This window comes from Aegilops tauschii, chromosome 7, assembly GCF_002575655.3.
Source record: "Aegilops tauschii subsp. strangulata cultivar AL8/78 chromosome 7, Aet v6.0, whole genome shotgun sequence".
Lineage (NCBI taxonomy): Eukaryota > Viridiplantae > Streptophyta > Magnoliopsida > Poales > Poaceae > Aegilops > Aegilops tauschii.
Window position 1 is genome coordinate 45,230,237 of NC_053041.3, and position 72,089 is coordinate 45,302,325.

General features: G+C 45.8%; 1 pseudogene; it reads left to right on the forward strand.

Moving 5' to 3' along the window:
* Window positions 1-35,177: 35,177 nt before the first annotated feature.
* LOC109742563 (disease resistance protein RPM1-like) lies at window positions 35,178-55,809 on the forward strand (annotated as a pseudogene).
* Window positions 55,810-72,089: the final 16,280 nt, after the last annotated feature.

Consider the following 72,089-nt stretch of genomic DNA (forward strand, 5'->3'; position numbering starts at 1 on the left):
TAAGATATCCAACACATAACTTCATCATACATGCATAGTTCCATCCAACTACCAAGTTCCATGCATAGTTCCATCATACATAGCAAGTTCAACATATAGGCATCCAACCATATATATTACAATAGTTTCATCCTACGATACATGCATAGTTCAACGATACAAAAGAAACAGAGAAAGGGATAAGGAGCACTCCATCTATGCAAGCTTTCGTCAAGTGAATGAAATCTGCAAAATGAAAAATAAGAAAGTTAGAAATAGGTGACTAGAATAAGAAGACTAGAACAAGAAGAGTAGAACAAGAAGAAGACTAGAACAAGAAGAGTAGAACAAGAAGAAGACTAGAACAAGAAGAGTATGTCATTTATGAGCTAACTTACGTGAAATGGATCATATATGAGCTAACTAAGTTGAAATGGGTCGTTTATGAGCTAGCTAAGGTGAAATGGATCATTTATGAGCTAACTTAGTTGAAATGGGTCGTTTATGAGCTAACTAAGGTCAAATGGATCGTTTTTGAGGTAACTAAGGTGAAATGGATCCTTTTTTAGCTCACTTAGGTGAAATGGATCATTTATGAGCTAAATTAGTTGAAATGGATCGTTTTTTAGCTAACTTAGGTGAAATGGATCATTTATGAGCTAATTTAGTTGAAATGGATCTTTTTGAGCTAACTTAGGTGAAATGGATCATTTAAGAGCTAATTTAGGTGAAATGGATCATTTTTTAGCTAACTTGGTGAAATGGATCGTTTATGAGCTAAATTAGTTGAAATGGATCGCTTATGAGATAACCTAGGTAAGATGGGTCATTTTGGAGTTAACCTAGGTGAAATGGGTCATTTTAAAGCTAACGTAGGTAAAATGGATCATTTAGGAGCTAATCTAGGTAAAATGGGTCATTTTTGAGCTAACTTGGATGAACTGGATCATTTATAAGCTAACCGAGGTAAAATGGGTCATTTTAGAGCTAACTTAGGTAAAATGGATCGTTTATGAGCTAACTAAGCTAATTATGCAATTTTTGACATAAGTAAGCTAAGTACAGATCGTTTTAGAGCTAACTTAGGTAAAATGGATGGTTTTGGAGGTCAGTAAGCTTATTAAGTCATTTTGGAGGAGAAGAGGATAAGTCTAGGTCATTATGGTAAGCATTGGAGGAAATAAAGCTAAGTCTAGGTCTTTATGCATGTGTTAAGCAAAACACTAGATAAACTTACCAAGATCCAGGAGGTGTAGGAGCGGGCTGGCTCGTGTCGGTAGCTGGAGAAGGATCGTGCGATGCTTGTCTGGAGTTACGCTGCACCAAAGATCATTTCCAATGTCTTGTTAGCATGATGACACTCAAATGTTAAGACTAGCAAGTAATGTCCATTCAAATTAAACTCACCGTGGTCCCAGGAGCAATCACTGGCATCGGCGGAGCGGTCTGACCGGTCTTCTCGCACACAGACTGCACATTTGGTTTTGACGACTCAGTCATACTAGTTAGTAATGAGACAAACACTACATGAATGTTTTGGCTAATCTGCAGAAGAAACTTACCACAAGGAGCTCGTACATGGCCCTTGCCTGCATGTCATTCCGTGCCCTCTCCTCCTCCATCATCTTTGTCGTCCTCTCCTCCAACTCCCGCTGCCTCTCCGCCGCCTCCGCCAGAAGTTTCTCCGTTCTATCTCTCTCACTCTGTATAGCAGCCTGCAACACCACTCACATGACCATTTGTAATCATTGATGGAAGCGCACACAATGTAATGGAGAAAGATAACTGAGTACGTATCACTAACCTTGATGGCGAGTTGCACTGGCCGTTCACGAGGCCTTATCTCAGGAGCGGAGCTCGACTGGCGCGCCTTGATCTCCGGGAGAGTGCTAGGACAACGGATAAGTCCATCTCCAATGGCTATGGAGCCATGGGACCTCCCGCCACCAGATATCATCACCAGCTCTGGATCAATGGGACCCTGGCTCGGGTTAAAGTCCTCCCCTTTCCTCGCCTTCCCCTCATGTCTATATCTCACAAGCTTGTTGTGGGAGGAGATGTTGGTGAAGTTGTTTGCATCATCGAGGTCAGACTGAGAGAAAGCCTTGACTTTCTTGAAAGAGGCAGTGTGGGCCATGGCATACAGGTCGTACACCTCTGGCACCTTATCAACCTTATTGTGGCGTGCCTGAAAGAGAGAAACAATGTAAATTAGTAATTAAAGGGCTCAAGCTAGCATGATGAATGAATTGCATGAATCATGAAGCAAACCACATACCCAGTTGCGCCCGAACTGATATAAGTTGGAGCTGCCTTGATGGTGTGGCACACCTTCCATTTGGGCACGTTTGTCCTTGGCCTCGTTGTGGAGGGCTAGCCATTCTTTTGAGCACCACTCATCGACCAACACCTCCCAACAATCCATCTGATCTGCACACCATCTCGGAGGCGCCTAAGTTAGCAAATAGAAACTTGAGCGCTACGGCTAAGAATTACTAAATGAAGGAACTTAAGTAGAAGGCCTTAAGAATTACCTTCATGTACTGCTCCTTACTCAGGAACTTATCGCGGCACGCCGGCTTGGTCTTCTTGATACCACGCAAGGCGTAGTAGTCTCGAACAGCCTGCACCCGAGCCTCGTGCCGTAAGTTCTGGAGTAGGCGCTTGCAGATGTTCTCGATAACATGTGCCGCGTCCTCCTCGTATCCCTCCTCACACCTGTAGAATGTCTGCAATCAAATGAGACAATATTGATTAGTACAATTAATAACTAGCTAGTTGAATATTTTTAAATGTGTAAAGGAGAAATTACCCAGAACTTTCTGATCACCATGTCTGCCCTCGTGTCGCACACGACACCGTCGATAATCTCATCCGGCGGGGCCGGGGCAGCCACGTAGTGCTCCCAGCTCAATCCAAGCTCTGGAAGCCGACCCTCACCAGGCAACGTGACAAACCCCGGGAAGTTTTGCTGGCAAAGAACTCCAAGGACGGAGTTGGGCCGGCGGACACTGTGATGGTGGTCCCAACCCCTGCAGCATGACAAGGCCAACACATTAGTTATTTGAAGAAACGTGAATGCAGAAGGTACAAAAATATTAAATGCACTTACGTACCTCTCCCCATCAGGGAAAATCAACCACCTCTGCTCGCGGGTCGCCGGCACGGACGGGAGCCGTGTAGCACCACGCTGGTAGATGGTGCCCCCCTCCTCCTCTAGATCAGTCGGCTCCCCGCCATCATCAGCATGGCCACTCGGCTCCTCGGGCTGATCCGGCCAGGTACCCCATCCGGACGTGTGCTCCTCCGGGGTCTCGTGGGCCGAACTCTCGTGGGCCGAAGGCCAGTCGACCCGAGGCTCGTGGGCCCAAGACCCGTGGACCGGAGGCTCGTGGACCGGAGTCCGTGTAGCCTCCTCCTCGGACGAGTCCACCCTAGCAGTCACGTGCTCGGGTGAAACAGCTGGGGGTGGCGGCGAGGAAGGCGCCGTAGCAGTCACCCTACCTCCTCTCCCGCGACCACGTGCCCCACCTCCTCCCCTGCTGGGCACCGCGGTCGACGAAGAAGGGCCCGGCGGTGTGGCCATACTGTCCAGCAACGCTCGGCGGAGAGGTGCGTCTGGAATGGAAGACCTCAGACCACGCGCCAACGAAGAAGGGGCCTTGGCGCGCTCCCGACCAGCGCCCACCATCTTTCAACACCTGCCATGACAAACAGTAAACGAAATTAGTACAACATAAAAAAAAGACCGACATGAATAATAATATGTGTATCACTTAAGTGTATCATCATCAAGTACAACATAAAAAAAATTTAATACCTGACACTACTAATAATCTCGATCAGTATCATGAATAAATGCATAATCATCATCATCACTATAATCAATGACGGGCTCATAGGGTTCAGTGGCATCAACATGTGGAAGGCCACCTTGACGTAATCGGTCAAGCAATGACAGGTCATCCGCAGCAGTAACCTCTTCTTGTTCTGGCTCTTCTTGTTCCTCCTCTGGGGTGATGTCGAATTCACTGTCGCTGTCTACTTCAATGTTTTGGGGTGAACTATAGCGGTTCTTGAAACGCTTTTTGGAAAGACGTGTCTCTTGGAAGAATTCTCCTTCATATGTGTCTGGGTTAATGTGAGGTTCATAATCCTCTTCCTTTGGGGGAGATAGTCTAGCACGTGGCGGCACTTCATAAACGACATCCCAAACTTTCAGATTTGGATTAGTTTGGCAGGCCCACGGTAGATAGAATACTTGGGTCGCCTGTTGAGCCGTAATGTAGACATCAGGAACATCTAAATGGGTGCTTTGGTTGATTTCAACTAGCCCTATATGTTCATGAGTCCTTCTAGTCTCCTTCGGCTGAAACCAAAAACATTTGAAGACTACGACATTCGGTGGGTTTTCACCATAGAATAGAAGTTCATAAATTGCTTCAACTCTCCCATAATACTCGGTACCTCCTTCGCCGATAGTAGATACACAACAATTTGTAGACTTTCGGTCGGCCATAGATAGCTCTTTGCCATAGGTACGAAAGCGATACCCGTTGATGTCGTATTTGTCAAATGAACGGACCTTATAGTCAAAACCATTAGCGACTTGTCTCAATTCGGCGTCCATAGACTCTGAATTAGCCTACAAGTTTAATATGAAAGGATTGTTGCATTACGCACAAATTAGCGAATGAAACCGGGATAGCCGCCTACAAATTAGCCTACAAGTCTAATAGAAATTACTGTTTGTTTGAACCAAGAGATGAAACCGGGATAGCCGCCTCCTTGTTTTGCGAGAAGCTCATACTCTTTGACATAATCCATTTGGATCACCGCTCTATACGAGAATAAGGCGACGTATCGACTGTATGAAATATCCAGGAATAAGAGCAGTTCAAAGGAAATAGAAGTTGCGAAACTATGTACCGAGAACTTACTCGATGTACGGCCGCACTTCTATCCGGTTGTTGAAGATATACAACGAAATGGTCCGCCATTGTTCGTTATCCAAAGATACTGGATTTGAAACACTGGCTGGTGCGAGATTCTCTTTGAATAGGCTGAGGTTGGATCCACCCTTTTTAGGGTCGTCAGCATTGTACCGAGGCTTCGGATTATGCAAATGACGATTTTTGGCTTCGTAGTGTGCTGTCACGAAGTTTGCCGCCTCCTCAGTGATGAATGCCTCAGCCATCGATGCTTCAATTCTACGTTTATTTTTACATTTTTGTCGAAGCGTCTTCTGCATCCTCTCAGTTGGGTAGCACCAACGATTTTGCACGCCCCCCCCCCCCAATCTTGCCTCGGTCGGGAGATGCAAAATCAAATGTTGCATTGGATTAAAGAAGCCCAGTGGAAAGATCTTCTCTAACTTGCAGATCAACTCCGGCGCCAACTCTTCCATTTCTTCTAGCACGCCAGGCGATAGTTCTTTCGCACAAAGAACACGGAAGAAATAGCTGAGTTCTGCCTGTACTAGCCATTCATCCTCAGGGATGAAGCCACGCAACATCACCGGCATTACCCGCTCAATCCATATGTGCCAATCATGACTCTTGAGACCAAATATCTTCAATTTATCAAGACTGGCTCCCCTCTGTAGATTCGCTGCATACCCATCGGGGAACATCAACTGCATTTTCACCCACAAGATAATTTCCCTCAAGATTGAACCATGCCTTTGGCTTCGTCCAGTTCTGCTTTCCTTTCGGTTCTTTCATGTTTTGTAACGGCCTATCACATAGCGCCTCCAGATCGACTCTAGCCGTAGTATTATCCTTTGACTTCCCATCTATGCCGAACAATGTACCAAAAAGTGCCTCGGCGATATTCTTCTCAGTGTGCATCACGTCGATGTTGTGTGGGCAAAGGAGGTCTTTGTAGTAAGGCAGATCCCATAAGCATGTTTTGTGAGTCCAGGCGTGCTAAGAATTATACCCCTTGAAGTACCCTGGACGCTCTGGATCTGGCTCGAGAGCGTTTAACTGATCCAGGGTCTGTTGGCCTGTCAATGCAGGTGGTGCAGAGTTTTTGACAACTCTACCTCTGATGAAGTTCTTCTTGTCTTTCCTGAACTTATGGCGAGGATTCAGGAATTGTCTATGCATGTCGAAGCAAGAAAACTTGCGACCGGCCTGAAGCCAACGAAACTCAAGAGCTCCCTTGCATGTGGGGCACGGGAACCTTCCATGCACACACCAGCCAACGAATAGCGCATACGCCGGCAAGTCATGCGTCGAGTACATGTACCAGACACGCATTATGAAGTTCCGTTTGCTATAGGCGTCGTATGTCTTGAACCCATTATCCCAGGCTTCTTGCAATTCGTCCTTAAGCGGCTGCATGTACACATTCATATTTTTCCCCGGATAGTTGGGCCCTGGAATTATCAACGTCGGGAAAATGTTCTTTCTTTGCATAATCTGTCCGGGGGGGAGATTGAGTGGAAAGACAAATACGGGCCAACAACTGTATTGGGCTGCCGTCATACCAAACACACTGAACCCATCCGTGCTGATGCCAACTCGAGGTTGCCTCGGATCTGCCGCTTTGTCACCATGTAATTCATCAAACTTTTTCCACGCAACACCATCCGATGTGTGTACAATCATCAGATTCCCATCTGCATCTAGTTCGGTTCTTTTGCCCGTTTTGTGCCATGTCATCTGTCTGGCCGTCTCTTCGACCATGAAAAGACGTTGAAGTCTTGGTATGATTGGCATATACCGAAGAACACTAACGGGGATTTTGGTCTGTGTCTTCTCACCCATACCGTTGTCTACGACAACATACCTGGAAGACTTGCAAATGGGACAATAGTTCAAGTCCGCATAGTCAAGCCTAAACAAGACACATCCTTTCTCAAAGGCATGTATCTTATCATAGGGCATCTTCAGTGCACGGAAGATTTTGTCTGACTGGTACAGGTTTGCAGGCATTACATGGCCTTTGGGTAGAAAGCGTCCAAATACTGTCATCATTGCATCGTAGCATTCTCTGCCCAAGTTGAACTGAGCCTTCAGAGCCATTACTTGTGAGATGGCATCCAACTGACAAAGCTCAGTGTGCTCATGGAGCGGACGTTTTGAAGACTCCAACATTTCATTGGAGGCCTTTGCAGATTCCTCCATCTCCTCGTCCGAATCCCGAGCATCATCGAAGTCTTGCACCATGATTTCCATCCCGGTACCATGCTCGTCGGTGCGACGACGATCCACCTCAGCTCGGTCACGTTGGGCAGACTCACCATGAAATGTCCACACCGTATAATCGGGCGTAAAACCACTCTTCTGTAGGTGTTTGCCCATTTCAGCCTCTGTCCTCTTTTCCGAATTGCCGCACCGTAAAGAGGGGCCCCAGGTTTTCCTCTGGCCATTTGCAAATGCGGCTCGCACAAACCCCTTGGTTTTTGTGAACCATTCAGTGCTCCATTTGTTCTGACCAGTGTGACCGGTGTACATCCACGCACGATCACTCATCTTGACTTTCAGAGCTACTAGACACACCACAAATATATATATATATAATTCACCATGTATATATTCATCAGTTGATCTACTTTGTCAATTTTATTACGTCTATGCAACCTACACTCTAATAGGTAATGATAGGTCCTAATCCCACCCGAGTATGTTTAGATTGGGTTCATTTTCCCATGCTATGCTCCGGATCCTACGCAAAATTTCGGCAGCACCTCCCCGCTGTTCTCCTGATACACGTCTCTGCAATAAACAGAGAGAATGTGTACCCGGAGAACAACAGGGGAGGCACTGACGAAATTTATGCGTCGGATCCGGAGCAAAGCATATGGGAAAACGAACCCAATCTAAACATACTCGGGCTGTCCATGGATAGCGTTGGACAATTCGAAAGAATCAAGGTTATAAATATGCAAATGCATGCATATTTATAACTATGACGCTTTCAAACGGGAGACACATATTGGTTACACATACTGATGATTCAAGACACATATATAGCGAGCTATCAAGTTTCATCGGAATAGATCAAATAATTAATGGGGGAGGAGGACATGTCATTTGTGCTCACCCACGAACGAAGGGGAAGAGCTCGTCAAACGCACGGCGAGGTCGTCGAACACCAAACCTCGCAGCGATGAAACAACTGCACATTTAAAACTACCCGATCAACACAATTATATATGATGTTTTTCATAACAAAATCAAAAAATATATGACCTAACTAATAATTCACAAATATATGACCCCGTCGGCTTCTCGAAGGCCAAAGAACACCTTTTCGGGAGGTGTCGGGGGTCGGGGTGTCGTGTCGGTGTCGGGGTGCCGTGTCGTGGTCGGGGTCGGGGTCTCGGGGTCGGGGTGCCGGGTCGGGGTCGGGGTGCCGTGTCGGTGTCGGGGTCGGGGTGTCGGGTTAGGCTCGGGGTCGGGGTGTCGGGGTCGGGGTCGGGGTCTCGGGGTCGGGGTGTCGGGTCGGGGTGCCGGGTCGGGGTCGGGGTGCCGTGTCGGTGTCGGTGTCGGGGTCGGGGTGTCGGGTCAGGCTCGGGGTCGGGGTCGGGGTGTCGGGTCGGGGTGCCGGGTCGGGGTCGGGGTGCCGTGTCGGTGTCGGGGTCGGGGTGTCGGGTCAGGCTCGGGGTCGGGGTCTCGGGGTCGGGGTCGGGGTCGGGGTCTCGGGGTCGGGGTGCCGGGTCGGGGTCGGGGTGCCGTGTCGGTGTTGGGGTCGTGGTGTCGGGTCAAGCTCGGGGTCGGGGTCTCGGGATCGGGGTGTCGGGTCGGGGTGCCGGGTCGGGGTCGGGGTGCCGTGTCGGTGTCGGGGTAAGGGTGGGTGTGGTGTCAGGGTGTCGGTGTCGGGGTGTCGTGTCGGGGTCGGGGTGTCGTGTCGTGTCGGGGTGTCGTGTCGTGTCGGTGTGTCGTGCCGGGGTGTCGTGCCGGGGTGTCGTGTCGGGGTCGGGGTGTCGTGTCGGGGTGTCGCGTCGGTGTCGGGGTGTCGCGTCGGGGTGGGGGTGTCTCCTCCTCCTCCTCCTCCTCCTCCTCTCCTCTTTCTTCTTCTTCTTCTTCTTCTTCTTCGTCTTCTTCTTCTTCTTCTTTCTTCTCCTCCTCCTCCTCCTCCTCCTCCTCTTCTTCTTCTTCTTCTTCTCCTTTTTCCTCTTCTTAAACCTAGCACTAAGTAACCTAAAACAAAACTAAAACTAAACTAAAAGTAATCTAAACTAAAAAACAGAAAAAACAGAAAAAATCTAAAACTAAAAAACTAAACTAAACTAAATCTAAAACTAAACTAAAAGTAATCTAAACTAAAAAACAGAAAAAACAGAAAAAAAGGAGAAGAGGGGTGGGGCTCACCTGCGGCAGGGGTGGGGCGCTCGCCGACGGAGGGGCGGCGGGGTGGCGGGGTGGCGCTGGCCGGGCGGAGGGGTGGGGGGCGACGGGGCGGAGGGGGTGACGGGACGGAGGGGTGGGGGGCGACGGGGCGGAGGGGGCAACGGGGCGGAGGGGTGGGGGCGACGGGGTGGAGGGGGCGACGGGGCGGCGCCGGGTGGGGGGCGACGGGGCGGAGGGGTGGGGGGGCGGCGGGTGGCGGGGCGACGGGGCGGCGGCGGGCGGCGGCGGGCGGCGGGGGGCGGGGGCGGCGGCGGGCGGCGGCGGGGTGGGATGTGGTGGCGGGGCGCGTCGGGGAGGAGAGAGAGGGAGAGAACAGAGAGTAACGGGCGGGGGGGTACGGGCCGTTAGGTACTCTCCTCTTTGCCGTCCGCCAATCTTTGCCGTCCGCCTTTTTGCCTCTTTGCCGTCTGCTAGCAGACGACAAAGAGGTGGGGCGTTAAGTTTTTTCCAAACGGGCGGGGGGTGGGGGCCACCTCTCTCTTTGCCGTCTGCCAGCGGACGGCAAAGATTCTTTGCCGTCTGAGCTCGCAGATGGCAAAGAGCTTCTTTGCCGTCTGCCATTTCTTTGCCGTCTGCTTTTGGGTAGCTGATGGCAAAGAGCTTCTTTGCCGTCAGCTAGCAGACGGCAAAGAGCTGGCAGATGGCAAATTAGCTGATCCAGTAGTGTCTAGTAGATAATACTTCATTTTTTAAACTTATATACAAAAATATTAGAAATTCTTCTTTTAGTTGATTATAAATTACCCCCTCCGTTCCTTTATGTAAGGTGTATTATTTTCGGCACAGTAACCAAGGCACAAAATTATAAACAATTTAGGACAAAATTAATTACCCTTAGCTAATCATCGGTTAGTGGCAAGTAAATCAGTTAGTCCAGAAAAAAGGGATACATGCAATCAAGGGAGAGATATTTTCCTTCTTTCGCTACAAAGAGAGATACATGCAATCAGGGGAGAGATTCTTTCCTTTTTTCAGAGGGCTAAGAGTGGAATTTGGAGGAATTAGAAAAAATGCACCTTACATTGTGAAATTTTATAAAAAAATACACCTTATATAACGGAGCGGAGGGAGTATATTTAAATTGTGTGAATTGAAAAAAAAACTGTTCTGTTAATGGGATGCGCGGTGGCGGGCCCAGTAGGGTGTCCCTTCAAGCAGGAAATAGCGTAGCCTCTGTTAATCCGTTGTTCCCGTGCCCTGCAAAAGAAAGGAAAATAAAACGACGGTAGATCTGGGCGGCGGAGACACCGGAGAGGCGACAACAAGCCGGTAGTAAAGGAGATGAGGCTGAGGCGCCGGTTGTCGTGGGAGTAAGTCTGACAATAGAATAGGGGGTATGTATGGAGAGGCAAGATCCTAGCTACGATGAGGTTGTGCACGCAAGGTTTACGAGTTCAGGCCCTTCGCGGAGGAAGTAACAGCCCTACGTTTAGGTGCCCGGAGGCTTGGTCGATTGGATTATGTGTGAAGTTACAGGGGGTACGAACCCTTGTCCCAGTGAAGGGGGGTGGCTTATATAGAGTGCGCTAGGACCCCAACCAGCCCACGTTACAAGGGGTTCAATGTACATAAAGGTGGGGCGTTACTGGTAACGCCAGCAGTAAAGGCATATAAATGACCATTAAGACTATAGAGTGAATGCCTGACCGTTGCCATCCTGAGAGACTCTAGGTCTTCTGTACTCTAAGTGATTTCTGGTATGGTCGACTGATTATATTCTGGTCGAATGGAATTGGGTTATCCGAGTGGAAATGTTGGTCGAGTGAGTCACACTCTGAGATGATTTCAGTCGGTAGACGCTCTTGTACTTTGAATGCTTTTGACTATAGGGCAGTCTCCTTGGGAAGGGTGTCTAGGTCAGGCCCATTACCCTACCCTAGGTACATGTCATCGTCATTAGCCCCCGAATGGGTCGGGGTCCGAGTGGAGAAGGAGTTGAAGGTGGTTCTGACCCGATTCTTATGCTTCGGAGGCAATTTACCTGGGTCAGTGAACAATGTTGGAACCTCAACTGTATTTTCAGTCGCCCTGATCCATTCAAAGTTTCGTCGAGTGAACTTATACTGATACGCTTCGAGTGTTGGAGTGGCACGAAATCTTTGGCGCGATTGGTTGCACTGCCGTTCCCGGATCTCACGGGATTTGAAATTTGGGGAAGCACGCGGGGCGGAGGGCACCGCGGTAAACGGGATGGATTAGGCAGAGGCACCTTGATCTCTGTGCCGCCTTTTTTGCCACGTGCCTAGCGCGCGACTGTTGTGGGATTTGACAGGATCACTTGGGCCCACGGGTCAGTCACTCGGAAACGAGCCTATATAAGGCGTCGAGGCCGATGTATTCTGCACAGTGCTCCCAATTCCCCTTCTTCCTCCTCTGCTTCTCCACCTCGTCCGCCTCCACCCTCGATGCCGCCGCCCTGTCCGTGCGCAGTCTCCTGTGATGGGAAAGGACAAGACGGCAGCCTTGGAGCGTGCGAAGAAGGCAACGGCGGCGGCGAAAGGCAAGAAGACGAGTCGGGGAGGGTCGTCGTCGAGGTCAGCCTGCCGAACGGCTGGATCCAGGGCGACTGGATCCGGTCCACGATCTCGAAGGAGGATCTGGCCGAAGGGGGCTTGATCGCCCATGGATCTTGGAGGCAGCCGGGCAATGAGATCGAGCCGCAACCGTAGGAGGGTGAGTGCGTCCTCCTCGCGACCCATGTTGACCGCGGTTTCTCTTTGCCCCCTCATCCGTTTTTCCGGGATTTCCTGAACTTCTTCAGGGCTCAACTTCATCACTTTACTCCCAACACCGTCATATATCTTGCTGCATTTGTGTCCATGTGTGAGAATTTCCTGGGCTGTCGACCGCATTGGGGTCTCTTTGAACACATCTTTACTTGTCATTCCCAAACCGTGAAAAAGGCCAATCCGAGTGACGAGAGGACGCACGTGATCCAGATGTGCGGTGGTTTAGGGATTCAGATGAGGGGTAGGAGTACTTTTCCAGCTATGACTCTTCCCGATTCAGTTTGTGGGTGGCAGTCGACTTGGTTTTATTGCAAGGACCAACCGACTCATCATTAGTTGACTGGCCTTCCTCCTTTCTCCATGGAGCGGGTCCAGCAGCCCTCTTCCTTGAAAGTGACTCCAGCAGAGAAAACAGAGGTGAACATGTTGGTTGAACGAGTCGTCCAATTAGTTCATGACGGTGTGACCGACCTGGATTTGCTGGAGGTGTTTCTCAATCGACGCATCCAGCCACTCCAGGCTCGCGATCAACCTATGTAGATGTACTCGGGCATTGAGGACACCACTCGGATTCACCCGGAGGAAGTCACCGAGGAGACGGTGGAGAAGTGGTTGTAGAGCATCACAGGTAATAAATACAACCCAGGGGGTCCAGGAGAATCAACCACTCGACTCCTCCAATGAGCCAGACAAGGTTTGACCTTTATTGCCGAGTGTCCTTTGCTCTGATTTGTAATTGTCTTTGAACCTGACTGATACTTGTTCGATTCTTTGCCTTGCAGATCTATACTGAGGTGTACTCAATGCCCAACGGAGAGCAAGACCATGAAGGGGAGGCGAGACCGCCGTCGAATGTTTGATTTGGCGGGGGTCTTTATCAAAAATATCTCTTTTCAGTTCTTCCACTCGGTTTAGACTGGTCATGCCGAGTGGGATCCGGACCAGTGGGGGCACGCCAAATGCACCCACTAGGTGTAGTCCCCGAGACCGCGGTTGACTGCGGGCAGTCGGCGGTGGTCTGAGAACAAGTATTGCTCCACTTTTTTTTGAGCCACGTCGAGTGGAAATCAGAACCAGCGGGGGCACACCAAGTACACCAACTGGGTGTAGTCCCTGAGACTACTGTTGAATGTTTGATTCGACAGTAGTCTTAGAACTCTTTTGTTGTAATGACTTGAACTTGTATCTTTTTCGCTCGGAAGCAATTGATCTGTGTCTCAATCGATTGACATGTCTTATTCACTGACTGCAGAAAATCTTGTGAATTTGGGGTCCAGTTCGCTGATTTGCAGAAACAGCAGATTCAAGTCAATCTCGACCTGGCATTAGCCAAGGAGAACTTGAAGAAGGCACAGGATGAAGCCACTGCCATGGGAGGTGATGACTTGTCGACTGTCTGCTTTGTCATCTTTCCTTTTCGTTCGTTGAACCGAGTGACACTACTCGAGCAGATGTGCATAGTGAAAACAGACAACTCCAAGCTCATCTGAAGAATATTATTTCTTTAGAGAAAATGAAGCAGGCGCTGGAACAGAAGGACCTTGACCTTGCTGCAGCTCATAAGACGGCGCGGGAAAAAACCGAACTTGCCGACAAGAAGCTGGCTTCAGTCGGCAAGTTAGAAGAAGAAAACGCCAAACTAAAGACTGCCATCGGCGAGGCCAACAAGGAAGTCGTGCAGCTGAAGAAGGACAAAGTGGTTCTGACCGACAAAGTTGGAGATCTCACTCGGAAGAGGGACGAGCTGGAGGTTTATCTGGGAGAATACACCAAGAAGTTGTTCCTTATGCTTCAAGGTGCTTTTCCTTGTCCGACTGATTTGCTACTGTCGACTCGTCATATAGCTGTTGACTCATCGGTTTATTGTGTGTGCAGAATTTTGTCAAAACTTCGAGGAAGAGACTGGGCAAATTGAGACGAGCTTGGAGCCCATCAACTCCCCTGTTAAGGATGAAGCTGCCATGAACGTGCTCCGACTGGAATCTCGCCTTGCCGGCGCCATGGACTACCTTGCACAACTGAAGGTGGCGGTGTCGCGGATTGACACGGCGCTCTGGCCAAGGGTGAAATTTTAGAATGATCTCGAGTCTCTCATGAGTCGACTTAATGAGATCCCTGGTAGAGTGCAAGAATGGAAGAAGTCATCCGCCCGATGTGGTTCTGATGTGGCCCTACCTCTGGTTCGCATCCATTGCAAGGAGGCCAAGGAAGAGAAACTAGCAGCGCTCAAGGTGGCCAATACCAAGAAGCTTGACTTCCAGTCCTTCATGGAGACCTTCATTGAAGCAGCCACCCGTATTTTGGACGGGATCGACTTGGACGAGTTCATTGAGCCTGCCAGCCCTCCCCCAGCGGACTGAACAAACATTAAGTCTTGATTAAATTTGCCTCGAAATGCCGAGTGATTTTGTAACCATTAAACTCCTTCGGGCTTGATGCCCGTGCACTTTTATTTGCGGTTCTGAACCTTGCGAGATTTATCTGAACTTGGTTCTTCTTTGAACAGAGTTGCTTCCGAATCTTTTGACTCCGAGTGGAATTCGTCTCTTCACTCGGAATAGATATTTGTACTTGTGATGCAGCTTTGAGGAGAGGTTTGCTGATGACCTGCACCTCGTCATCCTTGCGGACCGGGACGAAGCGTGCGTTGTACTTGTGACGCAGCTCTGAGGAGAAGGTCGCAGACGACCTGCACCTCGTCGTCATTGCGGATCGGGATGGAGCGTACGTTGTATTTGTGACGCGGCTCGGAGGAGAAGGTCGCAGACGACCTGCACCTCGTCGTCTTTGCGGATCGGGATGGAGCGTGTGGCCAAGTCCCCGAGCGAGAGGATTGCTCTTTACTCGGAGTATGTTTTTAACTTAGGCGAGTGCGGGACTGCAGCTAAGCCCCCGAGTGAGAGGATTGCTCTTCACTCGGTAGGATTTTTAAATTTAGGCGAGTACGAGACTGCAGCTAAGCCCCCGAGTGAGAGGATTGCTCTTCACTCGGTAGGATTTTTAAACTTAGGCGAGTACGAGACTGCAGCTAAGCCCCCCAGTGAGAGTATTGCTCTTCACTCGATAGGATTTTTAAACTTGGGCGAGTACGAGACTGTAGCTAAGCCCCCGAGTGAGAGGATTGCTCTTCACTCGGTAGGATTTTGAAACTTAGGCGAGTACGAGACTGCAGCTAAACCCCCGAGTGAGAGGATTGCTCTTCACTCGGTAGGATTTTTTAAACTTAGGCGAACCAGGTTCGCGGCTAAGCCCCCGAGTGAGAGGATTGCTCTTCACACTATAGGATTTTTTAAACTTAGGCGAATCAGGTTCGTGGCTAAGCTTCCGAGTGAGAGGATTTCTCTTCACTCGGAATTTATTTTTTGAAAGTTAAGCGAATCGGGTTCGCGGCTAAGCCACCCACTTGGGGTTTTTGAACTCATGCATATGTAACAACAATCATTTAGGAGACTGTAAAACTGTGTCTTTGATAATCAAACTGAAAGGTACTTCTTATTACATCTCCTCAGTCCGAATCTTTAAAGTAAAAAAATGGCGGAGCAGCTCCGCATTCCAAGTGTGTGGCTCATCTTTCTTGTGTTCCACATTGTAAAGATGATACGCTCAGTTGTGGATGTTAACGCACAAGTAGAGGGGATCGCAACAGTTTTTCGAGGGTAGAGTATTCAACCCAAATTTATTGATTCGACACAAGGGGAGGCAAAGAATATTCTCAAGTATTAGCAGTTGAGTTGTCAATTCAACCACACCTGGATAACTTAATATCTGCAGCAAAGTATTTAATAGCAAAGTAATATGGAAGTAACGGTAACGGTAGCGAAAGTAATATTTTTGGGTTTTGTAGTGATTGTAACAGTAGCAGCGGAAAAGTAAATTAGCGGAGAACTATATGTGAAAAGCTCGTAGGCATTGGATCGGTGATGGAGAATTATGCCGGATGCGGTTCATCATGTAACAATCAAAACATAGGGTGACACAGAACTAGCTCCAATTCATCAATATAATGTAGGCATCTATTCCGAATATAGTCATACGTGCTTATGGAAAAGAACTTGCATGACATCTTTTGTCCTACCCTCCCGTGGCAGCGGCGTCCTAGCGGAAACTAAGGGATATTAAGGCCTCCTTTTAATAGAGTACCGGACCAAAGCATTAACCCATAGTGAATACATGAACTCCTCAAACTACGGTCATCACCGGGAGTGGTCCCGATTATTGTCACTTCGGGGTTGCCGGATCATAACACATAGTAGGTGACTATAGACTTGCAAGATAGGATCAAGAACTCACATATATTCACGAAAACATAATAGGTTCAGATCTGAAATCATGGCACTCGGGCCCTAGTGACAAGCATTAAGCATAGCAAAGTCATAGCAACATCAATCTTAGAACATAGTGGATACTAGGGATCAAACCCTAACAAACCTAACTCGATTACATGATAAATCTCATCCAACCCATCACCGTCTAGCAAGCCTACGATGGAATTACTGACGCACGGCGGTGAGCATCATGAAATTGGTGATGGAGGATGGTTGATGATGACGACGGTGACAGATTCCCCTCTCTGGAGCCCCGAACGGACTCCAGATCAGCCATCCCGGGAGGTTTTAGGGCTTGGCGGCGGCTCCGTATCGTAAAATGCGATGAATCATTCTCCTTGATTTTTTTCTCCCCGAACACGAATATATGGAGTTGGAGTTGAGGTCGGTGGAGCGTCAGGGGGCCCACGAGGCACGGGGGCGCGCCCCCCACCCTCGTGGACAGGGTGTGGGCCCCCTGACGTGGATTCTTCTTCCAGTATTTTTAATATTTTCCAAAAATAAGTTCCGTGGAGTTTCAGGTCATTCCGAGAACTTTTGTTTCTGCACATAAATAACACCATGGAAAGTCTGCTGAAAACAGCGTCAGTCCGGGTTAGTTCCATTCAAATCATGCAAGTTAGAGTCCAAAACAAGGGCAAAAGTGTTTGGAAAAGTAGATACGACGGAGATGTATCAACTCCGCCAAGCTTAAACCTTTGCTTGTCCTCAAGCAATTCAGCTGATAAACTGAAAGTGATAAAGAAAAACTTTTACAAACTCTCTTTGCTCTTGTTGTTGTAAATATGTAAAGCTAGCATTCAAGTTTTCAGCAAAGATTATGATTAACCACATTCAGAATAACTCTTAAGTCTCATGTTTACTCATATCAATGGCATAATCAACTAGCGAGCAATAATAATAAATCTCGGATGACAACACTTTCTCAAAAAATCATGATATGATATAACAAGATGGTATCTCGCTAGCCCTTTCTAAGACCGCAGAACATAAATGCAGAGCACCTTTAGAGATCAAGGACTGACTAGACATTGTAATTCATGGTAAAAGAGATCCAGTCATAGTCATACCCAATATAAATTAACAGTAATGGATGCAAATGACAGCGGTGCTCTCCAGCTGATGCTTTTTAATAAGAGGGTGATGACTCAACATAAAAGTAAATAGATAGGCCCTTCGCAGAGGGAAGCAGGGATTTGTAGAGGTGTTGTTACGACCGGTTTTTCAATAATATAATTATTGAGAGACCAATCCCTTTTACGGACCAGTAAGGAAGAATTCCTTCTCACTGGTAGACAATATCATGGTCACAGAAGAAAAATACCAGGAGTACTGAATATAATACAAAGTTGAGCGGAAACTGCCCAACAATTTATTACATGCATGCCGATAAAACAAGACGGCGGATAGGGTGGCATAACTACTAAGTCACGATAATAACGGTGGTGGGAATATCACTTCGAAGTGAGTGATATGACTCCTGAAGACTACAGCTCTTCGAGCGTCGGAGTGAGGCTCGAGGAGACTTATAACGGGTGGCGGAAGCGTATATAATACAAGTGACCAATATCCGGGATCGCGCAGGACTGACTGGGACTCCTCTAGGCGTCGGACGCGCTATCAAACTCTTCATCCAAGAGATCGCCTTCGTCAACATCTGGCCAAATCAACAAGCCAGGTGAGTACTATGAAAGTACTCGCAAGACAGTTCGGACATAAGATATAACAAATGTAAACATGAAGCATATAAACAAGTTAACCAGCGCGTTCAGACATAGAGATAATAAATGCTGGGTGCCAAACGAGGGTCTGAATGACTCCTCGAGCGGAAACTGCAAGAATAGTAGTACTGGTGCCAAACGAGTGTCTGAATGACTCCTCGAGAGGAAACTGCAGAAATAATAATACTAGTGCCAAACGAGTGTCTGAATGACTCCTCGAGAGGAAACTGCAGAAATAATAATACTGGTGCCAAACGAGTGTCTGAATGACTCCTCGAGAGGAAACTGCAGAATAGTAATGCCACAGTCGGGCGTCGGGGCGACACCACATAAAGGGCTTATAACAAAAAATAAAGGCAGTGCGTGCCACAGTCGGACGTCTGAGCGACATCACATAAAGGGCTTATATTTAAAGTAAGAAACAAAAACACGCCACAGTCGGACGTCTGCGCGACGTCGCATAAAGGGGCTTATATTGTAGCTCAATAATGCAGTAGCTCGAGATCATAAATTATTACGAGTACGAGACAAATATAAGGTTAGTCCATCCATAGTAATAATAATTTAACCGGGTTTACCACTTGAGCTTGTACACCGGAGACAAGTTTTCCACGTGGATAGATATGGATATACTGATTTCCCTACTTGATCATGGACACGATGACTTGGAAGAATTTGACTCTGCAGAGTTTGTACTTAACCACAGCCAACGGATTCCAGTAGTCACGAGGACTAGTTCCGTTTACGGTGTTTTGGAAGAAACACGTCTAACCAGTACACACCCATTTCAATATTCCGAAGCCAGGGATCACCCTCGGCAACGTTCAAGAAAAACCTTGAGACGGGGAGGCTACAACCTCGCGTAGCATGGGATCAAATTTCTATACGCGCGCTCTAAGGGGGTGCCCCCCCTCTCGGTCCCAACCGGAAACACCCATGCCCCCTGACCGGATGACTGGCTTTAATCCTGGGCCAAGGTACCATCATCCCGGCCCCTCTGTTTGGTGTGTACACGGAAAGAGGTTACCAACTTACTAAACCGCATCCTGGCAAAGAAACATGTGGTAGCACGGAAGGGGAAAAGACGATAACGTGACTCCGTCCACGTTAACGTCGGAATTCGTCGGATGACGCAAGGCTGGTATGCTACAACAGTACCACCTTGCTGCCCTTCATGTCACCACATGATTAGGCCATCTCTCATCAGAGATCATCACAACTTCGGACAAATGCGGGTAGTTGCCTCACAAGCAACGGGGTACTCACTGACACTCATATGCCAAGCACCAACTGTCATGCAAACATGCAAAACACCTATCATATCAAAGGTTCAAACATGCTTGCCTGGTTCGGAGAAGTCGGAGTCTAGCTCGGCGAAGTTCGCGGCTCCGTCACCTCTTCCGGAGCCTACGGCAATAACGAAAACGGGCACTAACGTGAAAACCAACGCGTGCACAGAAACTTCTCAAAAAAAAAATTCCAAATAAATCTCATAAAAAACTAGACAAATTTTCAAGACTATCAGAAAAAGAATCACTCAAAAATCACTTTTCATTTAAAAGTTATAAAGGTTTCTGTCCAGGGACTTATCTGTAATGAAACAGAAAAGTTCCAGGGTTTAAACTGAGAAACCAGAAAACGCTTCGGAAAGAAATGCGCTAGCTAAAGAGGAAAGCGTATTTTGCCCGAAGGCGCCAACAGAAAACGGTTCGAGGGAGAATAGAACAGAGGCTGACATGCGGGGTCCACATGTCAGGTTTAAAAAGCTCGCCGGCGCCCGAAGACTGCGGTGGACGCCGGCGTCGAACCACGGCGAGTTAGGAGGATCGGAGGATACCAAGAGCTTCAGCGTGTCCTTCCGCGTCGGGAGGTGGTGGACTTGACCAACGGGGAGCACCACGTCGACGGCGACACTTTCTCCGGCGGACGGCGGCTCGGGTGAGGGTGGAGAAATCCGGTGGAGGGCTGCAAACTTCGAATTGAAGCGCCGGTCAGAAGGAGGGATGCATAGTGAAGCTATTGGCAAGAAATGGGAGGCAGAGGCGCACGCACGGGAGCGAATCGAGCTGGATCCCGTAGCGGGTTGCGGCGGCCGGAGTCGAGGAAGGAGACCTCCTCGGGGCTCTTCCAGTGGCTAGGCGTGCTCTAGGTGAAGTGCAGGGATGGTGTGGGTTCGAGTTGAAGCTCGGGGCCTCTATTTATAGGCGGATCGACGGGGTGGCCGTGAACGGAGAATCTCCGGCGAGCGATTACAGCGATGCAGTGGATTGGCAGGAGGTTTGAGTGGCCAGGCAGCATCAGTGGAAGTTACTGGTGTCATTCCCCCGCTAATCTCGGCTGGTCTTGGCGTAACGGCGCCGGTCCACGGTGGGGTGGCCGCATGGGCACGTCGGCGACAGAGAGCGCGCTCCACGCCCTGTGGTTCACGACGAGAGTGGCAGCGCGTTCGGGGGAGTGGAAGACCACGCGGCGCGCTCCGGTGGCTTGGGCGGCGCTGGGTGGCGCCGTCGGCGCTGCGCCTCTCTCTGGCGGCCGCAAAGCCGCCGCTGGCGTCGGTCACGGGGCGGCGCACCTTCTGCTGCTCGTCGCCGACGTCCGCAAGGTGCCAGGCATTCGTGCGGAGCAGGAACAAGGGGGAGGGGACAAGGAGCAAGGCGCCAACGCTGCACTGTCGAGATCGACAACATGTTCTGAAGAAAACGACAGTAGGGCACTGAACTGAATTTCTGAATGTCTAAACTTGACATTGACAAAGCGCTGCAAGTGTTCGACAGAATGATTTGGAAATGAGAACAATTTTTCTGGAGCTGGTACTTGGTGAGGTGACCACTCAATGTACCCAGAGGCTGCCTGATTTTTCTTGGAATTTTTGGAAAAGGATTTGAATGAATTTCACCAAATTTGACAAATCTGGTCCAAACTTGCAGCAAGTGTAGTTTGAAAAATTTGAACTGAAGACCAGTGGATCTTCATGGATCTTGATTGAGGGTTCAAAGGACTAGGAAGGGAAAAAGGTTTGGGGGCAAAAATCAAAACAGAAAGTGGAGTTCCTTTGTAAATCACCAATGGCTAGAGTAGAAGACAGAAACTTATTTGATAAGTTTTAAAAGGAAAAATAATTATAGGGGGGGTTCAATTTGCTGGATTTGATGCAAATCATGATCCAAAGATGAAGGGAGGGTTAGGAGAGTGGATTTGCACTAAGGCCATGGCAAGAGGGAATTGTTGAAAGTGGCAAGGGATTATTCCAAAAGCCATAGTGCATTTTCAAAAAGATTTTCAAAAGTCATTTTCCCCAAATGAAAAGCATTTTGTCTTGAGTCCAAATAAAAAGCAAGAACCTCCAAGACCAAAGACAGATCTTGGGTGAATCCAAATAAAACCTTTGCCATAAAGAAGATAAAAAAATATTTGAAAGGGAGAGTTCTTTTGAAGAAATTTTTTTAAATCACCTCCCTCAAATCAAATAAAATCTTTTGAAAAATCCAAATAAAAATTTGGGTGTCACAGGTGCCAGAGCTCGATTTTAAAGCAGAGATAAATAATATTTTGAGCAGCATTCTTTCATTGTCAACATAACAACCAAGAGATGGCGATATCTTCCATGCTACACACATTATAGGCGGTTCCCAAACAGAATGGTCAAGTTTATACTCCCCCTCCACCAACAAGCATCAATCCATGGCTTGCTCGAAACAACGAGTGCCTCCAACTAGCAACAGTCCCAGGGGGAGTTTTGTTTGCAATTATTTTGATTTAGTTTGCATAAAGCATGGGACTGGGCATCCCGGTGACCAGCCATTTTCTCGTGAGTGAGGAGCGGAGTCCACTCCTCTTGAGAATAACCCGCCTAGCATGGAAGATACGGACAACCCTAGTTGATACATGAGCTATTCGAGCATACAAAACAAAATTTCATTTGAAGGTTTAGAGTTTGGCACATACAAATTTACTTGGAACGGCAGGTAGATACCGCATATAGGAAGGTATAGTGGACTCATATGGAATAACTTTGGGGTTTAAGGGATTCGATGCACAAGCAATATTCCCGCTTAGTACAAGTGAAGGTTAGCAAAAGACTGGGAAGCGACCAACCAGAGAGCGACAACAGTCACGAACATGCATTAAAATTAATAGACATTGAGTACGAGCATGAGTGGGATATAATCCACCATGATCATAAATATCGTGAACGCTATGTTGATTTGTTTCAACTACATGTGTGAACATGTGCCAAGTCAAGTCACTTAAATCATTCAAAGGAGGATACCACCCCACTATACCACATCACAACCATTTTAATAGCATGTTGGCACGCAAGGTAAACCATTATAACTCATAGCTAATCAAGCATGGCATAAGCAACTATGATCTCTAATTGTCATTGCAAACATGCTTATTCATAATAGGCTGAATCAGGAACGATGAACTAATCATATTTACAAAAACAAGAGAGGTCGTGTTCATACCAGCTTCTCTCATCTCAATCAGTCCATCATATATCGTCATAATTGCATTTCACTTGCACGACCGAACGATGTGAAAATAATAAGAGTGCACGTGCATTGGACTAAGCTGGAATCTGCGAGCATTCAATAAACAGGAGAAGACAAGGCAATATGGTCTCTTGGTTAAATTGACAATAATGCATATAAGAGCCACTTCAACATTTTAATTATGGTCTTCTCCTATCGACCCCCGAAGAAAAGAAAAGAAATAAAACTATTTACACGGGAAAGCTCCCAACGAGCAAAAGAAGAACAGGAAATCTTTTTGGGTTTTCTTTTTAATTAATACTACTACAGCAAGAAAAGTAAACTAACTAAAAGCTACACTAATTTTTTTTCGTTTTCTTAAGGTTTATTAAACACACAAGAAGAAAGCAAGAAAAAGGAAAATAAACTAGCATGGATATTACAGCGAAAGAATATGAGCATCGACAACTAGCAATGAGTGTGTGACCATGAATGTAATGTCGGTGAGAAATACGTACTCCCCCAAGCTTATGCTTTTGGCCTAAGTTGGTTTATTGCCACGGATGGCCTGGCGGATATCCATAGTTGTAGTTGGGGTCGTACTGAGATGCAGCGGTCATTGCATCGTGTGCTGCAGCTTGGAGGCGAGCTATCTCAGCCCTCCTCTCGTACTCATCTGCCTCCTCTCTGGTAATGAAATGTCTTCCTTTTGCCTGATAATCAAAGAAGGCAGGAGCAGGGAGAGTAATACGGACAACACGACGTCTGTCAAAGATTAAGCGATACCGGAGAGGTGATTCATTCCTCTCGACAAACTGGTGGTGAACCATAGCATTAAAGTCTAAATAAGTAGGAGGCAACTCAATATCATCCTCACGTATGTCCACACCAAGAAAATTAGCTAAGCGGGTTGCATAAATTCCACCAAAGAAATCTCCATTAAATCTATTATGATGCAACCTACGTGCAACAATGGCTCCCAAATTATAAGATTTGTCTCCTAACACAGCACTCCTAAGAATACTGTGGTTGGGGAAACACATGTGACATGCTTCATCCTTACCATTTATGCACCTACCTATGAAGAGAGCAAAATAATGTATAGCAGGAAAATGGATGCTCCCTATGCTAGCTTGTGTTATATCTCTAGATTCCCCCACAGTTATACTAGCAAGAAATTCTCTAAATTCAGATTTGCGAGGTTCACTAGTACTACCCCATTGTGGAAGTTTGCAAGCAGTGGTAAAATCCTCTAAGTCCATAGTGTAAGATTTTTCATAGAGATCAAACAGGACAGTTGGAGAATTGCGTGAAGATGAAAATTCAAACCTCCTCACAAATGAACTAGTGAGATAGTGGTACTGGATGCACTTTTCTCCCTCGAAGTTCACAAGATCAGCGTTACGCAAATACGCGTTAAATTCTTCCTTGATTCCCGCTCGATCCATAAAGCCTTCTGAAGGCCATTCACAAGACCGCACTGGAGCGTTCCTTGGTGGCTCATCGTCGGCATCGCGTATTGCAAGCCTGGGTCCTTGCTTCCTTGAAGGACCACCATGGAAAATTTTCCTAAGCATATTTCTTCCTTTGAAAAATTTCTGAAATTTTTAGTAACTTCAAATAAAAGTGAACCAAGCTCAACAAAATTGATAGCAACTACTCCTACAAGTGCCTAGAGCCTATATCATGCATTATAACTACTTGGAACCATATAAATTTGACATGCAAGCTCAGGAACATGGTCACCTAGGTAGCACAAATTTGCAATGAATAAAGCACTAGAACAAAAACTAATTGGACCAATGGAGGAGTCACATACCAAGGAACAATCTCCCCAAGCAGTTTTGTGAGAGGTGCTTTGAGAAAGGAGATCGAAAATCGCAGCAAAATGAGCTAGAACTCGTGCTTGAGCTGGATGGTGATTTTTTTGGGAGGAAGAAGAAGTGTGTGGGTGCAGGAATAAGTGGAGGAGAGCCACCATGGGCCCACGAGGCAGGGGGCGCGCCCTGTAGGTGTGGGCGTGCCCTGGACCCTCGTGGCCAGGTGCTTCCTCCCCCTGCTGTGTTCTCAGTGCCAGATATTCTCAAATATTCCAGAAAAAATCATATTCCAATTTCCGGGCATTTGGAGAACTTTTATTTTCGGGGTATTTTTATATTGCACGGATAATTCAGAAAACAGACAGGAAAATACTATTTTTGCTTTATTTCAACTAAATAACAGAAAGTAAAAGGAGGGTACAGAAGGTTGTGCTTTCTAGTTTCATCCATCTCATGCTCATCAAAAGGAATCCACTAACAAGGTTGATCAAGTCTTGTTAACAAACTCATTCCGACTAACATGGAACCGGAGAAATTTCGAATAACACTATGTTACCTCCACAGGGATATGCACATCCCCAATAACAAGAATATCATATTTCTTTTTGACAGTAGGTAGAGGAAATTCAAAACCTCCAAAAATAATCGATGGAATTTTTCCAATAGAATTGATACTGTGGACTTGAGGTTGTTTCCTCGGAAAGTGTACCGTATGCTCATTACCATTAACATGAAAAGTGACATTGCCTTTGTTGCAATCAATAACAGCCCCTGCAGTATTCAAAAAGGGTCTTCCAAGAATAATAGCCATACTATCGTCCTCGGGAATATCAAGAATAACAAAGTCCGTCAAAATAGTAACGTTTGCAACCACAACAGGCACATCCTCACAAATACCGACATGTATAGCAGTTGATTATCAGCCATTTGCAAAGATATTTCAGTAGGTGTCAACTTATTCAAGTCAAGTCTACGACATAAAGAGAGAGGCATAACACTAACACCGGCTCCAAGGTCACATAAAGCAGTTTTAACATAGTTTCTTTTAATGGAGCATGGTATAGTTGGTACTCCTGGATCTCCTAGTTTCTTAGGTATTCCACCCTTAAAAGTGTAATTAGCAAGCATGATGGAAATCTCAGCTTCCGGTATTTTTCTTTCATTAGTAACAATTTCTTTCATATACTTAGCATAAGGATTCATTTTGAGCATATCAATCAAACGCATACGCAAAAAGATAGGTCTAATCATTTCAGCAAAGCGCTCAAAATCCTCATCATCCTTTTTCTTGGATGGTTTGGGAGGAAAAGGCATGGGTTTCTGAACCCATGGTTCTCTTTCTTTGCCGTGCTTCCAAGCAACAAAGTCTCTCTTATCATAACGTTGATTCTTTGATTGTGGGTTATCAAGATCAACAGCAGGTTCAATTTCTACATCATTATCATTGCTAGGTTGAGCATCATCGTGAACATTATCATTAACATTATCACTAGGTTCATGTTCATTACCAAATTGTGTTTCAGCATCAGAAATAGAAATATCATTTGGATTCTCAGGTGGTTCAGCAATAGGTTCACTAGAAGCATGTAAAGTCCTCTCATTTTTCTTTTTCTTGTTTTTAGAAGGACTAGGTGCATCTATATTATTTCTCTGAGAATCTTGCTCAATTCTCTTAGGGTGGCCTTCAGGATACAAAGGTTCTGGAGTCATTTTACCAGTTCTAGTAGCCACTCTAACAGCATAATCATTTTTCTTACTATTCATTTCATTGAGCAAATCATTTTGAGATTTAAGTACTTGTTCCACTTGAGTGGTAACCATAGAAGCATGTTTAATAATGAGTTTAAGTTCACCTTTAACTCTAGACATATAATCACCCAAGTGTTCAAGCGTATCGGAATTGTATTTCAATTGTCTACCAAAATAAGCATTGAAGTTTTCTTGTTTGACAATAAAATTATCAAACTCTTCTAAGCATTGTCTAGCAGACTTATAGCGAGGAATGTCACCTTCATCAAATCTAGAGAGAATTTACCTTTACTACCTGTGTCGGGTTATCAAGACCATGTGTTTCTTCAATAGGTGAAGGATTAAGATCATAAGTTTCTTCAACAGGCGGTAAATTAAGACCATGTATTTCTTCAATAGGAGGTAAATTCTTAACATCTTCAGCTTTAATACCTTTTTCTTTCATAGATTTCTTTGCCTCTTGCATATCTTCAGGACTGAGAAATAGAACACCCCTCTTCTTTGGAGTTGGTTTAGGAATCGGCTCAGGAACTGGCTCAGGAAGTGTCCAATTATTTTCATTTGTCAACATATTATTCAATAGAATATTAGCTTCATCCGGTGTTTTTCTTTCCCTGAAAACAGAACCAACACAACTATCCAGGTAATCTCTGGAAGCATCGGTTAGTCCATTATAAAAGATATCAAGTATTTCATTTTTCTTAAGAGGATGATCAAGCAAAGCATTAAGTAATTGGAGAAGCCTCCCCCAAGCTTGTGGGAGACTCTCTTCTTCAATTTGCACACAATTATATATATCCCTTAAAGCAGCTTGTTTCTTACGAGTAGGGAAATATTTAGCAGAGAAGTAATAAATCATATCCTGGGGACTACGCACACAACCAGGATCAAGAGAATTAAACCATATCTTAGCATCACCCTTTAATGAGAACGGAAATATTTTAAGGATATTAAAGTAGCGAGTTCTCTCATCATTAGTGAACAGGGTGGCTATATCATTTAATTTAGTAAGATGTGCCACAACACTTTCAAATTCATAGCCATAAAAAGGATCAGGTTCAACCAAAGTAATTATATCAGGATCAACAGAGAATTCATAATCCTTATCAGTAACACAGATAGGTGAAGTAGCAAAAGCAGGGTCAGGTTTCATTCTAGCATTAAGAGATCGCTGCTTCCATTTAGCTAATAATTTCTTAAGATCACTTCTATCATTGCAAGCAAGAATGGCTCTAGCAGATTCTTCATCCAAAACATAACACTCAGGCACAACAGGCAATTCATATTTATTAGGGGGAGAGTCTTCATTATCACTATCTTCAATATTATCAGTTTCAATAATTTCATTCTCTCTAGCCCTAGCAAGTTGTTCATCCAGAAATTCACCAAGTGGCATAGTAGTATCAAGCATAGAAGTAGTTTCATCATAAGTATCATGCATAGCAGAAGTGGCATCATCAATAACATGCGACATATCAGAATTAATAGCAGAAGCAGGTTTAGGTGTCGCAAGCTTACTTAAAACAGAAGGTCAATCAAGTGCAGAGCTAGATGGCAGTTCCTTACCTCCCCTCGTAGTTGAGGGATAAATTTTTGTTTTCGCGTCTTTCAAGTTCTTCATAGTGACCAGCAGATATAAATCCCAAGTGAGTCAAAGAATAGAGCTGTGCTCCCCGACAACGGCGCCAGAAAATAGTCTTGATAACCCACAAGTATAGGGGATCGCAACAGTTTTCGAGGGTAGAGTATTCAACCCAAATTTATTGATTCGACACAAGGGGAGCCAAAGAATATTCTCAAGTATTAGCAGTTGAGTTGTCAATTCAACCACACCTGGATAACTTAATATCTGCAGCAAAGTATTTAGTAGCAAAGTAATATGGAAGTAACGGTAACGGTAGCGAAAGTAATATTTTTGGGTTTTGTAGTGATTGTAACAGTAGCAACGGAAAAGTAAATAAGCAGAGAACTATATGTGAAAAGCTCATAGGCATTGGATCGGTGATGGAGAATTATGCCGGATGCGGTTCATCATGTAACAATCATAACATAGGGTGACACAGAACTAGCTCCAATTCATCAATATAATGTAGGCATGTATTCCGAATATAGTCATAAGTTCTTATGGAAAAGAACTTGCATGACATCTTTTGTCCTACCCTCCCATGGCAGCGAGGTCCTAGCGGAAACTAAGGGATATTAAGGCCTCCTTTTAATAGAGTACCGGACCAAAGCATTAACACATAGTGAATACATGAACTCCTCAAACTATGGTCATCACTGGGAGTGGTCCCGATTATTGTCACTTCGGGGTTGCCGGATCATAACACATAGTAGGTGACAATAGACTTGCAAGATAGGATAAGGAACTCACACATATTCATGAAAACATAATAGGTTCAGATCTGAAATCATGGCACTCGGGCCCTAGTGACAAGCATTAAGCATAGAAAAGTCATAGCAACCAATCTTAGAACATAGTGGATACTAGGGATCAAACCCTAACAAAACTAACTCGATTACATGATAAATCTCATCCAACCCATCACCGTCCAGCAAGCCTACGATGGAATTACTCACGCACAGCGGTGAGCATCATGAAATTGGTGATGGAGAATGGTTGATGATGACGACGGCGACGGATTCCCCTCTCCGGAGCCCCGAACGGACTCCAGATCAGCCCTCCTGAGAGGTTTTAGGGCTTGGCGGCGGCTCCATATCGTAAAACGCAATGAATCCTTCTCCTTGATTTTTTTTCTCCCCGAACACGAATATATGGAGTTGGAGTTGAGGTCGGTGGAGCGTCAGGGGGCCCACGAGGCAAGGGGGCGCGCCCCCACCCTCGTGGACAGGGTGTGGGCCCCCTGACGTGGATTCTTCTTCCAGTATTTTTAATATTTTCCAAAAATAAGTTCCGTGGAGTTTCAGGTCATTCCGAGAACTTTTGTTTCTGCACATAAATAACACCATGGAAAGTCTGCTGAAAACAGTGTAAGCCGGGTTAGTTCCATTCAAATCATGCAAGTTAGAGTCCAAAACAAGGGCAAAAGTGTTTGGAAAAGTAGATACGACGGAGACGTATCAGTGGAGCACCTTGGTGACGATGACGGGACCTTCCAAGCAGGAGCTAGCTTGTGAGGCCGTTGCTGATCCACTCGGAGCACAAGGTCTCCCTCCTGAAAAGCTCGACCTCGCACATTTCTGTCATGGAATCGACGGAGGTCTTGCTGATAAATGGTCGACCCGATCAAGGCCATCTATCTTTCTTCTTCCAGGAGATCAACATCATCTTGTCGAGCTTGTTCTACTTCAGCTTCTGAGAAGAGCTCTACTCGGGGTGCATTTTGAAGCAAATCACTTGGCAGCACGGCTTCAACCCAATAGACCATGAAGAAGGGAGTCCGTCTAGTCGACCGATTCGGTGTTGTTCTCAATCCCCAAAGGACTGATGGTAATTCGTCCACCCAAGCGCCTGCTGCATGCTTGAGGTCACGCATCAATCGGGGTTTCAACCCTTGGAGGATCAAATCGTTCGCTCTTTCGGCTTGCCCATTCGACTGCGGATGGGCGACCGAAGCGTAGTCGACCCGAGGTGCCCTCGGATCCACTTTGAACTCATCTGAATCAAAGTTTGAACCATTGTCTATGATGATGCTATGCGGAACTCCATATCTGAATGTTAACTCCCTGATGAAGCTGATTGCGGTACTTGAGTCGAGGTTTTTGATGGGTTTAGCTTCAATCCATTTAGTGAACTTGTCGACTGCTACGAGCAGATGGGTGAAGCCACTCCTGCTAGTCCTCAGAGGTCCAACCATATCCAACCCCGAAACAATGAATGTCCAGACGAGTGGAATGGTCTTCAAGGATGATGCTGGCTTGTGGGACATGTTGGAGTAGAACTGACAGCCTTCACATTTGTCAACTATGTCTTTCGCCATTTCATTTGCTCGCGGCCAATAGAATCCTGCTTGGTGTGCTTTGGCCACAATGGTCCGAGAGGACGCATGGTGACCACAGGTCCCCGAGTGGATATCATTGAGGATCATTCGACCTTCTTCAGGCGTGATGCACTGCTGAGCAACTCTGGTAACACTCTTTCTGTAAAGCTGTCCACCTATCACGGTGAAGGATTTGGATGGACGAACAATCTGTCGAACCTCATCCTCATCCTCTGGAAGCTCCTTCTGAGAAAATATGCAATGTATGGTACTGTCCAGTCGGGGATGATGACCAAAACCTCCATGATCAGGTCGACCACGGCTGGGATTTCAACTTCAGTCGGATCGGTAGAACTTTTTGGCTGCGGGGGCTCTTCTGTGAAAGGATCTTCTTGAACTGACGGGGTGTGTAGATGCTCCAATAACACATTACTGGGAATAGGCTCACGCTTGGAACCTATCTTTTCCAGGTCATCAGCTGCTTGATTCTTGAGTCGGGGTATGTGCTGGAGCTCCAACCCTTCAAACTTCTTTTCCAACTTTCTCACTGCATTGCAATAGCCAGTCATAGCTGGGATCCTGACGTCCCACTCCTTCATCACTTGATTGACCACCAAATCTGAGTCACCGTAAACCATTAGGCGACGGACGCCGAGTGAAATGGCCATACGCAACCCATACAGAAGTGCTTCATATTCAGCTTTGTTGTTGGTGGAATCAAAGTGGATCTGGAGAACATAACTAAGCTTATCGCCTCGTGGAGATACCAGGACTACCCCAGCACCAGAACCATTCAGCATCTTGGATCCATCAAATAACATAGTCCAATATTCCGAGTGAATCCGAGTTGGTTGCTGCTGTTCGACCCACTCGGCGAGGAAATATGCTATTGCTTGGGACTTGATTGCTTTCTTTGCCTCAAACTTGATATCCAATGGAATGAGTTCAATCGCCCATTTTGCCACTCGACCAGTTGCATCCCTGTTGTTCAGAATTTCTGACAATGGAGCGTCACTGACGACTGAAACTGAGTGATCTGAGAAATAGTGTGCAACCTTCTTCGTGGTCAAGTAAATTCCATAAACAAGCTTCCGATAATGCGGATACCTCTACTTGGACGGAGTCAAGACTTCAGAAATATAGTACACTGGGCGTTGAACCTCGTAGGCTTTACCTTCTTCTTCCCACTCGACCGTGAGCACTGTACTGACAACTTGTCCAGTGGCTGCAATGTAGAGTAGTAGAGGATCTTTGCTGATTGGAGCAGCAAGCATCAGCTGGGTGGAAAGCATGGCTTTGAGCTCTACAAACGCTGCTTCGGCTTCAGGAGTCCACTCGAACTTGTCGGACTTTTTCATCAGTCGGTAAAGAGGCAATGCCTTTTCCCTGAGATGAGAAATGAATCGGCTCAATGCAGCCAAACAACCGGTAAGCTTCTAAACGTCGTGCACACACATAGGGCTTTTCATTTGGAGAATTGCTCCAACTTTCTCTGGGTTTGCGTCGATCCCTCGTTCGGAAACGAGGAAACCGAGCAACTTTCCACCTGGGACTCTGAATGTGCACTTTGACGGGTTAAGCTTGATATCATATCTTCTGAGATTGGCAAAGGTTTCAGCGAGGTCAGTCAGCAGGTCGGAACCTTTACTCGACTTAACCACGATGTCATCCATGTATGCTTCCACATTCCGATTGATTTGAGTGAGCAGGCACTTCTGAATCATGCGCATGAATGTGGCACCAGCATTCTTGAGACCAAAGGGCATGGTAACATAGAAAAGGCACCCAAATGGGGTGATAAAAGTTGTTTTTATTTCATCGGGTCCATACAATCGGATCTGATGATACCCGGAATATGCATCTAGAAAAGACAAACGCTCACACCCCGCAGTTGAGTCGAAAATTGGGTCGATGCGGGGGAGAGGGAAATGATCTTTCGGGCAGGCCCGATTGATATGCTTGAAATCAATGCACATACGAAGTGAATAGTCCTTCTTGGGGACCATGACAACATTGGCGAGCCACTCGGAGTGGTATATTTCACGGATGAACTCAGCTGCTAAAAGTCGAGCCACCTCCTCGCCGATTGCCTTTCTCTTCTCCACGGCGGACCGACGGAGATGCTCTTTAACGGGGTTTGCTTTTGGATCGACTTGCAAACGATGCTCAGCCAGTCCCCTAGGTACACCCGGCATGTGAGATTGTTTCCATGCGAAGATGTCCCAGTTCTCACGGAGGAACTGGATGAGCGCTTCTTCCTATTTGCTGTCGAGTGTTGTTGAGATATGAGTCGGAGCAGCATTGGGGTCGGTCGGGTGAATGTGAATTGGCTTTGTTTCACCGGACGACTGAAATGCAGACTCTGAGGATGGCTTCTTGGCTCGCAACAAATCACTCGGATATGCATTCTTCTGGTATTCTTGCATTTCTACTGCTGCCATTTGTTCATCAGCAATCTTTGAGCCCTTCTAGAGGCACTCTTCTGCTCTCTCCCGATTACCAGTAACTGTGATCACGCCTCTGGGACCAGGCATCTTCAGCTTAAGATACACGTAACATGGTCGAGCCATGAAACGAGCATATGCAGGTCTGCCCAGAATAGCATGATAGGCACTTTGAAAATCCACAACTTCAAATGTCAACTTTTCCTTACGGTAATTCTTTGAATCACGGAAAACCACGTCAAGAGTGATCTGGCCGAGTGAATCAACTTTCTTTCCAGGGATGACACCGTGGAACCTCATGTTGCTCTCACTAAGCTTGGACATCGGAATGCCCATCCCTCGGAGGGTCTCAGCGTAGAGAATATTCAGACCACTGCCACCATCCATCAGTACTTTGCTAAGTCAAGTGCCTCCAACAACTGGGTCGACTACCAACGCTTGCCGTCCTGGAGTGGCAATGCGTGCTGGGTGATCGGACTGGTCGAATGTGATTGCAGTTTGTGACCACTTCAGATATGTCGTTGTTGCCGGAGCAACCATGTTCACTTCTCTGTTGATGACTTTCAGTCGACTTTTGCTCTCGGCATCAGCAAGAATCACTAAGGTGGAATTGACATTGGGGAAACCATCATCTTCCTCTTTGTCCTCATCCTTATCAGATTCCTTCTCTTTTTCACTGGGCTGGCCCTCTTGGAACTGCTGGATAAAGAGTCGACATTGTCGAGTGGTATGTTTGGGATAAATCAGGTTTCCCTCTTCATCCTTATTGGTGTGTATATGGCACGGCAAATCTAGCACATCATTTCCAGCTTAATCCTTTACCTTCTTGGGGATCCAGGGCCCCTCAGGCTTCCCCTTGAATTTTACCTGGGTCACAGCTGCAGTTTCCCCAGGAGCTGTGGGTTCGGCTTTACGTTTCTGCTTCTGACTGGAATCCCTCCTCCGCTGTCCTGGGTGACTGGTTTACTTTTGCCACTGCAGAGTCGGTCTTCTTCTTCTCCGTTAGCGTACCGAGTGGCTATATTTCCATCATTCGCGTCAGAGTCATATCTCCTGTCCGACCGAATTTCAGGTTAAGCTCTCGGTACCGGACACCTTCCTTGAAGGCACAAACAGCTTGCTGATGAGATACATTTTCCACTGTGTGATGCAAAGTAGTCCACCTCTGGATGTAATCCCTCAAAGTTTCATTCGGTTTCTGCACACAATGTTGCAACTCAGCCAGCCCTGCGAGTCGTTTGCAAGTTCCCTCAAATGTTCTGACAAACACTCAAGCCAACTCTTCCCAACTGAATATACTACCAGTGGCCAACTGATTCAACCAAGCTCTAGCCGAACCCTCCAACATCAGGGGAAGATGTTTCATGGCAACCTCGTCATTGCAGCCACCGATCTGCATGGCCACTCGGTAATCCTCCAGCCAAGTGTTAGGCTTTGATTCACCGGTAAACTTGCTCACTCCTGTTACCATCTGAAGTTGGGAGGAATCTCAGCAGCCCTGATGGCTCTGCTGAAACACTCAGGTCCGGAGACATGAACTCTACCCCCAGTCGGACGATCTCTGTCGAGTCCTTCTCTGCGTGCTCTGTTCCTGTCGATCAGACCTTGAACGAGGATTGACCTCGCATCAAAACCTGGCTCTCTTGGATCGACTGGGACCCTCCGATCACCGCTGTGTGGGTGCATGTGATCATATTGCCGGGGCACATATGATCCGCTCCTCGGAGGAGGCGTAGGCACTCGACGGTGGTCATCACGGCCAAATCAATGATCATACTGCTCATGGTTCCGACCCAAGTACTGCTCTTGGCGATGCCCACGTCCCTCACGCCGCGGAGGCAATCTTGGGCTGTGAGCCGATTGTACTGTGTCAGCCACCACATATCTGCTATGGATCCTATTGCCAGACTGAGAAACGGCTGTGTTTTGCTCTCCTGCTACCCGGTGCAGTTCCCAGATCTGCATCAAACCCCTTCCAGCCTCTGATTGGGTCGGCTGGATTGACTCTGCTATACAGGCTGCAGCTGTAAGATTCTGAATCGGAGTGCGGTATACCTCAGGTTCAGGCGGCAACAATTGTCGCCGTCGACTAGATTCAGGGATCTGTTGCCGAGTGCGCTCGTCGAGTGAATGCTGAAGGTTCTCCAGTCGCACGCGCTCAGCCAGAGTGGCCAGGCGCGCAGCCTCCAAGGCCCGGGCTTCGGCAGTCTCCCCGACGATGGGAGTGTGGAGGGCCTCCACGTTGCGATGATGCAGCTCCTCCCTCTGCTGCGCAGTGCGGGCTTTGGGATGATATTCCTTATGAACACGCGATGGATCGCCGCCAGCATCGCCGCCGCCGCTGTGGCGGAAACCAGGTGGACTGCGCGGCGTCACTACTGTCACAATCGGACATGGTCTCAACAGAGCCACTCGACAGGTCGAACAGCCCGTAAAGAGATTCGTCGGGCTCGATTGCCGCGACCTGTGGGGTGGCCGACTGACAGGCCACCGCACGCTTCACCCACCGCTGAAGCCGCGATCGACCGGATCGCTTGCGGCGACGAGCAGCGAGGAGCGAAGACGCGACGGGAGCCGACCGATACTGGGTTGACGGCTGCTGCAGAAGGCCGCCGCGGACACATGCGCGAAAATGCGTTGCCCCGCGGACGGGGAGCGTCTCGACGTCGAGGGGGGCCTCCTGGAGCCAGGCGGAGTTGTCGGCGATGAAAACGAGCGCGCCGAGATGGATCTCGCGGCCCTCAGCCAAACTGCCGCCAGAAACTATGATGATGGAAATCGAAAAAATTGCAACCTCACCGGAAGTCGCTAAGACACCTGCCCCACGGTGGGCGCCAACTGTCGTGGGAGTAAGTCTGACAATAGAATAGGGGGTATGTATGGAGAGGCAAGATCCTAGCTAGGATGAGGTTGTGCACGCAAGGTTTACGAGTTCAGGCCCTTCGCGAAGGAAGTAACAGCCCTACGTCTCGGTGCCCGGAGGCTTGGTCAATTGGATTATGTGTGAAGTTACAGGGGGTGCGAACCCTTGTCCCAGTGGAGGGGGTGGCTTATATAGAGTGCGCCAGGACCCCAGCCAGCCCACGTTACAAGGGGTTCAATGTACATAAAGGTGGGGCATTACTGGTAACGCGAGCAGTAAAGGCATATAAATGACCATTAGGACTATGGAGTGAACGCCTGACCGTTGCCATCCTGAGAGACTTTAGGTCTTCTATACTCCGAGTGATTTCTGGTATGGTCGACTGATTATATTCTGGTCGAATGGAATTGGGTTATCCGAGTGGAAATGTTGGTCGAGTGAGTCGCACTCTGAGATGATTTCAATTGGTAGACGCTGTTGTACTTTGAATGCTTTGACTGTAGGGCAGTGTCCTTGGGAATGATGTCTAGGTCAGGCCCATTACCCTACCCAAGGTACATGTCATCGTCACCGGTCGCATTCACGGTACAAAAAGAGTCAAGGCAATCTACCGGGCGGAGGCTGAGCTACCGATGCGGAGCAGTGGAGTCAGAGGTCGATGGCGTTGAGAACCCCGGCGGGGATTCAGGTCCGGCGGCGGAGTTTACCGAGCAGAGCAACACCGGTGGCCGGAGTTAGGGTCGGTGAGCAGACGGCACGACCGTCATCGGTGGTTGCTTCCATGAAAATTACGAGTGTGAGTAAAGAATCGCATTCAGTTGTGTCTTGTCTCGTGGAATCCACCTTGGAATTGTACTAAAATCCAATACTAGTGGCACCTTCATGGTGAAGCAGAATATCCAAAACAAGAATCGCATTCGGAGCTTCATCCTCGCAACTTCATGCCACCAAACAGGGTGATTCTTGTTTTCTTCATTTGCCTTTTCTACTGCCTAGCATTAGCAATGCTGCTGCCCGAAAGGATCCAAACAAGTAGTAGTACAATGTTGAGTCACTTATTTTGGGATGGAGTGAATAGTAGTTTGTGTTGCTGCATATCAGGCAAGCATATGCATAGATAGATAGAAGAATCTGAAGGAAGGATATGCGTCCCTTCCTTTGGTCCTGTCTCCCCGTGTGCCTTCTATTCAGTCATTTTTGAAACTACTCAAATTTGTATTCTAGTATCCAGCTTTTCAACTCTGAATATCGTCAAGGGCGGCGGAATATCTGCATACGTATCCTTGCGACCTTTTGATACGTCTCCGTCGTATCTATAATTTTTTATTGTTCCATGCCAATATTATTCAACTTTCACATACTTTTGGCAACTTTTTATATTATTTTTGGGACTAACATATTGATCCAGTGCCCAGTGCCAGTTCCTGTTTGTTGCAGGTTTTATGTTTCGCAGAAACCCCATATCAAATGGAATCCAAACGGGGTAAAAACGGACGGAGAATTATTTTGGAATATTTATGATTTTTGGGAAGTAAAATCAACGCGAGATGGTGCCCGAGGGGGCCACGAGGCAGGGGCGCGCCCTGGACCCTCGTGGGCACCCCGTAAGGCGGTTGACGCTCTTCTTTTGCTGCAAGAAAGCTAATTTTATGAGAAAAATCTGGGCGAAAGATTCAACCCAATCGGAGTTACGGATCTCCGGATATAAAAGAAATGGTGAAAGGGCAGCACAGGGGAGCGCAGAAACAGAGAGAGACAGAGAGACAAATCCAATCTCGGAGGGACTCTCGCCCCTCCCACGCCATGGAGACCATGGACCAGAGGGGAAACCCTTCTCCCATCTAGGGAGAAGGTCAAGGAAGAAGAAGAAGGAGGGGGGCTCTCTCCCCCTCGCTTCCGGTGGCGCCGGAACACCGACGGGGGCCATCGTCATCACCGCGATCTACACCAACACCTCCGACATCTTCACCAACATCTCCATCACCTTCCCCCCTCTATCTACAGCGGTCCACTCTCCCGCAACCCACTGTACCCTCTACTTGAACATGGTGCTTTATGCTTCATATTGTTATCCAATGATGTGTTGCCATCCTATGATGTCTGAGTAGATTTTCGTTGACCTATCGGTGGTTGATGAATTGCTATGATTGATTTAATTTGCTTGTGGTTATGTTGCTGTCCTTTGGTGCCCATCTTATGAGCGCGCGCGTGGATCACACCATAGGGTCAGTTGTATGTTGATAGGACTATGTATTGGAGGGTAAGGGTGACAGAAGCTTCAGCCTAGCATAGAAATTGATGCATACGGGATTGAAGGGGGACCAATATATCTTAATGCTATGGTTAGGTTTTACCTTAATGAACGTTAGTAGTTGCGGACGCTTGCTAATAGTTCCAATCATAAGTGCGTAGAATTCCAAGTCAGGGATGACATGCTAGCAGTGGCCTCTCCCACATAAAACTTGCTATCGGTCTAGTAAAGTAGTCAATTGCTTAGGGACAATTTCACAACTCCTACCACCACTTTTCCACACTCGCTATATTTACTTTAGTGGTGTCTTTACTTAAACAGCCCCTAGATTTTATTTACGCGCTCTTTATATTCTTGCAAGCCTATCCAAAAACACCTACAAAGTACTTCTAGTTTCATACTTGTTCTAGGTAAAGCGAACGTCAAGCATGCGTAGAGTTGTATCGGTGGTCGATAGAACTTTAGGGAATATTTGTTCTACCTTTAGCTCCTCGTTGGGTTCGACACTCTTACTTATCGAAAGAGGCTACAATTGATCCCCTATACTTGTGGGTTATCAAGACCTTTTTCTGGCACCGTTGCCGGGGAGCAATAGCGTGGGGTGAATATTCTCGTCTGTGCTTGTTTGCTTTATCACTAAGTAATTTTTATTTGCTGTTCTTAGTTGTTCTCTATCTTTAGTTATGGATATGGAACACGAAATACCAAAAAAATTAGGTGTACTTGCTGCTCATGGAGATGAGGAACCTCCTAAAACCCTCGATGCTCGTTACGTGACAGATATAATGTACTACTTCGATAATCCTGAGAAAACCCCATTCAATTTGGTAATGGGAGTAACGTTGGATCAACGTGAATACTTTAGGGATTATCGCTTGACACAAAAAGGGAAACTATTATGGGATCAAATTTATATATTGAAGTGGTATGCTCGGCAAGTATGCTTGAGTTATGATTATACTTGTTTCTCTAGGATGAAGGCTCCACACCTTCCCTTTTCATGCAAATTTAATGATAATAAAACCTTAGCTTCTTATGCTAATGATATATATGATTACTATGATGTGGAACAAATAGAATAATTTGTTGCTTTTAAGGGTGCTTATGAAATTGAATCTTTGTTTGAAAAGTATGAAGCTTTTGAAGATGATGTTTATAGACCTGAAAATTTTGCTATATTGAAATATTGCTATGATAATTATGAATATAATTCCTATATTGATGCGCTTATTGAGAAAGTCTCCACTGTCCAAGAAGAAACTAATATTTTGCAGGAATCTATGGAAGAAGAAATTGATGAAACTGTGAGCTCATTGGATGAAAAATATGATGAGGAGAGCGAAGAACAAAAGGAGGAAGAGCAGATTAGCTACCCATGCCCACCTTCTAATGAGAGTAACTCTTCAACTCATACATTGTTTAATTTCCCTTCTTGCTTACCGAAGGATGATTGTTATGATGATTGTCATGATCCCGTTGATTCTTTTGAAATACCCCCTTTTGGTGATGCTTGCTATGCTTGTGGCCAAGATGCCAATATGAATTATGCTTATGGAGATGAACTTTATATAGTTCCTTATGTTAAACATGAAATTGTTGCTATTGCACCCACGCATGATAGTCCTATTATCTTTTTGAATTCTCCCAACTACACTATATCGGAGAAGTTTGTGCTTATTAAGGATTATATTGATGGGTTGCCTTTTACCGTTGCACATTATGATTTTGATAGATATAATATGCATGTGCTTGCTGCTCCTACTTGCAATTATTATGAGAGAGGAACTATATCTCCACCTCTCTATGTTTCTAGCATGGTAAAATTGCAAGAAACTGTTTATACTATGCATTGGCCTCTACTATGTGTGCATGAATTGTTCTTTTATGACATGCCGATGCATAGGAAGAGAGTTAGACTTCGTCATTACATGATATATGTTACTTTGTGCTCACTACTAAATCACAAATCATTGCTAATTAAAATTGGCTTTGATATACCTTGGGATCCGGGTGGATCCATTAATTGAGCACTATATGCCTAGCTTAATGACTTTAAAGAAAGCGCTGCTAGGGAGACAACCCGGAAGTTTTAGAGATTCATTTATTTCTGTTGAGTGCTTTTATATAAGTTTAAAAAAAATAAAAAAAGGGGAACCTAAAATTTTCAAAAAGGAAAGTGAAAGTCAGAAAGACAAGCATTGTTGAAGTGGAGAGCTCCTTGAACTTTGTTCATGCTCACGGAAACTTTGCGAATCTTGATTACAGAAACTTTTCAACAAAAATAATTATCCCCTTGTACAATTCGATTGTATTATAAAAATAATGTGTCAAGGTTTGCCTTTAGGATGTTTACAATGCTTGTTGGTTTGTACGGTGCAGGACAGAAACTTTGGCTGTAGTGCGCGATTTTTAATTTTTTACGAGAACATCAAACGGTTCTGATTCTTTTTGCACTGTCTTTCTATAAAAAAAAATTATTTTTCCTAATTTCGGAATAATTTTTCTAGTACCATAAGTACGGTGAATGTTCAGATTATTACAGACTGTTCTGTTTTAGACAGATTCTGTTTTTGATGCATAGTTTGCTAGTTTTGATGAAACTATCAATTTCTATCAGTGGATTAAGCCACAAAAAAGCTATATTACAGTAGACACAATGAAAAAACAAAATATGACTTGGTTTGCAACAGTACTTAGAGTAGTGATTTGCTTTATTATACTAACAGATCTTACCGAGTTTTTTGTCGAAGTTTTGTGTGGATGAAGTGTTCGATGATCGAGAAGGTCTCGATGTGAGAAGAAGGAAGAGAGGCAAGAGCTCAAGCTTGGGGATGCCCGAGGCACCCCAAGTAAATATTCAAGGAGACTCAAGCATCTAAGCTTGGGGATGCCCCGGAAGGCATCCCCTCTTTCTTCAACAAGTATCGGTATGTTTTCGGATTCGTTTCGTTCACGCGAGATGTGCAAATCTTGGAGCGTCTTTTGCATTTAGTTTTCACTTTTATTTTATGCACCATGCTGGTATGAAATAGTCCTTGGTTTATTTATAGAATGCTTTATGCACTTCACTTATACCTTTTGAGTATGGCTTTATAGAATGCTTCATGTGCTTCACTTATATCATTTGAAGTTTGGATTGCCTGTTTCTCTTCACATAGAAAACCGCCATTTGTAGAATGCTCTTTTGCTTCACTTATATTTGTTAGAGCGTGGGCATATCTTTTGTAGAGAGAATTAAACTCTCTTGCTTCACTTATATCTATTTAGAGAGATGACAGGAATTGGTCATTCACATGGTTAGTCATAAAATCCTACATAAAACTTGTAAATCACTGAATATGATATGTTTGATTCCTTGCAATAGTTTTGCGATATAAATATGGTGATATTAGAGTCATGCTAGTGGGTAGTTGTGGATTAGTAGAAATATTTGTGTTGAGGTTTGTGATTCCCGTAGCATGCACGTATGGTGAACCGTTATGTAACGAAGTCGGAGCATGAGGTATTTATTGATTGTCTTCCTTATGAGTGGCGGTCGGGGACGAGCGATGGTCTTTTCCTACCAATCTATCCCCCTAGGAGCATGCGCGTAGTACTTTGTTTTGATGACTAATAGATTTTTGCAATAAGTATATGAGTTCTTTATGACTAATGTTGAGTCCATGGATTAGACGCACTCTCACCCTTCCATCATTGCTAGCCTCTTTGGTACCATGCATTGCCCTTTCTCACCTTGAGAGTTGGTGCAAACTTCGCCGGTGCATCCTAACCCCGTGATACGATACGCTCTATCACACATAAGCCTCATTATATCTTCCTCAAAACAGCCACCATACCTACCTACCATGGCATTTCCATAGCCATTCCGAGATATATTGCCATGCAACTTCCATCATAATCATATACATGACTTGAGCATTTATTGTCATATTGCTTTGCATGATCGTAAGATAGCTAGCATGATGTTTTCATGGCTTGTCCGTTTTTTTGATGTCATTGCTATGCTAGATCATTGCACATCCCGGTACACCGCCGGAGGCATTCATATAGAGTCATATCTTTGTTCTAGATATCGAGTTGTAATATTGAGTTGTAAGTAAATAAAAGTGTGATGATCATCATTATTAGAGCATTGCCCCAGTGAGGAAAGGATGATGGAGGCTATTATTCCCCCACAAGTCGGGATGAGACTCCGAACGAAAAATAATAAAAATAAATAAAAAAAGAAAGGCCAAAAAAATAGAGAAGGCCCAAAAAAAGGAAAAAAAGAGAGGAAAAGAGAGAAGGGGCAATGTTACTATCCTTTTACCACACTCGTGCTTCAAAGTAGCACCATGTTCTTCATATAGAGAGTCTCTTGAGTTATCACTTTCATATACTAGTGGGAATTTTCATTATAGAACTTGGCTTGTATATTCCGATGATGGGCTTCCTCAAATGCCCGAGGTCTTCATGAGCAAGCAAGATGGATGCACACCCACTTAGTTTTCAGTTTGAGCTTTCATACACTTATAGCTCTAGTGCATCCGTTGCATGGCAATCCCTACTCCTCACATTGATATCTATTGATGGGCATCTCCATAGCCCGTTGATACGCCTAGTTGATGTGAGACTATCTTCTCCTTTTTGTCTTCTCCGCCATCATATTCTATTCCGCCTATAGTTCTATGTCCATGGCTCACGCTCATGTATTGCGTGAAAGTTGAAAAGGTTTGAGAACTTCAAAAGTATGAAGCAATTGCTTGGCTTGTCATCGGGGTTGTGCATGATGTGAATATTTTGTGTGGTGAAGATGGAGCATAGCCAGACTATATGATTTTGTAGGGATAACTTTCTTTGGCCATGTTATTTTGAAAAGACATGATTGCTTTATTAGTAGGCTTGAAGTATTATTGTTTTTATGTCAAATGATAGACTATTGCTTTGAATCACTCGTGTCTTAATATTCATGCCATGATTAGACATATGATCAAGACTATGCTAGGTAGCATTCCACATCAAAAATTATCTTTTTATCATTTACCTACTCGAGGACGAGCATGAATTAAGCTTGGGGATGCAGATACGTCTCCGTCGTATCTATAATTTTTGATTGTTCCATGCCAATATTATTCAACTTTCATATACTTTTGGCAACTTTTTATATTATTTTTGGGACTAACATATTGATCCAGTGCCTAGTGCCAGTTCCTGTTTGTTGTATGTTTTATTTTTCGCAGAAACCACATATCAAACGGAATCCAAACGGGATAAAAATGGATGGAGAATTATTTTGGAATATTTATGATTTTTGGGAAGTAAAATCAACGCGAGACGGTGCTCGAGGGGGCCACGAGGCGGTTGACGCTGTTCTTTTGCTGCAAGAAAGCTAATTTTATGAGAAAAATCTGGGCGAAAGATTCAACCCAATCGGAGTTATGGATCTCCGGATATAAAAGAAACGGTGAAAGGGCAGCAGAGGGGAGCGCTTAAACAGAGAGAGACAGAGAGACAGATCCAATCTCGGAGGGGCTCTCGCCCCTCCCACGCCATGTAGACCATGGACCAGAGGGGAAACCCTTCTCCCATCTAGGGAGAAGGTCAAGGAAGAAGAAGAAGGAGGGGGGCTCTCTCCCCCTCGCTTCCGATGGCGCCAGAACGCCGCCGGGGGCCATCATCATCACCGCGATCTACACCAAAACCTCTGCCATCTTCACCAACATCTCCATCACCTTCCCCCCTCTATCTACAGCGGTCCACTCTCCCGCAACCCGCTGTACCCTCTACTTGAACATGGTGCTTTATGCTTCATATTATTATCCAATGATGTGTTGCCATCCTATGATGTCTGAGTAGATTTTCGTTGTCCTATCGGTGGTTGATGAATTGCTATGATTGATTTAATTTGCTTGTGGTTATGTTGCTGTCCTTTGGTGCCCATCATATGAGCGCGCGCGTGGATCACACCATAGGGTTAGTTGTATGTTGATAGGACTATGTATTGGAGGGCAAGGGTGACAGAAGCTTCAGCCTAGCATAGAAATTGATGCATACGGGATTGAAGGGGGACCAATATATCTTAATGCTATGGTTGGGTTTTACCTTAATGAACGTTAGTAGTTGCGGACGCTTGCTAATAGTTCCAATCATAAGTGCATAGAATTCCAAGTCAGGGATGACATGCTAGCAGTGGCCTCTCCCACATAAAACTTGCTATCGGTCTAGTAAAGTAGTCAATTGCTTAGGGACAATTTCGCAACTCCTACCACCACTTTTCCACACTCGCTATATTTACTTTAGTTGTGTCTTTACTTAAACAGCCCCTAGATTTTATTTACGCGCTCTTTATATTCTTGCAAGCCTATCGAAAAACACCTACAAAGTACTTCTAGTTTCATACTTGTTCTAGGTAAAGCAAACGTCAAGCGTGCGTAGAGTTGTATCGGTGGTCGATAGAACTTTAGGGAATATTTTCTACCTTTAGCTCCTCGTTGGGTTCGACACTTTTACTTATCGAAAGAGGCTACAATTGATCCCCTATACTTGTGGGTTATCACCTTTCCGGAATATTCATCTCTCATGTGCTGATTCTTGGGGAATCTGCAGGGGTTAAACCTTGGTCTTGGCAACCGATGGCTGATAAAACTATGCATCGAGTGTGAATGTGCATTCAAGCTCATACATGCTTGCATGGCATGGCGAGTGGTGAGTGGGCTGATTCTGAAACTTGGTTATGCGCTCTTGAGTGAGGTTGTTAAGCTTGCAGGGTCCTTGTTTGGTGTGGAAGGATATGCTCTGAAGGGCCTATTCTGCAAGATACGGCATGTCAAGGGCGAGCTAGAGAGTATTCAGGCTTTCTTGCACGCCGCCGAGAGCTTCTGGGACACTGATGAGACCACTGCTGCTTTTGTCGGTCAAATAAGGACCCTTTCCTTCAACGTTGATGATGTTGTCGACGAGTTCACCTATGAGTTGGTGGAAGATGGTAGAGGTATTCTTATCTTGAAGGCAATCAGGAGGGTGAGGCAAATCAAGATATGGTACCGGTTGGCAGGCCGTCTCCGAGATACCAAGGCGGATCTCAGGAGTGCTGCTGAAAGAAGGGGAAGATATGATCTGAAGGGCATTCAAAGAGATACAAGGCTGTTGGGAAGAAATGGCTCAGATTGGAGTTGTTTAATATACACTTCCTTTGAAGCACAGGATGATCCTGTGGGGATTGAGGAGCAAAGCAATTTCTTAATGTAATGGGTCCATGATAAGGATTGACGAAACTTGATTGCAGCTGTGTGGGGGATGGGTGGCATAGGCAAGACAACACTTGCTCATCATGTTTATAGTTCTGTCAAGGATAATTTTGACATTTGTGCTTGGGTTACAGTATCACATGTGCGATAGCTGGAAACGTCTTGCCTGTTGAGGCCGACGGGTTCGTGTTTATATAGTGGGGCACACCTCCCACATAGCGCATACAATGCGGTTGAGAGATTACACAAGGAGAGAGGAAGATATTCTAGGAGAAGATAGAACTTAGAAATTAAGAAATAACATATCCTAACTACCTCCAGGTGCGGTGCACATACGTGACAGTATAACACGTTTAACACCCTCCCTTAATCACAACTTCATGAAGTTGAGATTATGCTTGAAGTCTTCAAAACTCCTTGTGGGCAAAGGCTTTGTGAATCCATCTGCAATGTGATCTTTTGAATGCACACACCGAATGTCAAGTTGCTTCTGAGCAACTCTCTCTCTCTCTCTGACAAAATGAAAGTCTATTTCTATATGCTTTGTCCTAGCATGGAACATAGGATTTGCAGACATAGACTGAACCCATATGATTTCAGCTGTAGCATTTGCTAATGCTTTGTTCTATGCCTCAGTGCTTGACCTGGATACGGTAGCATGTTTGTGTGCACGCCAAGATATTAAGTTAGGTCCAAAAAATACTGCAAAGCCACCTGTTGAGCGCCTGTCATCCAGGCAGCCTGCCCAATCAGACTCAGAAAAGGCACTGACAAGAGTAGAAGATGACTTGCTGACATTCAGACCTATTCTTAAAGTATGTTTAACATATCTGACTATGCGCTTGGCAGCTGTCAAGTCAACATTGGCAGGTGCATGCAAAAACTGGCAGACTTTGTTAACAACGAAGGAAAGATCAGGCCTGGTAAGATTTAGATACTGAAGAGCTCCTACTAGACTTATGTATTTTGTGCTATCTTCCTAACTCAAGGGTTTACCTTCTGCAAGAGACAATTTTTCTGAGCTGGATAATGGAGTGAGTGAGGGTTTACAACCTTGCAGTCCTGCCTTTTTAACCAGATCAGCTGCATATTTTGCTTGAGAGAGATGAAGTCCATCCTGATGCTTCTTTACCTCAATCCCAAGAAAATAATGCAAGTCTCCAAGATCCTTTAACGCAAAATCTGCACTCAAGTCCTTTAAGAGTCCTCTGATTGCTTCATCAGATGAGCTAGTCACAATGATATCATCAACATATATGAGAACAAATATGCATGTATTGGACCGGTTATAAATAAATAATGATGTGTCTGACTTAGAGGGAACAAATCCAAGTGCTTGCATCTTGTGACAGAGACGAGAGTACCATGCCCTTGGAGCTTGTTTTAATCCATATAGGGCTTTATCAAGTTTGCACACATAGGAGGGAGTATTCTTACTCTCAAACCCAGGAGGTTGTTTCATGTACACTTCCTCTTCCAGAACACCATGAAGAAACGCGTTCTGTACATCAAGCTGTCTGAGACTCCATCCCCTGAAAACAGCAATGGACAAAACAAGACGAATAGTGGCAGCTTTTACCACATGACTAAAAGTATCCTCATAGTATATGCCATATCGCTGTTTGAAACCTTTTGCAACGAGCCTAGCCTTATAACGATCAATGGTTCCATCAGATCTCCTCTTAATTCTGAAAACCCACTTGCAGTCAGTCAAATTTTAACCTTGTTGTGGAGGAACCAAGTGCCATGTTTTATTTTTCTTCAGTGCCATGTTTTCTTCATTCATTGCCTTCTTCCACTTATCATCACGAAGTGCTGCTTCAAGAGTGTTTGGCTCATCTGGCTCTCCTGTGGAACAGACCAAACCATATTTGGTTATATGTTAGTAATTTACAGGCCGAGTTACCCCTTGTTGTAGCCGTGTACGCCGTGATGGTGGAGCAGTAGGATCCGCAGCCACAGATGATCCAGTGAGCTGCACAGGAGCGTCAGCAGCGGATCCCGAGGGAGATCTTGCAGCAGCAGCTCCAGTCCGCGCCGAGTTGGCCGGATCTTCTGTGACTGGTAGCTAAGGCACTGCGTCTAAGGTTGGTGCAGAAGATCCCGGCCCACGAGCCCAGCGACTCGGGTCCTTGCGCCGGTCGACCGATCGACCGTGGTGGGACCAGTGCCTGGATCCGCACCCTCCCTGGCCCGCGCAGAATCCCGCCGCTTGTACGTGACGGGTTGGGCGCCGTAGCGTGTACCGCCCGGAGGGGCCCGCGTGACGGGCACGGAGACATCGCCGCGCGAATCTGGCGCAGTGGCGCGTGCGCCTGCGCCTATCTCCTCTGTGCCGTCGGATCCCGAGGAGGATCCATTTTCCTGTGGTGCTGCAGATCCCAAGGAGCATCTGTCTCCTGCTACGGGACACATGGGATATGACCTAAGTTTTTCACCGTTTTGAGTATTTTCTTCGCAGTTTTCTCCTGTTTCATCAACACAAAGCTCATGCATGCCATTAGATGAGTTAGTCAGCAAATGATCATCAATATTTTGTCCCCCTTGATCAAAACTAGTGAGATGGGGAGGCAAGAGAAGAATTTCTTCTCGAAGAAGTGCACCAACATTAGGGTGTAGATCAGCGAACAAAAATTTGGTTTCATCAAAGACCACATCACGGGAGATGTAAACGCGACCCGTGGAGACATCTAGGCCCTTGACCCCCTTGTGCTGAGCATTGTAGCCAAGGAAAACACACTGTTTTGATCGAAACATGAGCTTGCGATTATTGTAGGGACGAAGGTTGGGCCAACATGCACACCCAATGACACGAAGAGACTTATAGTCTGGTTTGGTGTGAAGAAGCCTTTCTACCGGAGTTTCATTATTGATGACACGACTAGGTAGCATGTTGATAATATGAACGGCAGTGAGAAACGCTTCATCCCAAAATTTTAGGGGCATGGAGGCGCCTGCCAGAAGAGCAAGGCCAACTTCAACAATGTGCCTATGCTTACGTTCGGCTGACCCGTTTTGCTGGTGAGCATGAAGGCATGACACATGATGTGAAACACCAAGTGTTTGGAAGAAGGAGTTCAACTTTTCGTACTCCCCTCCCCAATCGTATTGGATAGCAATAATTTTGCTGTCAAATTGTCGTTCAACGAGAGCTTGAATTTTTTTGAAAACTTGAAACACATTGGATCGTTTTTTTAAAAGATAGATCCAAGAAAATTTACTGTAGTCATCAATGAAACTGACATAATAGGTGTGTCTACCAACAGAATTAGGAGTAGGCCCCAAACATCAGAAAAAATCAACTGTAATGGTTTGGTAGAAACTGGGTAAGGTAATTGATGACTTTTAGCTCTCTGACATGAATCACAAATTATTTCATTATGACGCTCACCAACAAACGTAAGCTTATTTTTCCTAAGCAATCTTTCAACTAAAGAAAAAGAAGCATGTCCTAAACGATCGTGCCATCGTGTGGACGAAAGCTTGATAGCACCACAAGCTTGTTTATTTGATTTTTTGAACTCCGGAATCAATGGATAGAGGCCGCCGACACATCTACCTCGATAGAGAGTTGTCCTCATTGCCTGATCATTAATCAAAAAGAAGTAAGGGTGAAACTCGAGAAAGACATGATTATCAATGGCAATTCTATGGATAGAAAGAAGACTCTTGTTGGCACTAGGAACATGCAGAATTTTCCTAAGATGAATTTTGCGACGAGGGGTACGAAATATTGAGTGACCAAAGTGACGAATACTCATACCTTCTCCGCTGGCAGCATGGATTTGATCCTTGCCGCGATATTTTTCCTTCATGGTTACTTTCTCGAGCTCATTGGTGATGTGGTTGGTTGCCCCGCTGTCGACATACCAGTTCGTGTCGACGCCATAGGAGCCATCAGCAGCCGCGGCAACTTTTTCTTCGTCTTGAGAGTCGTAGTCGTCCTCGTCATACCGGTACCAGCAATCTTTTGCTGTGTGTCCGGGCTTGCCGCAGATTTGGCACCGGGGGGAGTCCGGGTGGTTTCTGCCGCCGCCACTGCCGCCGCGTCCGCGACGACCCCGGCCACCAGAGCGTGGAGGTGGTGCGCCGCCGCCGTTGCCGGCGCCAGACCTGCCCCTGTTGCGAGAGGAGCCACGCGATCGGGAGCCGCCTCCCCGCCCGCGAGTGGCCACGTTGGCAGACGATTTGAAGCCGCCGACTCCGGACCCTTGGAACTGAACCATCCGCTGATCGAAGTTCGACAGCATGGCAAAGAGCTCATCGAGGGTCACAGCGGTCACACGAGCGTCGAGGGCAGAGACCAAGGGCTGGTAGTCGGCGTCGAGCCCATGGATGATGAAGGAGGCAAGTTCATCGTCAGGGATCACCTTGCCCGCGGCGGCTAGCTCATCGGCGTAGCCACGCATGGCGGCGAAGTAGGCGGCGACGGAGAGGTTCCCCATCTGCGCATTGATGAGGGATGTTCTGATGTTGTTGATGCGGCTTGCCGATTGGGACGAGAACATACCAGCGAGCGTCGTCCAGAGCACGCCCGAGGTGGTGACCGTGGTCACCGTGAGCAGAACCTCCCGCGTCACATTGTTGAGCAGGTACCCAAGAACCTACTGATCCTCCCTGACCCAGATTGGGTGGAGAGGGTTGGGCGATGAAGTCTCCTTGCCGTCCTTGGTGGTGACGAGGAGTTTCGCCGGCTCCGGCTGGGTGCCGTCGACGTAGCCGAAGACACCGGTGCCACGCAGCTGGGGGATGACCTGCGTGCGCCATAGCACATAGTTCGTGCGTGTCAGCTTCTCGGTGACCTGGCCATTGAGGCTGGGTTGGAAGGCCCCGGAGGAGGAAGACATGGCTAGGGCTAGATGGAGTTTGCAGCAAGCTTAGATGGGAAAAGGATAGCTCTGACTACCATGTGTGATAGCTGGAAACGTCTTGCCTGTTGAGGCCGACGGATTCGTGTTTATATAGTGGGGCGCACCTCCCAGATAGCGCATACAATGCGGTTCAGATTACACAAGGAGAGAGGGAGATATTCTAGGAGAAGATAGAACTTGGAGATGAAGAATAACATATCCTAACTACCTCCAGGTGCGGTGCACATACGTGACAGCATAACACGTTTAACATCACAAAGCTCTGAAGCAGATGATCTGCTGAGGAAAATAGCTGTGCAGTTGCGCAAGAATGATCGGACAAAGAAGTTTCCCAAGGACGTTGATGTAACAGACTGTAGAAGCCTAGTGAAGGCGATCTGCTGTTACCTCGAGCACAAAAGGTACATTGTTGTTCTGGACGATGTGTGGAATGTGAATATGTGGTTTGATTGTAGAGATGCTTTTCTTCATGGCAAGGGCCGCATACTGTTTACATCAAGGATTTATGAGGTGGCATCACTGGCATCAGAATCAAACATAATAAATTTGCAGCCACTCGGAAAAGATGATGCACTGGATCAAACGAGGATTTAACGAATTGCAATAGCTTGCCAATTGCTATCAAATGCATTGGGAGATTGTTATCACTCCGAAGCACATGTTTCTCCGAGTGGGAGAAAGTGTACAAAGATATGAAGAAGCAGCTCACCGACAACCCGGTCATGGATATGCACGTAATCCAGAAGGTTAGTTTGGGAGATGTGCCACATAGTGTTAGAAGTTGTTTTCTGTACTGTTGCATGTTCCCAGAGAAATATGTGATGCAGAGAAAATCTCTAGTAAGACTTTGGGTTGAACAAGGGTTTGTTGAAGAGAGTGAACATAAGACACTCGAGGAGGTGTCTGAGGATTATCTAACCGAACTAATCCACCGGTGTCTATTGCTGGTAGTCAAGAGGAATGACTCTGGATGTGTATATGAAGTTCAAATGCACGACATCTTCTGTGTTTTAGCTCGTTCCAAGGCACGTGAAGAGAACTTTTGCGGTGCCTATAACCCCTTGAAAATTCATGCCATCAGAGAAGCACGACGTGTATCAACTGAAACAGGGGATATTGCTCTGTTGGCACAGAGTGCTCCGCATCTCCGCTCATTGCTTGTCTTCCACAGTTCGTTTAGCTTCATTTCACTCCGTTCACTAGCAATGAGTAACAAGTTGTTATCCGTTTTGAACCTGCAAGATAGTTCAATTACGAGGCTACCAGCAGAGGTGTTTGGCTTGCGTAATCTGCGGTTTCTCGGCCTTAGGCGAACAAAAGTCTCGAGTCTTCCAGGATCCATCGGAAGACTAAAAAATTTGCTGGTGTTGGATGCCTGGAAGTGTGAAATAATGAAGCTACCATCGCAAGTTATGAAGCTCAGTAAGTTGACACATCTTATTGTGACTTCCAAGCATGTTGGACCATCATTGCAGTTTGTTCCTTCTGTTGGTGTACCAGCTCCTGCTGGTATATGCTCTTTGACTAGCCTGCAGACACTTCTACAGATGGAAGCTAGTGCTGAAATGATCCGTGCCATGGGAGCTCTCGTGGAGTTGAGAACATTCCGTATCAGCAAAGTGCAAGGTTGCCATTGTGAAGATCTGTTCAAGGGTATTGGCAGAATGATTCATCTTACCCGTCTCGGAATCCAGGCAGATGATAATCAGGAAATTTCGCATCTCAAAGCATTTCAGGCACCTCCCTTGCTTCAGAAGCTTTTCTTGCTTGGTGCACTATCCAAGGAATCCTTGCCTAATTTCTTCACAGCACTTAGTAAACTGAAGAACCTCAAATTTCTGAGGCTTGTTGGCTCACGGCTTAACAACGACGCTTTTCTGTATCTTAAGGGATTGGAGCATCTAGTTAAGCTTCAACTTTATCATGCGTATGCTGGTGATAAGTTGTACTTTCCTGCAGCATCATTTCCGAAGCTCAGGGTACTGAAAATACGGGGTGGACCATATCTCGATGAAATAGAGATAGAAAGAGGCGCCATGGCGAGCTTAGTTGATCTTAAGCTCCTGCTCTGCCCACAGCTGAAGATGCTGCCAGATGGTATTGAACATGTGAGGACTCTTGAAGAACTGACTTTGGACGTGGCAGAAGAACTGATTGACAGGGTTTGGCAGAAGAAAGAGAGGAGGATTTTTCATATCCAACGAGTTTATGTTGGGCCTCAGAGCTTACCGGTATTATAATTTCCTATTCCAATGTAGGCATGAGCTGAAGATTTTTTTTCCCCTTTCTGTAGCCTAATCCTGTGTAACCCCAACTTCATGTGTCCATCTATTTCTTCTTGTACTATCTTCTCGGTCACCCGGATCATCGTTTTTCTTCTTCTATCCGGTGTGAGCTTGCTCTGATATAATGCACAGCTAAGTTTGTCTCAAGCATCATTTTTCTGAATTATTTTCTGCGCGTGGATGTTTTTTCAGCGAACATTCATTCCTATGTTTCTGTTTTTTTGGTGTTCTTGTTAGATGAAAAACAAGGAGAACAAGAGGTAACCTGCTGACATAGCGCTTACCGGCAGCGTGACAGTATTTTAGCGATGAACTTCTCTAGATGTGATTGCTGATGAACTTGTACTATTGCTTTGCTGTAGCGAGATTACCAGATGTACAGACAAAATAGTAAATTCGTTTGAAAATATATAATTTGCTTAACTGTATTCATCTCGAAGCTAAGCATTATGTTTATGACAGACTAGTCGATCCATTGTTTCTGAATTTCAGCTGTTTAATATGAAATTTATAGAGCAAACAACGTAAAGGTCGCTGAAAACTTCCGACAGTACCACTCACTACAACACGTATGATGTTCTAAGGCGTTCGAGAATGCCTTCTATTGTCTCTAAAACGCCTTCAATTGTTTTGTGTGGCGCTTCTGTAAAACGCTAGAGATGGTCGCGAAGTAAAAGGTCATCGAAGGCATTTTCCCGTAATGCCTCTAAAGATGGCGATTTCCGAAAGCGCCGCCAAAACTCGTTCCAGCCTTTTTTTTTAGGATACCAAAACTCGTTCCAGCCAAGGAAGGAGACAAGGTCGTTGGGCCACCAACCCCTCCTATTTCTTTTCAGGTCCATAACGCCATCCGTGTGATGAATGTGCTAGCCTAGGTGGTGTGGCATATCGTCTCACAGTAGGAATCCTCACTGCGATCTTGATTCGCTGGATGAGCATGTCTACTGGTACAAGTAAATGTGCAGCCTCAGCAGCATTTAGAAATTGTTCTCTCATTCCCAGCACTTCCTATTCCCTAATGCATTTCTATAAAAGGTTATCTTTTGTTCTCTTGTTGGTGTCTTCAGGCCGTCGGCTTTCCCCCTCCCCCCATCGGTGGCCTATCTGTGATAGAGCCAGGAAACATAAAAGAGTGATCTTCAGCTAGAGTGTCTCACAGCATATACATATAATATATGGGTGAGGATCACAAATTACTATGCCTTGGTAGAAGGCTGTTGGGTTAGTACGATTTTACACTGATTTATGTTGCAGCCGAGTGAGTGGTGCTGGAATTTTGTCTATTTTGGGTCTAGCCCAATAGCAGTTTCAGAAATTCTTAATAAATCCTAGAGGCCCACTTAGCCCATTTGTGCAAGGCAAGGGATACTACTAAAGTTTAGTCCCACATTGCTAGTTGAGTGGGAGTTGGACCTCCTTATAAGGGAGGTTCTTTCCCCACTTGTATGAGCATGAGAACAAGAGGGACATCCACGTGTGCTCCTCCTCCGCCGCCTGCCCCGAGCCGATGTCTAATTTAAGATGAAAACAGTTTTCATCGGCCTAAAATGTTTTTTTTCTGGGATGGAATGGATATATAACTTTCATCTACACAGAGTATGATTTATCTGGGCATGGTGAAATCATTATGTTGTATCGAGTGCTAGTGTCCATATATATTATGAAACATTAAATTTTGTATATATATTCGTAGGCACATAGTATAATTACACGTGTGTGATTATTGTGGTTACGTAGCTTCAGCTGATTGAGGTAGCCAGCACAAACCTTTGCTACACGAACGCAGTTCTACAAAAGAATATGTTTGCAGGATTTTGTCATGTTTAATAGAAGTGTCATCGAGTTTATACATTGACGCACGCCTCTCACCGTTCACCCCTCACGCCCCTCCCCTAGCAGCGGCTGCCTCCTAATCTCCTCGCCACCGCCACCGAATCACCGCTAGAAAAAGGCTGGCGGTGGATGGTGGCGGTGGCGGGGCCTTCCTCTGTCGTTGCTCTAGGGCGCGGCCGTGGCGGATTCTCATGCTGGTGCCCCGGCCTCCCGTCGCATGTTTGGTCCCCACCACGGCGGCGAGTTGATCTGCTGAGGGTGGCACGGTCCGGCGGCATGGCTCGGTGCTCCTTCAACTGCAGCCAGTAACCTTCCTCGCGGCCGGTGGCGGCACTGGGCGCGTCGCGATGGGGTGGGATGGCGTCTCCCCAACCCCTGCTTGTGGAGGTCTTGGCTATGGAGGTGTTGCAGTGTCACATTTGTCACGGCCGGGTCCGGCCCGATCTGGCCCGTATGAAGGCATCGTCTTGCAGTTCTCGCCTCCTTGCTCGGGCTACTCCATAGGAAACCGAAGATCTGGATTTTCTTGATTGGAAGATGGCGGCGCGCAGCCCCGTTCTCCCTCTGGAGGTGTCAGAAGGTGGAGCGGAGTGGCATTTGCCGCATCGACGACGGCGGGTCTCGGCGGCGTGGCACAGTGGGGTCTCGACGACAGATGTGTGATGATGGACGCGCAGGGAGGTGGTGCTGTCTGGTATCGTGGCAGCGTCGACGGCAGTACGACATGGCATGGTGAAAGTGTTGATCGCTCCTGAAGATGGGACCACGGAAGATGGCGGCGGCAGATCCAGAGCGTGCGCATGCGGTGCGCACTGCAGGTCGGCCAGACCGGGTGGTGCTCTCGACCTGATGCGGGGCAGTTGCGTGAGGCCATATGATTAGATAGTGCGCGTTCGTGCGGCTCAGGCACAGTATCAAGAGTGTAGGTGTTGCGACTTTGTTTGCTAGATAGGAGGCTTTGGGTTGATCTATGTATCCATCGCATTCAGTTCATAATTGCAAAGGCTGTGTTAGGCATTATGTGGATTCTCATCATCCTGTTTGTACCACCTGATTTCCCATTTGTGTTTTCTTTCTGTCGATTCTTTTGCATAATTTTTCACAGCAGGATATATAGTTAGCACAATACAATATAATTCAACAACAACAAACTGAGACTAAGCAGTTGTATATAACACCCCAGGTTTCGTATTAGATTTAGAGCTAATCATGTAATGGGTTGGCGAAAGACACATGTGGCAATACTCTTTGTGTTTCCGTCCTAGCTTCACACAAAACGGCTAGCCGGATCGAGTTAGCATCTATCAAGCATATGGGTTTATATTGGCGTCCCTTTTCCAGAAGTAGCAAGATGGGACTAGCCCAACCATGCTCTAACAAACATCCACATGGGCCACAATGGGCATGGGTTGATGTTTTCTCTGTGATGTAATTTTGGTTTACTCAGAGGAATTTTCCTTGGAAAATGGAATTACTCTAGGTTGCTTCATTTGGCATGTTTTTTGTCATTTTCAATACAAAAATTAGAAGATACATAGTCACAAATACGTTATTATAGCTTCATGCAAACAACTACTGAGTCTCTTAGGGGTGGCTCTACCTCCCTCTGTCCGATTAGCTACACATGCTCGGAACAGGTGTGGCGCCATAACTTAAGTTAAATCCACGTTGCATGAAGATTAGCTACTTATGTGATTATGTCCATCTTCATATCTAGCACATAGAGGAGTTTGGTTTCAGAAATTTCTTCGCCCACTCCTATTGTTTTTTAGCCTCACGCAGATGGCGGCTTTGGTTCCAAACTAGAAGTATCTCTAGACCCATGGATCTATTAGAGAACTACTAAGTCCACCGAGTATGAGTGATCTCACTTGTGGTGTCTCATATTCTCTAGTGATCTTTCACAAGCTCTGTTTGTTCTCATCCCATCTCTAAGTCTATGCCACCGGCTCATTTACCTTTATCATCCATGATCTACTTGATAGCAGGAGAAAAATTGGGTGTTGCCAGAAAGAGCTCCATTCTATTTGGGAGAAGATTGAGCAGTAATTTGTATGATCGCACACACACGATTAATAAAAATAAATCTGCATGACTGAATGTTGTGGAGCCCATGAAATCAGCTAGTACATTCGCCAAGAGAACTTCCGTGCGAGTGTTCGCTCATGCAAGCTATCCACGTCCTCCGATTGTCCTGGGACGGGCCATTGAAGCTGTTTAGGTGCCAGATGGACGGTCGATCGTGGCCCTAGAAAACCTCATCAAAACCCTGGAAAACTTGGTTGCGACCCGCCAAGCCCCGAGGTGTACCGTGGAGTGTCCGGTCTTTGTCTGCACTGCAGGTGCCATCACAGGGGCGGTGCTGTGTGACATGCGGCAGAGGGAGAGAGAGAGGCGCCATTTCGCCCCGTACTCTCTTACTTCCGCCCTCTCCCTGTGTTGTTCCGCTTTCTGCAGCCATTCGGCCCCGTTCCTCGTGCTCGGCTCGCCTCCATCTCCTTCTCGGCGGATTTGTGGGCGAGGCTGGAAAGTTATCCTAGAGGCAGTGACCGCAGCAGATCGAGTGCAGTGGATCTGGAGGCGCAGGGAGGCATCTGAGATTCAGGGCGGATCGTCGGCCCCGAGCTTTGCACAGCCAGCGTCGGAGGCTGCTCGTCGATCTTGAGCTCTGGAGGCTAAAATCAGAGCAGGAGCTGTCTGGCCCTGCGGCAACACGCACTCTCGAGCTGAAGAGTAGGTACGCACACTCGCATCTTTCCCGCTCTGTCTCCTCCTCCTCTCTCTATGTTGATCGTGCGGGGAGGCATCTGAGATCGAGGGGATGGGCAATTTTAGTTGTGGCCTGAGGGACGATGAGCAGTAGGAGTTAGCCAACTAAAGTTTTAGATTCAGTTAGTTTGATGAAGCACTTTTAGTTTCATCGATAATAATACCACGACTGGAGATCTGAATGCCCTTTAGATGCAAAGCGTTCTGCTCTCTCTCCACCTTATTGAGCGTATGGTGCTCTTCTGTTTGTTAAAATCGAGTTTGTATTGAGCTCCAGAACTACAGGATGGTATTTGTGGATTTTTATCTTGGATAACGTTTTTTTCGGTATTTCGTTGAACTGAAATTTGTTAGATATGATACGCAATCGAACACGATGAAGAACGAAATCAAACACAGGGACACAAGGATTTAACGTGGAAAACCCATTCAACACGAAGGGGAAAAAACCACGGGTGCTAGCCAACAATCACTATATCGGGGGATGATACAATGCCGGGGATTTACAACTGATCGAATTATCCCGTGCGGCGGCTTACAATGGATATATATAGTAGAGGTGATCTAGGTCAATACTGATCCGTAGATCAAGCGGTCCAAGCCTATCGGCGACGGGCCGGAGCTCCACTCCGCTTGTGAGAAGTTAGCCGTTATTTTTATACCTGAATTTGGATCACAACATAACAGAATTTGCTTGTTCATTTTAACTGAAAGATCTCTAATATTCATGGTAGAGGAAATGTTGTGGCAAGATTAACTGCGAGCAAGCAGCACCAAACAGAACCTGATTCATCGGTTCATGTTGAGATGGGCTCTGAAACGACACCACAAGATGGAGGGAAGGTGCCTTGCCCGAGCAAGTGAAAATAGAACATGTCATTAACAGCCGTGTCAGCCAGTCAATTACCCAAGAGAAAACGTGCGCAACGCTTCAAGATCGGCCAAAATGAATATTTGTATCGGTTTTCTTTAACAGCGACTTCCATCCTCCTAATCTTTGTATATCTATCATGCAAAAAAAAAATCCGTAGACTGTATTTTGACATGCATTCTATCCTGTTATACCTCGCATGCCCGACAAGGGCGCGCCAAGGCGCACATTAGGCACTAGTTGATCCAATTCATAGCTTGACAAATTAAACCCATTAAGCGTCGCGTGAAAGGCCACCGGCCAGCTATGCCACATGGCGCAAGTTGGTTGACCGCGGTGAAAAAGCTTTTGTGATACTATTATTTTTAGATGAAGGTGAGGAATTTTTTAGATGTTTTTTTAGATGGAGGTGATGACCCCACACATTTTTTTATATGGAGGGCTACGCAAAGTGGCTCTCGCTGCTAGGTTGTGTTGATGATTTTTTCTTTTCTTTTTTACTTCTTTTTCTAGATGGAGGTGAAGATCTTTTTTAAATGTTTTTCTAGATGAAGCCGAGATCTCCATCTATTTTTAAAATGAAAACATACGCACAACTTTCTCTTAAACGGCGCCACAGCATTGCGCCCCAACCACTAGTAACAATCAAAGGTTGCTAGCTAGCTAACTTGAACGATTGGCTCCGTGATGTACTGCACCCTGTTGGGTTGCATTGTCTGAGCGATAAAGTGTCGTGTCCATCTCAATTTTATGGTACAGGCTGGAACTATTCGAGGGTAATGTATGTACGTCGTTCAGGACATGTATTGTGAAATATAATGAGTAGCACTTGCATATTATAGAATACATATTGGAATTAATCCAATTTCATTCGACTCCGGGTGTCCACTCTTGCCGAGAATCACATCAGATGCAGATATTAGGTATTTGACGCATTTAGGATGGCATCAGTAGAAAATCTGTGAATAAATGAATGCACATGATCGAAGTTACTAACCAAACAATGACATAAGTAAAGTTAGGTCAGCCATCTCTTCATCTAAATCAACCTTACGATCTGTACGAGGTGAGCAATGCCTACCAACAGGGCGATAATATGCACATATGGATCCATCTGGGAACATGGTGTGGATCATGGACAAACTATTAATTCTTCAATAAAAATTGGTGATATTGACATAGAAAATCAGTCAAGATTGCATGTTGTTCAGCTGGTTGTGACAAGCCTAGTCAAACACCCTAATTATTTACAACGCATTTACTATCTACCGAGAAAAAGGTGACCACTATATATAATGAAAATTCCCTGTACTGCAGAGCTGGCCTGTAAAATATATGGATTAATGGATATTAAAATAATCGTTGTCTGTTGATTCCATTAGAGCTTTTCCTTGCTTTGTAAGTCCAGGTACTAGATGTTCTTTCATGTTTTCCACTAGGTTTTACTCTCCATATGATGCTAAGAAATGTGAGTGCCTATCCTTGGTCTTGCTTGTGACAGGAAAAATCTAGCAAGGGTGTGTAACAACCTACAAGCTAACCCTGTTCAATTCGAGTCAAACCAAAGAGTTGGGATATAAAAAAAACGTAACAGTTCTATAGCAAGTTGTGTGCTGCAGGATAGCGCAGCCTTCTTCATGTCCATGATTGACACAGGAGACACCGGTATCTCATCAACTATAGCAATAAGTCATGAACTATTGTAGTCCGGCATGTAAGTCATGAACTATTGTAGTCCGGCGTTGGTCCGTTCTGCAGTGTAGAAAGGACTAAAGCCAGCCAGGCCTAGGCCCGGGCGTCAGGACCATATCCTTCGTTGACTGTAGCAGTCAATGTTGCTACCGTGCTACAGTGCTTGAAGGTGGCCTGGGGCCTGCTGTCGGCCTGGTTCCACCACTAGCTTCGTCCAGCATGCCAGTGGTGTCCTCGTCACCCTACACCCGGAAGACCATCATAGGCCATTTCTTGGGCCAATCGTAAGCCTACACTAATAGATAACTCCTTCCCGGTGTCTCTTATTCCATAGAGGTATTTTCAACATTTTTCTTTGTTCTTTTCGGATTTCTTCCTAGCTTGGTCACTGCATGCAAGATATCTCAAGGGAGTTCCCCGTTTGTGGCATGTGCTAGGGGAGCAACCTATATATGTACTGAGAAACAATATGTACAACTTGCTCAAGCTACACCTAACCCTGTGGCTCAGGCCAGCCTACCTTGAAAGCCGGATAAGCTCCTCTTGACCCCACTGCCAACCAAAGCCATTTGGTCCACTGGTCCATAACTCACTAAATCCTTTAGAGTACTAATAAAGATACAGTAATATAATCATTTTTAAAATGATTAATTCTGTATGTTTAATTCTAAACAATTATATTGTTTACAACATTGAGGCTTGAAAAAGAGTCATCTTGGCCTTTTGATGTGGCCTTCTCAAATACTGGCCAGAAATTCGGGTTAGTCCATGGTATGATCAGGGCCCGCTCAAGGTTGATGGACATTTTGTGTTATGCATCTCCATGTTCCAAGATCTATATTTGCACAATTCAGCCACATGTATGTGAGCCATAGGCGTCTGCATAGAGCTCGTTTCAATGCATGTACCCAAAACCAGATTTAGGTTTCAACTTGAGATCTAACACCTGTCTAAAAACACCTTGAGATTAGAATGCCAAAAGAAGAAGGTCATCATAATAATTTTTTGCATCTTACTATATTGTCTGCTGAATAATATCATAAGTAGAGCAAATCATCTCATTAATGTACTTAAGTCTAGAGATATGGTTTCATAAGAGGGTGTGTACCAGCACTATCAAGGACAGAGCGGGTGGTTGAGCAGTGAGCACACGTCAGGCTGGGTCTCTCTGGACGCATTTCTGAATCTTGAGTAGTAGGTTAATGACAATATTTTCTTGGGTTTTCGATCCTAGGCCAAGGGCCAGTCGCGAGAACTACTACTCAAAAAGCCTATTCGGTGCGCGTAAAGCAACCGTCTCGTTCCTTCTGGAGGGACGAAAACAACATGGGGAATTGTTTCCCATAGTTTAGGAAAGCTCACCAGCCAAGAGTTTAGCAGAAGAAAGAAGATATAAACTTAAAAGTGTCCGCCAGCCTCCGAGCGTGAGCAGGGCATGCAGTGCCAATCGCCGTTGCTTGGCAGGCTGAGCTAGGCAGTGAAGGTTGGGTGGTGGGACTCGATGACCATGAGTTGTGCGGAGGCGGGATGAGGTTGGCGGGACAGCGTGGGGTTGCGGCGGACAGCAGGGACGGTCGGTTACCGCCGGTGTGGAGGTGGGCGGCAGACGGTGATGGTTGGGTGCACGCTAAACGAAAAAAATAAAGCGTCAGCGAGGAGAGACGGTTTGAGAAGAATGACTCCTTTTTGTCAAATTTGTGCAGAAAGAGACAAGTATGAGGAGCAACTCGTCAAAGGTTAGAGAGACGGGCTAGAATGAACTTAACTCCTCAAATAATTTTTTTAGGGAGTTAAAAGATATTTGAGGGAAGGGCTTGAAATGCAGATTTTCTTTTCCTTTCTATTTGTAGACGACTTGTTCGACATCAATGCTTGGGCAATGGTTCGGAATAATTAACAACATATGGTTGTGTGCATCCCTCGATGCAGAGGTCATGGATTATCCTCCTTTTCGAGATGCTCTAATGCTTGACAACAGATTGTTTGTCAAATATTGTTAAAGCTTGTTACTGCATATGAACAAACAATATAGGAATATAGTTGTATTACGATTATAGTTGTTTGCCGCATGGCATATGTGGTAAGCAACACAAATTTTGACAGACGCTAATTCGGTATACTCAAAAGACACCTTTGGCGCAAAATGTACATATCATATTGCCATAACTTGATGGCTCAAAATCAGTCTGTGCATGTGACAGTTGATTTACTAGTGCGGACGCATGCTCCACCGCTCTCGCTGTGAGCCACCTTAGCGCGCCCACTTTGTTTTGTGGTCATCATCTTGTTTGCATAGTTTTGTCCTTATCTGACACGGGATGGCTGACGATGCAACTCTCGGTTGCGCCGAGTGGGAGGGCAGTGAGTAGTGCAAGCATGGTCTCTGACACTTGGGATGGTGACACCAACAATTCTCTGCATTGTGGTTTCGACGGTCTTTGTTAGTATATGAAAGAACCCATTTTTAGTTTCTTTCATATTTCAGTGTCCAAGTGAAATTGTGTTGTCTGTGTAGAGATGATTTGCCAATACAATAGTCATTGTATTGATGAGGTGCTGGTGCACGTATATATAAGTACAGGGTAGGCCTCAACCTCAACTATACTCAACTAGGAGGTGTCCCACAATACAGAATACATGCAACACAAATATATACTCAACATCCCCCCCCCCCCCCCCCCCCCGCGCGCAGTCGAAGCGTCGCCGGAGGCACAGAGACTGGACCGAAACTCCTCGAAGACGGGAGTAGGCAATCCCTTAGTCATCACATCAGCAAACTGTCTCGTCGTCGGAACGTGGAGAACTCGAACATGACCAAGGGCAACCTGCTCTCACACGAAGTGAATATCAAGCTCAATATGCTTCGTACGTCGATGGTGCACCGGGTTGGCGGAGAGGTAGACCGAGCTGACGTTATCACAGCGGACAAGAGTAGCTTTATGAACGTCACAAAGCAACTCCTGAAGTAGCTGACGGATCCAAGAGCATTCGGCCACGGCGTTAGCCATGCCCCGATACTCTGCATCGGCACTGGAGCGGGAGACCGTGGGCCGCAGCTTCGATGACCAAGAGATCAATGAGGGCTGCTACCTCTTGAGCACTGCGTTGGTTTTCCCTTGAAGAGGAAAGGGTGATGCAGTAAAGCAGCGTAAGTATTTCCCTCAGTTTTTGAGAACCAAGGTATCAATCCAGTAGGAGACCACGCGCGAGTCCCTCGCACCTACACAAACAAATAAATCCTCACAACCAACGCAATAAAGGAGTTGTCAATCCCTTCACGGTCACTTACGACAGTGAGATCTGATAGATATGATAAGATAATTTTTTTGGTATTTTTATGATAAAGATGCAAAGTAAAATAAAAGACAATAAAAATAGCTAAGTGTTGGAAGATTAATATGATGGAAGATAGACCCGGGGGCCATAGGTTTCACTACTCGCTTCTCTCGAGAGCATAAGTATTACGGTGGGTGAACAAATTACTGTTGAGCAATTGACAGAATTGAGCATAGTTATGAGAATATCTAGGTATGATCATGTATATAGGCATCACGTCCGAGACAAGTAGACCGACTCCTGCCTGCATCTACTACTATTACTCCACACATCGACCGCTATCCAGCATGCATCTAGAGTATTAAGTTCATAAGAACAGAGTAACGCTTTAAGTAAGATGACATGATGTAGAGGGATAAACTCATGCAATATGATATAAACCCCATCTTGTTATCCTCGATGGCAACAATACAATACGTGCCTTGCTGCCCCTACTGTCACTGCGAAAGGACACCTCAAGATTGAACCCAAAGCTAAGCACTTCTCCTATTGCAAGAAAGATCAATCTAGTAGGCCAAACCAAACTGATAATTCGAAGAGACTTGCAAAGATAACCAATCATACAGAAAAGAATTCAGAGAAGATTCAAATATTGTTCATAGATAAACTTGATCATAAACCCACAATTCATCGGTCTCAACAAACACACCGCAAAAAAAGATTACATCGAATAGATCTCCACAAGAGAGGGGGAGAACACTGTATTGAGATCCAAAAAGAGAGAAGAAGTCATCTAGCTAATAACTATGGACCCGAAGGTCTGAGGTAAACTACTCACACATCATCGGAGAGGCTATGATGTTGATGTAGAAGCCCTCCGTGATCGATGCCCCCTCCGGCGGAGCTCCGGAAAAGGCCCAAGATGGGATCTCACGGGTACAGAAGGTTCCGGCGGTGGAATTAGGTTTTTGGCTCCGTATCTGGTAGTTTGGGGTACGTAGGTATATATAGGAGGAAGAAGTACGTCGGTGGAGCAACATGGGGCCCACGAGGGTGGAGGGCGCGCCCAGGGGGTAGGCGCGCCCCCCTACCTCGTGCCCTCCTGGTTGATGTCTTGACGTAGGGTCCAAGTCCTCTGGATCACGTTCGTTCCGAAAATCACGTTCCCGAAGGTTTCATTCCGTTTGGACTCCGTTTGATATTCTTTTTCTGCGAAACTCTGAAATAGGAAAAAACAGCAATTATGGGCTGGGCCTCCGGTTAATAGGTTAGTCTCAAAAATAATATAAAAGTGTATAATAAAGCCCATTAATATATAATATAGCATGGAACAATAAAAAATTATAGATACGTTGGAGACGTATCAAGCATCCCGAAGCTTAATTCCTGCTCGTCCTCGAGTAGGTAAATGATAAAAACAGAATTTTTGATGTGGAATGCTACTTGGCATAATTTCAATGTAATTCTCTTAATTGTGGTATGAATATTCAGATCCGAAAGATTCAAGATAAAGGTTTAATATTGACATAAAAATAATAATACTTCAAGCATACTAACTAAGCAATTATGTCCTCTCAAAATAGCATGGCCAAAGAAAGTTCATCCCTACAAAATCATATAGTTTAGTCATGCTCCATTTTCATCACACAAGAATGCTCTCATCATGCACAACTCCGATGACAAGCCAAGCAATTGTTTCATACTTTAGTAATCTCAAACTTTTTCAACTTTCACGCAATACATGAGCGTGAGCCATGGATATAGCACTATGGGTGGAATAGAATATAATGATGGGGGTTATGTGGAGAAGACAAAAAGGAGAAAGTCTCACATCAACGCGGCTAATCAATGAGCTATGGAGATGCCCATCGATTGATGTTAATGCAAGGAGTAGGGATTGCCATGCAATGGATGCACTAGAGCTATAAATGCATGAAAGCTCAACAAAAGAAACTAAGTGGGTGTGCATCCAACTTGCTTGCTCACGAAGACCTAGGGCATTTGAGGAAGCCCATTGTTGGAATATACAAGCCAAGTTCTATAATGAAAAATTCCCACTATTATATGAAAGTGACAAAACAAGAGACTCTCTATCTTGAAGATCCCTTTTTATTATTTTTGAAGCACAAGTGTGGAAAAAAAGGATAGTAGCATTGTCCCTTTTTATTATTTTTTGGGGCCTTCTTTTTTTTATTTGGCCTTTCTCTTTTTTTTTGGGACAATGCTCTATGAATGATGGTCATCACACTTCTATTTATTTACAACTCAATGATTACAACTCGATACTAGAACAAAGTATGACTCTATATGAATGCCTCCGGCGGTATACCGGGATAGCAATGAATCAAGAGTGACATGTATGAAAAAATTATGAACGGTGGCTTTGCCACAAATACGATGTCAACTACATGATCATGCAAAGCAATATGACAATGATAAACGTGTCATGATAAGCGGAACGGTGGAAAGTTGCATGGCAATATATCTCGGAATGGCTATGGAAATGCCATAATAGGTAGGTATGGTGGCTGTTTCAAGGAAGATATAAGGAGGTTTATGTGTGAAAGAGCGTATCATATCACGGGGTTTGGATGCACCGGTGAAGTTTGCACCAACTCTCAATGTGAGAAAGGGCAATGCACGATACCGAAGAGGCTAGCAATGATGGAAGGGTAAGAGTGCGTATAATCCATGGACTCAACATTAGTCATAAAGAACTCACATACTTATTGCAAAAATCTACAAGTCATCAAAAACCAAGCACTACGCGCATGCTCCTAGGGGGATAGATTTGTAGGAAAAGACCATCGCTCGTCCCCGACCGCCACTCATAAGGAGGACAATCAAAGAACACCTCATGTTTCAAATTTGTTACATAACGTTTACCATACGTGCATGCTACGAGACTTGCAAACTTCAACACAAATATTTCTCAAATTCACAACTACTCAACTAGCACAACTTTAATATTACTATCTCCATATCTCAAAACAATCATCAAGCATCAAACTTCTCTTAGTATTCAGCACACTCATAAGAAAGTTTTTTTTACTAGTCTTGAATACCTAACATATTAGGATTAATTTCCCAATTTAAGAAAATTACCATGCTGTTTAAGAGTCTCAAAATAATATAAGTGAAGCATGAGAGAATAATAGTTTCTATAAAACAAAACCACCACCGTGCTCTAAAAGATATAAGTGAAGCACTAGAGCAAAAACTATATAGCTCAAAAGATATAAGGGAAGCGCATAGAGTATTCCAATAAATTCCGAATCATGTGTGTCTCTCTCGAAAGGTGTGTACAGAAAAGATGATTGTGGCAAACTAACAAGCAAAGATTCAAATCATACAAGGTGCTCCAAGCAAAACACATATCATGTAGTGAATAAAAATATAGCTCCAAGTAAAGTTACCGATGGAAGTAGCCGAAAGAGGGGATGCCTTCCGGGGCATCCCCAAGCTTTGGCTTTTTGGTGTCCTTAGATTATCTTGGGGTGCCATGGGCATCCCCAAGCTTAGGCTCTTGCCACTCCTTGTTCCATAATCCATCAAATCTTTTACCCAAAACTTGAAAACTTCACAACACAAAACTTAACAGAAAATCTCGTGAGCTCCGTTAGCGAAAGAAAACAAAACACCACTTCAAGGTACTGTAATGAACTCATTCTTTATTTATATTGGTGTTAAACCTACTGTATTCCAACTTCTCTATGGTTTATAAACTATTTTACTAGCCATAGATTCATCAAAATAAGCAAACAACACACGAAAAACAGAATCTGTCAAAAACAGAACAGTCTGTAGTAATCTGTAACTAACGCAAACTTCTGGAACTCCAAAATTTCAGCCAAAATAGGACGACCTAGAATTTTTTTTTATTGATCAGCAGCAATTGGAATCAATATTTGATCACTTTCTGGTGATTTTTAACAAATATTTTCGTGAACAGAAAGTTTCTGGAATTTTCAGCAAGATCAAATAACTATCATCCAAGAAGATCCTATAGGTTTAACTTGTCACAAACACTAATTAAAACATAAAAACACATCTAACCAGAGGCTAGATCAAATATTTATTCCTCAACAGAAGCAGAAAGCAAAAAACTAAAAATAAAATTGGGTTGCCTCCCAACAAGCGCTATCGTTTAACGCCCCTAGCTAGGCATTGATAATTTTAATGATGCTCACAAGAAAGACAAGAATTGAAGCACAAAGAGAGCATCATAAAACACGTGACAAACACATCTAAGTCTAACATACTTCCTATGCATAGGCATCTTATAGGAAAACAAATTATCAAGGCAAGCAAAAACTAGCATATGCAAGGAAGAGGAAAGAAACAAAAGCAATCTCCACATAACGAGAGGTAATTTAGTATCATGAAGATTTCTACAACCATATTTTCCTCTCTCATAATAATTACATGTAGGATCATAAACAAATTCAACAATATAGTTATCACAAAACATATGCTTAACACGATCCACATGTATGCAAAGTTGACACTCTTCCAAAATAGTGGGATTAACATTAGCTAAAGTCATGACCTCTCCAAACCCACTTTTATCAAAAATTTCATAAGATTGAACATTCTCCAAATATGTGGGATCTAAAGTTGACACTCTCCCAAACCCACTTTCAATACTATTGCAAATACTAATATCAATCTCATATTCATCATGGGGCTTAAATAAATTTTCAAGATCATAAAAAGAATCACCCCAATCATGATCATTGCAACAAATAGTAGACATAGAAAAACTAGCATCCCCAAGCTTAGGGTTTTGCATATTATTAGCACAATTGACATTAATAGAATTTATAATAACATCATTGCAATCATGCTTTTTATCGAAGGAACTACCAAGTATGGGTGCAATAGCAACGATATCATGTTTAACATAAGGAACTATAGCAAATTCATCTTCATAATTATTGGCATCATGGCCACAAGAATAGCAAGCATCATGTTCATCAAGGGATATTTCAATCAAATCATCGGAATCATCATTATCTATAGATTCATGCGTATCATTATTTTCTTCCAAAGCAACGGTCATTCTCTCAGTAAATTCTTTGACATAGACATTATGAGCATAGTTTTCATAGCAATATTTAAGTATGTCAAAATTTTCAGGTTCGTAGAAAGTAATATCATACTTTTCAATCAAAGAAGCAACTTCATAAGCACCCTTAAAAGCAACAAATTCTTCAATTTGTTCGATATCATAGTAACTATAAACACCCTTTGCATAAGAAGATAAGATTTCATTTTCATTAAACTCACAAAGGTAGGGAAGGTGTTTTTTAGGGTTCTTAGAGCAACAAGAAAAATCACAAATTTCACAAAGATTCCAAGCATAACACAACAATCTGTTTATTTGATTCCATAAGAGTCTCCCTTTTTCAGACAAACGGTAACACACAAAATGAGCATGCTCATCTAAAGATTTCCCATCAACTAGGCTAGTTGGGGTTTCAGCACGAGCGCATAAGGATCGAAGATGATCCAAGTAGAACACTTTAAGTGGATCCATAACAATAGATTTTTAGCAAGCAAAGATGCAAGCAAATAGAAGGCACATGGTAACACAAGCAAACAAGAAGCAAGTGAAAAAGAGGCGAATGGAAAAGAGAGGGCGGATAAAACGGCAAGGGTGAAGTGTGGGAGAGGAAAACGAGAGGCAAATGGCAAATAATGTAATGCGGGACATAAGGGTTTGTGATGGGTACTTGGTATGTTGACTTTTGTGTAGACTCCCCGGCAATGGCGCCAGAAATCCTTCTTGCTACCTCTTGAGCACTGCGTTGGTTTTCCCTTGAAGAGGAAAGGGTGATGCAGTAAAGCAGCGTAAGTATTTCCCTCAGTTTTTGAGAACTAAGGTATCAATCCAGTAGGAGACCACGCACGAGTCCCTCGCACCTACACAAACAAATAAATCCTCGCAACCAACGCAATAAAGGGGTTGTCAATCCCTTCACGGTCACTTACGAGAGTGAGATCTGATAGATATGATAAGATAATATTTTTGGTATTTTATGATAAAGATGCAAAGTAAAATAAAAGGCAATAAAAATAGCTAAGTGTTGGAAGATTAATATGATGGAAGATAGACCCGAGGGCCATAGGTTTCACTAGTGGCTTCTCTCGAGAGCATAAGTATTACGGTGGGTGAACAAATTACTGTTGAGCAATTGACAGAATTGAGCATAGTTATGAGAATATCTAGGTATGATCATGTATATAGGCATCACGTCCGAGACAAGTAGACCGACTCCTGCCTGCATCTACTACTATTACTCCACACATCGACCGCTATCCAGCATGCATCTAGAGTATTAAGTTCATAAGAACAGAGTAACAGTAAGATGACATGATGTAGAGGGATAAACTCATGCAATATGATATAAGCCCCATCTTGTTATCCTCGATGGCAACAATACAATACGTGCCTTGCTGCCCCTACTGTCACTGGGAAAGGACACCGCAAGATTGAACCCAAAGCTAATCACTTCTCCTATTGCAAGAAAGATCAATCTAGTAGGCCAAACCAAACTGATAATTCGAAGAGACTTGCAAAGATAACCAATCATACATAAAAGAATTCAGAGAAGATTCAAATATTGTTCATAGATAAACTTGATCATAAACCCACAATTCATCGGTCTCAACAAACACACCGCAAAAGAAGATTACGTCGAATAGATCTCCACAAGAGAGGGGGAGAACATTGTATTGAGATCCAAAAAGAGAGAAGAAGCCATCTAGCTAATAACTATGGACCCGAAGGTCTGAGGTAAACTACTCACACATCATCGGAGAGGCTATGGTGTTGATGTAGAAGCCCTCCGTGATCGATGCCCCCTCCGGCGGAGCTCCGGAAAAGGCCCCGAGATGGGATCTCACGGGTACAGAAGGTTGCGGCGGTGGAATTAGGTTTTTGGATCCGTATCTGGTAGTTTGGGGTACGTAGGTATATATAGGAGGAAGAAGTACGTCGGTGGAGCAACATGGGGCCCACGAGGGTGGAGGATGCGCCCAGGGGGTAGGCGCGCCCCCCTCCTGGTTGATGTCTTGACGTAGGGTCCAAGTCCTCTGGATCACGTTCGTTCCGAAAATCACGTTCCCGAAGGTTTCATTCCGTTTGGACTCCGTTTGATATTCTTTTTCTGCGAAACTCTGAAATAGGCAAAAAACAGCAATTCTGGGCTGGGCCTCCAGTTAATAGGTTAGTCCCAAAAATAATATGAAAGTGTATAATAAAGCCCATTAATGTCCAAAACAGAATATAATATAGCATGGAACAATAAAAAATTATAGATACGTTGGAGACGTATCAAGGGCCCAAGGTAGACGCAATAGCCGGACATAGAGTGCCGGCTGTCGGGGCAGCCTGCCCAGTCGGCGTCTGAATAGGTGACGAGGTCGGTGGAGGCAGAGGCCGTCAGGGTGAGTCCCAAGGACATGGCGCGTACGTAGCGGAGAATACGCTTCACCAAGGTTCAATGAGAGTCACAGGGGGCGTGCATGTGGAGGAACACCTGCTGAATGGCGTACTGCAGGTCCGGTCGGGTCAGCGTCAGGTACTATAAAGCACCAACAATGGAGCAATAGAATGTTGCATCCGACACGAGAGACCCCTCCAAAGCAGAGACCTTCGCCTTCGTGTCGACGGGGGTCGGCGCCGGCTTACAGTTAAGCATACCGGCACGCTCCAGAAGCTCGTGGGTGTACTTCTGCTGATGCAGAAAGAATCCGTCAGCCCGACGGACCACCTCGATGCCGAGGAAGTAGTGCAGAGGCCCCAAGTCCTTGAGGGCGAACTCATAACGAAGACGAGCCGTCAACCGCTGAAGGAGCTCGGGGGCGGACGCCGTGAGGATGATGTCATCGACGTAGAGCAGCAGATATGCAGTGTCAACTCCCTGATGATACACAAAAAGTGAGGTATTAGAGCGAGTGGAGCGAAAGCCCAGAGACTGCAGGAAGGCTGCGATACGCTGGTACCAAGCCTGTGGCGCCTGCTTTAGCCCGTAAAGAGAACGGGAGAGCAAGCACACGAAGTCTGGATGCGCAAGGTCAACGAAACTAGTGGGCTGCTCACAGAACACCTGCTCAGCAAGATGACCATGTAAGAAGGCGTTTGAGACATCCAGCTGATGCACAGGCCAGGCTCGCGAGACCGCCAACTGAAGAACTGTGCGGATCATGCCCAATTTCACAACCGGAGCGAAGGTGATGGTGAAGTCCACGCCCGCGCGGTGCCGAAATCCGCAAACCACCCATCGAGCCTTGTAGCGCTCGAGAGAACCGTCCTGGCGGGTCTTGTGGCGAAACACCCACTTGCCAGTGATGACATTGGCACGAGGGGGTCGCGGAACAAGATGCCACGTGCGGTAGTGCTGGAGGGCGTCGAACTTCTCCTGCATCGCTGCAAGCCAGTGGGGATCCCGAAGGGCAGCGCGAGCGAAGGTGGGGATGGGTGGCGACGTCGAAGCCAAGGCAACACACACATACTCGCCGGTGGAGTAGCGCGTGCTCGGCCGGAGCACACCAGTCCGAGCGCAGGTCGTCACGCCGAGAGGCAGGGCGGCGGCGGTAGCAGGGCCCGTGGCGGCAGCCGGGCCAACAGCGGCGATAGAGCCCATGGCGGCGGTCGGGCCAGCGGCCGAGCCGGGAGCGGCGGTCGAGCCAGCAACGGGGGTGGCAGTGGCGGCCGGACCAGCAGCAACCAGCGGGGCGGGTGCGGCGACAGGCAAGGAGGATGTCGAGCCCGTCACCGGAGAGGCGGCGCCGGAGTGGCGGCCCGGTCCGACTCAACCTCGTAAGAGGGAGTAGGGGACCCAGGTGCCCGGTCCGACTCCACCTCGGGGGAGGGAGTCGGGAACCCGGGCGGCGGCAGAAGGCGCCGAGCCGGTGGGACGGCCGGGGTTCACGGCCATGCGTCACGCCAAGCAGGGGGTGCGGGGTTCGGCGCCGAGGGAGCCGCAGCCGGAGGTACCTGAAAGAAAGGAAACACCATCTCGACAAAATACACGTGCCTCGAGGTGTATACACGGTGAGCGAGGGATCATAGCACCGGTAACCTTTGGTGTTAGAGGGATAGCCAAGAAAGATGCATGGGAGTGATCGTGGTGCGAGTTTGTGTGGAGCAGTGGATGCGGTGTTAGGATAGAAAAGACACCCGAAGATGCGAAGACCGTCATAGGACGGCGGTGCACCGAAGAGAAGGTGCTGAGGAGCGTAGTTCCAACGAGGACGCAGTTGCAAGAGCATCCGGCCAAAACCGGGCGGGCACGTTAGAGTGAAAGAGTAACGTGCAGACGCAGTCATTAAGAGTGTGGAGAATGCGCTCGGCGCGACTGTTCTGCTGTGAGGTGTATGGACAAGTTAAACGGAAGATGGTGCCGTGAGAGGCAAGAAGGTTGCGAAGAGCAACGTTATAAAACTCTTTACCGTTGTCTGTTGGAGTGCAAGAATGGGGCGACCGAACTGCGTGGTGACATAGGAGTAAAAGGACGTGAGTGTGGCTAATGCATCGGATTTGCGACGAAGAGGAAAAGTCCACACATAATGAGAATAATCATCTAAGATCACCAAATAG